At 36.1% G+C, this 72,089-nt stretch overlaps 3 protein-coding genes and 1 non-coding gene across 9 annotated transcripts; 2 read left to right on the top strand and 2 right to left on the bottom strand.

Moving 5' to 3' along the window:
* Positions 1-19,239: 19,239 nt before the first annotated feature.
* Positions 19,240-31,532, bottom strand: LOC125656904 (cysteine-rich DPF motif domain-containing protein 1-like). Of its 2 annotated transcripts, XM_048887529.2 has the most exons (5): positions 31,329-31,489; positions 26,260-26,368; positions 25,710-25,793; positions 21,789-21,838; positions 19,240-20,117 (listed from the first exon to the last, which is right to left on the bottom strand). In XM_048887529.2, the coding sequence occupies exons 1-5, from the start codon at positions 31,457-31,459 to the stop codon at positions 20,111-20,113; spliced, it is 381 nt and encodes a 126-aa protein (XP_048743486.2). In that variant the 5' UTR covers positions 31,460-31,489; the 3' UTR covers positions 19,240-20,110. The 2 variants fall into 2 exon arrangements, with proteins under 2 accessions (XP_048743486.2, XP_048743487.2); XM_048887530.2 differs by lacking the exon at positions 21,789-21,838 and having other exon boundaries at positions 31,329-31,532.
* On the top strand, positions 25,271-25,343 carry Trnaf-aaa (transfer RNA phenylalanine (anticodon AAA)). The gene has a single exon. It is a non-coding gene; the product is annotated as a tRNA-Phe (tRNA).
* Positions 31,533-35,947: 4,415 nt separating the features above from the next.
* LOC125656902 (uncharacterized) lies at positions 35,948-43,569 on the bottom strand. 3 transcript variants are annotated; one of them, XM_048887525.2, is made up of 2 exons: positions 43,386-43,569; positions 35,948-37,307 (listed from the first exon to the last, which is right to left on the bottom strand). In XM_048887525.2, the coding sequence occupies exons 1-2, from the start codon at positions 43,481-43,483 to the stop codon at positions 36,347-36,349; spliced, it is 1,059 nt and encodes a 352-aa protein (XP_048743482.2). In that variant the 5' UTR covers positions 43,484-43,569; the 3' UTR covers positions 35,948-36,346. The 3 variants fall into 3 exon arrangements, with proteins under 3 accessions (XP_048743482.2, XP_056001277.1, XP_048743484.2); XM_056145302.1 differs by having other exon boundaries at positions 43,253-43,547; XM_048887527.2 differs by lacking the exon at positions 43,386-43,569 and adding an exon at positions 38,923-39,335.
* Positions 43,570-44,036: 467 nt separating this feature from the next.
* On the top strand, positions 44,037-68,278 carry LOC125656900 (phospholipid-transporting ATPase ABCA3-like). Of its 3 annotated transcripts, none has more exons than XM_048887523.2 (21): positions 44,037-44,585; positions 45,697-46,048; positions 46,226-46,243; positions 46,799-47,029; positions 48,436-48,686; positions 50,525-50,762; positions 52,425-52,598; positions 52,684-52,865; positions 53,059-53,187; positions 58,778-58,907; positions 60,132-60,286; positions 62,036-62,191; positions 62,327-62,537; positions 62,933-63,182; positions 63,394-63,581; positions 63,748-64,761; positions 64,886-65,116; positions 65,472-65,977; positions 66,116-66,303; positions 67,098-67,268; positions 67,487-68,278. In XM_048887523.2, exons 2-21 carry the CDS (start codon positions 45,745-45,747, stop codon positions 67,920-67,922), a joined length of 5,163 nt encoding a protein of 1,720 aa, XP_048743480.2. In that variant the 5' UTR covers positions 44,037-44,585; positions 45,697-45,744; the 3' UTR covers positions 67,923-68,278. The 3 variants fall into 3 exon arrangements, with proteins under 3 accessions (XP_048743480.2, XP_056001253.1, XP_056001252.1); XM_056145278.1 differs by having other exon boundaries at positions 44,043-44,446; XM_056145277.1 differs by lacking the exon at positions 44,037-44,585 and adding an exon at positions 45,412-45,506.
* Positions 68,279-72,089: the final 3,811 nt, after the last annotated feature.

Here is a 72,089-nt window from a genome sequence, read left to right as displayed (position 1 = left end):
GCCTTGGCGATCATGATTTGAACAAACTTGTATAAAATGTATCTTCATTATATCAGGAATCTTTCATACAATTCTTGACTTTTCTCGTTCGGTGTTTTTAAAGAAGATATATTTTTTTAAATCCCTCGTTGATATTTCTACTATATCTTGATTATCTCCCTTTCGGATCATTCATTTCAACAATCTTAAATCCCCTTGACCCAAGGATGCTTTATGGTAAGACTAGGACTCATGTGAACTGAAAAGGAAATAAATGATCAATTTCAAATATTAACCTTTAGGAAATTCCAGACGTATTTCGCAATTCTAATATCGCGGAATAGTATTAATGCACATGCATGCTAAAAATTAAAGTGATGTCGCAGACGTTAATCTGAAATTGAATTTGGTGGAGTTCAGGTTTGAGCTTTGCTTTTTTTTTCTAATCACGAAGGTCTCTGATTGAATTTCTGCGCGAGATCACTATCAAGAGGCGCTTAGAAACGTGGTACATTGCAGTCATTAGGTATATCAATAGGGAATGTACATGACAAATTGATGTCAGTTATTTTTTTTTTCAAAAAAAAAATATGTTGTATAATATGTACTTTAAAACTCATTTGGCATATCAATACATCATGTTCAATTGAACGCACGACACAATGACACTAATGTTAGATAATATTTGACATATCAACACATTAAGTACAATTGTAAAAAGTTATATTCAATGTCAAAATTCAATATTTAGCTCACCTGATTTACACAGGTTACCTATTCCAATCCTTTCCTTATTTACTGCTCATTACGCCAAATGGCACGTGGTGCAGTAACAAAGGTTCGCTACTTCTGCCTGTCCTTGGCCAGCTTTTGTAGGCCTCCCCGTGAGTCGTTTTAAGTTGGCGCCTTTCCGACTCAATGGTAGGTGGCCACGTTATTGAAGCCTACCTCTGCGCCGCTTTCCTTCCGATGTCCAGAAAAGGTCACTTCTAAATGCCGAGCGTTTGGCGAAGAAACAATCACTACATACAAGTCACGAACAGCTAAGTTTGGAGCCGTATAAATTTGAGCCCGTTCTTTTGCAAGAAGAAATTGAGAAAAGACGTTCAGTTGAGTCACAGATTAGGCAGACGGTACACGTTTCTTCATACAAATGTCTCGAACCTCATCTTGTCATTATGCAAATGATGGATCCACAGTTTACGTAGTCTTTTCTTTTCAGATGACGTGGTTGGGTCAGGAATTTCGAAAAACAACAAAAAACCGGCGTCGGGTTGAGAATCCAATCCGGAATCTCGCGGTTACAAAGCAAGTGTTTCAATCACTATGCTACTACAACAGACAGACAGACGGATAGTTAGAGCCGACGACCCCGGGAGAGGCCGCGGCACAGCTGAGGCAGTCCACGAGACGGGTTAAACCGACGATCCGACCTCGACCGTTTGATGGGTCTCGCCCAGCCCGCAACCGTTCCCATTCTCGCTTCGTACTCCAGCCCGACCGGCCCAGCCCTTAGAGCCAATCCTTTTTCCGAAGTTACGCATCTAATTTAATAGATAGAGAGATAAATAGAGAGAGAGAGAGAGAGAGAGAGAGAGAGAGATTGAGATTTTGTTACCAACCTAATAATTGTTTTATTTTGTCGAGAACCCTACTACAACAGACAATTTGCACATTTCAAAAGGTTTTCACACAAATCCACTGTATTACCTAAATAGATTTCTTGCCGGCTATCTATACTCCGCTGCGTTACCCTGTATAGATTTCTTACTGACTATCTATACTCCGCTGCGTTACCCTGTATAGATTTCTTACTGACTATCTATACTCCACTGCGTTACCCTGTATAGATTTCTTACTGACTATCTATACTCCGCTGCGTTACCCTGTATAGATTTCTTACTGACTATCTATAAAAATATAGTATGTTACCATGCATCTTCTTTTATCCAATGACAAAGCAACATTCTACTCCAAGGAAATGAAATGCATATGCGATACAAAACAATATTTATTTCATCAATAGATTAATTATCAAACGATTCCTTGCAATATGTTTCCTAGATAAGTACAGTACAGTGCGGGTTAAAACGGAATTGAATTCAAAGCAGACCGAGGACCTTCATAATACGACTGTGTACAAATCTCTATAGAATAGAAATATTTAGGTGAAGAAAATCATTTACATTTTAATGAAACTACAAAGAAATTCGTTTATGAGATACAAATTGTATTCATGTAATGCAAAACACGAAACTACCATCAAGTTTTAAAGAATTTTTGTTTTTTAAAGAACTCTCTATATATACATTGTATATTTATATTTAAAAAAAAAAAGAGAGTGAGTGCATATGTTTGCTATACGGATCTGACAAGAAAACTCGCCAAGCGAACTGTTACCGAGATGTACCTGCAATGACCAAATAAAAACTTACCACAGGATTTAAGACCGTGTTGCGATTAAGGTATGGAAATATATAGAAACACCTATAGAACACAAAGTATATAGATTGTACAATACCCATATATAAACAACGAAAATGTACCATTCTAATAAACATTTAAAACGGTGTTCGTTATATTACAGAACTAGGATATCAATTCATCCGTTCATAGTTTGGGGGTGGGGCTCGAAACAGAACTAGGATATCAATTCATCCGTTCATAGTTTGGGGGTGGGGCTCGAAATAGAACTAGGATATCAATTCATCCGTTCATAGTTTGGGGGTGGGGCACGAAACAGAACTAGGATATCAATTCATCCGTTCATAGTTTGGGGGTGGGGCTCGAAACAGAACTAGGATACCAATTCATCCGTTCATAGTTTGGGGGTGGGGCTCGAAACAGAACTAGGATATCGATTCATCCGTTCATAGTTGGGGGGTGGGGCTCGAAACAGAACGTCTTTAACTATCTGTCTGTTACCCATTCCACTACCCACCCAGAAAATGTTAATCATGGACAATTTTTTTTTTTTTTTTAATTCTTTTAATTGTTCTGTAAACTTGCATGGTTACAGTTTTTTCTGTTCTGGTCACTACTGATTTATCGAGCAACACAACTACACATATCAGATTTAGCGAACATTGTAAAACCCGCAATATCAGATGCGCATCGATCACAAATTAACACGGTGTAATGCTTTGGCGTATTCTGTACAGTAATTTCAGTACATCCTAATACATAAACAAATACATTTATATCAAATCATGTTTATTTCATATTGTGAATAATTGCTAGTTATGTACTTCTTTCACATAAGTTTTTTCTAGATTTTACCAACCTGTGCCAGCCAGATCCACATCTAGTTGATAGGTGCAAGTTTGTAGGAGACGAGACTTTACCAAGTGACTTGTCTTAATATATTCTAACCATTTGTAAAATTCGTTTTGTTTTTGGTTGTTGTTTTTTTTTTTAATATCAAATTGTTCATTTGCCCGTAATTCTTGTGACGCGTGGATCTTCATATGTGATTCGTGGATCATGATATAATTTAATCAGCACAAACGATTTTACTTTTCAATTTTTGAACAAAATTATTGCATTATTTCTCACTATATTTACGGATGGAATGTGGAGGAGTTCCGGATAACACCATTTCTATAAAAAGGTGAAGATAACGATCAATCTCATAACTCTATAAGGAATACAAAATAGAGAATTGGGCAAACACGGATCTCTGGATATACCAGAGATGAGATCAGATGCATAGGAGGAGTAGGCACCCCCTGTTGACCGGTCAAACCCGACGTGAGCGGCCCTTTATCTTGATAAGATAAACGGAGTAATCCGTAGTAAAAATCAATATGTAAAGAACGGCCTAATAATTGCTATTAAACACATCAGACAACATTTGACTCCATGGTAGGTTGTATTGGCAAAGTAGATCGTTATAACGACGATAGCATTTGCAAAATATTGACTTTAAACGAGGCTGTTGAAACTTTTGTAACATCAACTTGTTTGTCAGTAACTTATATCTTCCTTGGTAAACTGATTTTGACTACAGATAACTCCGTTTACCTGATCAAGATATACAGTGTGGCGCTCATGGCGGGTGTGATCGGTCAACAGTGAATGCTTACTCCTCCTAGACACCCAATCCCACCTGTTGTATTCAGGGGTCCGTGTTTGCCAAACTCTCTATTTTGTATTGCTCATGGGAGTTATGAGATTGATCACTGTTTGTTATCTTCACCTTTCCTATATATATGTCCAGTAAAATTGGGTAAGATTTGGTACTTCGGTTTACCTTTATTTTACGAAAATCTGGTAGAAATAAAAATGGAGAAAATCGATTATGATTTTCATTTCTCAAAAAAAAAGAGTTCTAAGCAATCTCTCTTAAGTCTCCTGTCTGTATCTTACTGTAAGTCTCAAAGTCTCCTGTCTGTAACTTACTGTAACCCTCAAAGTCTCCTGTCTGTAACTTACTGTAAGTCTCAAAGTATCCTGTCTGTAACTTACTGTAACCCTCAAAGTCTCCTGTCAGTAACTTACTGTAACCCTCAAAGTCTCCTGTATGTAACTTACTGTAACCCTCAAAGTCTCCTGTATGTAACTTACTGTAACCCTCAAAGTCTCCTGTCAGTAACTTACTGTAAGTCTCAAAGTATCCTGTCTGTAACTTACTGTAACCCTCAAAGTCTTCTGTCTGTAACTTACTGTAAGCCTTAAAGCAATGGTACGATGTTTTAGTCCATAAAGGTCACTTTAAAAACGTAATTCAGTTGCCGATGTTGATACTTTTTGTTGTTGTTTTAAATACCTTTAAATGAAACAATGAATCGCTGCATTTGTAACTGTCAAACAGAGAAACTACTAGAAATCGGAAATTTAGGGATGATATAAAAACATAGATTTTGCTGGTACTAGCATATTCCAAGGCTGGACTATAATTAGCCCCGGAGATGTCATTGCGTTTGTAGCGAGTTTGACAGGGATGACAAAACATGACCGGGAAGGTCAAAGGTCGCTGCCACACCTGTGGTAATAAATGATATAGCACACATGGTGTGAATTAGTCAGGGTTAATACACCATGGGTTCATTCAAAAGTCTGTATGATTTATGTTTCATAACGATACAAGCAATGTTAAACTTACCGATACTGTAGGCCCAAGTGCTCAACAAGATATTTGTACGCAAGCTATTTTTTCTATTTATAGATTTCGTCCTCCTTCTTGGTTGCTGTGTAGGCTCTGAATGGTCAAACTAACATTGGATATCAAATAACTGAACACAATGACCATCAACCGAGAGATCTGGGACGTTTCATTAAGCTGCACTATTTCATAACATCTCAGTGTAATAGAATGTTCACATTGATATTAGTGTCGGCATTTATTTGTCCCCAAAGTCAAACGAAAGAAATATCACCGAAAGTTTTAAATAATTTAATATTAAACATTTAACACATGTTCCTTTTCAACAAATAGTACTTTTCAGTAATATTTCGCGTCACTTGTGAGGCATATCGCTACTTATGACGTCAGGCAATCTACTAAAACTGTACTTCATCAAAATGGTCTGTTACTGCTTTATTTGTTTTTTCTTCTGCCATCTTCATTTATCTTTCAATTTTGTCTATCATCCTACTATTAAAGGTCATAGAAATAATTCATCTTAGGGCGGTCATTGAACCACAAGTTAAATATCGTTTTATTGCATGTAATTAAAACATTGAGCACAGAGGGGTTAATCTATTTCTCCAAATATCATTTGTTTTTACATATGTATGAGAAATATGACGAAAATCAACTTTAAAATAGTTACACGGTACATTATTCATTGGAGAATGAGAAAACGCGGGTAATTAGTATTTGCTCAAATAAAGCAAAAATTACTTATTAATAAACCAAAGTTGTAAATTATACAAATTATGTCATACTCTTTAATGCAATGACTAAACCAAATAAGATCAGATTAGTGATTAGGTATAAGTGCTCAGATGTATATCATAAATAAAATTTGGGAAACGCTAGCACGTGTGCGCTTCTTTGATAATCTTGGCATTTCTTCATGCTTGAAAAATATCAATTTACAAAATGTGTGTGGTTTTGAATTTGCATTTAAAAAGAAAGATTTATATATGTAATATCAACTGTAGTTATTGCTTTCCGAAAATGGCACTTTTGAAATATACCCAAAAGTTAAAATTTAGACCACATCATAAACAAGGTGATCATGCCGCCCTGAAACGGAATTTCGTGAGTCAGTTCAATTCGGCCTTGAGTTGGTTCCATCGTCACAGAATGTTAAACAAAACCAAAAAAAAAAAACTTGGTCAGATATCGGCAACAACAGTGTATGGGAAAACGAACCTTCTGGAACATGGAGATGATGGAGAGTATTATGCAATAGCAGCGACCTGAATCCAAAAGAAAGAGTGCTATAAACATATCACTATAAGTAATGTGTCATTGTTATAGCGTAAATGGAATATATACCAGGTATTCTACCATTAGTGGTGGGATTCATTCTTCTGATTTGGATCCCGTGGGGGATCTGGGTAAGAATAGATCCTTAGTTCCCCTTGCTAGTCGTAAGAAGCGACGAAATGGGGCGGTCCTTCTGATGAGACCGCAAAAACCGAGGCCCCGTGTCACAGCAGGTGTGGTACGTTGATAATCCCTCCCTGCTCAAAGGCCGTGAGCGCTGAGCATAGGCCTAAATTTTACAACAATTCACTGACAATGAGGACGTCTCCATATGAGTGAAAAAAATCTCGAAAGAGACGTTAAACAATATTATATACAATCAATCAATCTTCTGATTTGGGGATCCGGGTTAGAATAGGTCCTCAGTACCCCTATGCATGTCGTCAGAGGCGACTAAATGGGGCATCCTTCAGATGAGACTGCAAAATCCGAGGCCCCGTGTCACATCGGATGAGGCACGATAAAGATCCCTCCTTGCTCAAATTAAGGCCGGAAGTGCCGAGTATAGGTCTAAATTTTGCAGCTCTTCATCGGCAATGATGACGTCTCCATGAGTGTAAAATTATCGATAGGACTGTTTCTTCTGATTTAATTAATTCAGCAACAAAATCTTGGTGATGACGTAATATCTGTTAATTTAAAAAAAAAAAAAAAAAAGGACAATGAAAACGATGCGTTAAAGTTCATAGGATTTCATTGTTAGAATTCGTTCCGATAACAGTTAAGACATTCTGTTATAAGGGATATCTAATTGGATAAATATAGAATATCGATAACGAGACTTCGGATTTCAGTAGACATTAGCTAAGTACTAGAGGTATCCTTCACTAATTGCACTGTTAGGAGTCGCTACCGGGTATCTCACTTCAAAGTGTGAGATCTCCGCCATTCCTGTTCCTTAGAGCAGTGTAAGTGTGTATCAAATTATAAGCAAAATCTTCGAAATCAATGACCCCCTCATGCCAACGACCGCCCAAAGATTACAGTATTTACCAGCAACGCCGAATAAAGATTTATCTTGAATTGAAACGCCCCTTCGTGTTTTGCTTATATTCAATATATGTACATGTACATGTATCTAATGACAATGTGACGAGTGATTTGTGGTAAAGTTCAACTAACGCATGCGTAGTTAGGTGCAGGTCTATTCATGTTTTCTACGTGGGCAGATGGTACATGCAACGCTGGCTGCAAATGGGCGTTGTTACTTCAATTGACTTTGGATTTATCTGTTTTGAAATACATGTATCAACATTGAGCAGGGTGTTTCCACAACCAGCAACTGTTAATTCCGCATATACATAAAACATCTGGGATTTAAAAAAAATCATATCATCTATTCGCAAATCAGCAGTTACGGATTTATAAAACTGAATTAAATTTATTCTGGCGTATTGTATGATTTTCAGAATATGTAGTTGTAATATAATTAAATCGGAGTTGTCACTGAATAAAAAAAAGTTCAGCGGATTGATTTCATAATCGCAATTCGCAGAGAGATAAAAGTTAAAGAATTAATTAGGAAGATTGGTAGTACTAGAGACAATGTTAGTGAAACAGGACAGTGTATATCCGCGAGACTCCTAGTCATATCAGTCTTAGGGACACTGAGAATAATTCAACAAAACCCGATATTTACCCGATGTTGAAATATGATTTGTAATTCACTTTTTCGCAGATCTGTCAAGTTTCAAGCAAGGATTGCCATAGTAGTAGGCGGGTGTCATGGAGATAGATGAAACAATGTGTGAATTTCTCGAATGAAACCTATTTTTAGATCAGAATCTGGGGTAAATGAACGTTTGAAAGCAAACAACAGCTATGACTTGAAAAACAACTTTCCAGTGAGCTGGATTTGAAATTTAGACTTAAGTCTATTCTCAGTTTATGGTCTTGAGGCCAATATACATGAAAAAAAATATCAAACCTTATTTTTTGTAAATTCTAGAATTTTGTACTCTGGACAAGTGTAGGTAAAGTAAGAAGCAATCCTATGTTCCTACAGGCTCCCTACGGTACATTTCCAATGTTTTTGCCGTCGATATCTTTACCAATTGAAATGATATACAATATACAAAGCACTAAAATGACCAACGACACGAACAACCAGATTGTCAAATTTTCGGGACGACCCGTCCCTTCTTCAGGACAAACGAAAAGAATTACATAATGTGGCCAATATCAACAGAGGATAATAACAAAAACTACATATAAATACATCTAGCACTACAACTACACTAATCTACAAACGTATTTACAACGCATACTACATGTTTTTGGTCTTTAGGCTTGCCAATCAATGTTAAAAGTGGAGCGAATTAGGACATGCCTTATTCGTCCAAAGAGCTGATCCAAAATCAATATATTTTATAATTGGCGTTGGTCATTTTAGTGCTTTGTGTGTGTGTGTGTGTGTGTATATATATATATATATATATATATATATATATATATATATATATATATATGAACTGCGACGCTTTACGCTAGCAAACTTTACGCTACCAAAATCAACATATATATATATATATATATATATATATATATATATATATATATATATATGTATCCGATTATTGAGACTCTATTTCAATATATAACAACCAAAAAATTAGAGGATGCTGAAAAATGAAAACGTTACCAGAGTGTTACAATGAAGTATTATATGTACATGCTAAATTCAATTTGCATAAATTTTAACAAATAAGCCCATTATAAATTTACATTGTTCAAGTGATCATTGACAATGGTAATGGTAGGGACACACGGGTAGCGACTGGGACCTCCAGTCAACCGACCTATAAATCTATTCGCTCCGGAGTCATTCAAAAGACCTCTAGTCAAACGACCTATAAATCTACTCGCTCCGGAGTTATCCAAGATGTTGGCTCTTTCGTACATGTATTGCTGTCTTCATTAACAATTGAAATGACAATCAAAGAAAAAGTAGAGTTGATGCTATCGTGTCGAAGATTATAAATCAATGACGACACATCTCACCTTGAAAATTAGATATAAGTGTGTTAAATATTGCTTAAATTCACACCAAAATAACACAGTTTGACAAATAGTACTACATAAACCGCATAATTCTCTTGACGTCCGTCTCCTGTAATAAAATATTTTGGGTAATTAATTTCAATTTTCTTTATTCTACTATACATTCGTATCATTCCTTTAATATATATATATATATATATATATATATATATATATATATATATATATATATATATATATATCGGCGGATTATAACATATTTTTATATAAGCAGTCCAAAATGTACACCGATGTTCTTAAGCGACCTAACGTGTTTGGTCTCATAAGCATAACTGAATGGAAAGTTGCTTTATTTTTTGTAGATGGTTGTCTTGCTTGCGTTTCCATGGTGGACACAATGTTGGTTCCGTAACACACACGTACAGATATTTTTTATTTTTTTTACAGAGGAATGGCACACGACTCCTTTTTTTGTATCTAAATTGCAGATAAACTTTTGAGGGAGATCTCGATTGATTATACCCCTGCCAGCGTTTAGAGGACCGAGCGACCCAGTGCCAAAGCGCTCGCTTCAGAACCCGGAGGCCTGGGTTCCATTCTCGATCCCGGCGCCGAAACAACCCGGGGACATGGGTTCCATTCTCGATCCCGGCGCCGTGGCCTGGGTTCCATTCTCGATCCCGGCGCCGAGGCCTGGGTTCCATTCTCGATTCGGCGCCGAGGCATGGGTTCCATTCTCGATCTCGGCGCCGAGACAACCCTGCTACGTTCAACATAGGTAGTGACTGTTCTTCACCAACAGGAAGTGAAAGTCACGTGTCTTCTAGATATCACTTTTAAGAAACAAAACAAACAAAACAGAACGGGAGGTCCCGTGTCACGGCAGGCGTCGACACGATAAAGAACCCGCACTGCTGCGGTCCTGAGCGACAAGCATAGGTCAAAATTTGTGGTACTTCACCTACCGCTGGTGACCTCTCTATGGGAGCGAAAAATTCTCAAATGGGACGTTAAACAACATAGAAATAAACAGAACGACTGAATCTTCCATGAAAACACAGCTTTTCTACAATTTATATCGATCACATCGCCGTTTCTTGTCTTATAGACGGCCCGGTCCGTGCCATGTTAATGAGAAGTATTAGTGTACGAAACCTAACGGAACAAGGTCAGATGCTAAATTGATTTCAATAAATGATATATCAGCATTGTTCAGACTTCAACCTACTACACACTGGTAGTCTAACAACTTTAACGCACTCACACTAATATGTACTGAAATACCATTATCTCTTAATAGTATGTACATATGATTTTAAAATCAGTGTTTATAAATCTTACTACTACACAGATATCTTTCTTTTACGAGCTTACAACATATAATTAAGCAAATTAATCAACATTTGTAGAACAAAAGAGGATTTTGTAACATAGTAACATTTACTATTTATGTTGCGAATCAATGTCAAAATATACGTGTGTGAAATTTACCAACGCGCCCTCAGTTATTTTTGTGTTTTTTTCCTTCTTCATATAACCTGTTTTATGACGTTTTTGTCCTGCGTTAAAACCACCGCAAAATTTGCTAAAATTTGGTAGTAAGAAATGCAAGTTTGCCTTACTTCGCGATGATTTTGTGCCTGTTTGTTCACTTGGTAATTATGATTGCTTAATATCTTGCAAAACAGATTACTTAGACCGCCAAAACTGAGGCCCCGTGTCACAGCAGGTGTGACATGATAAAGATCCCTCCCTGCTCAAAGGCCGTTCGTATGCGCCGAGCATAGGTTAACATTTTTGCAGCCCTTCATCGGCAATGGTGACGTCTCCATATGAGTAAAAAATTCTCTAGCGGGATGTTAAACAATATTAAATCGTAATCCAGTAATTCTACTATTTACTAAAATATGCCTGATTTATACGACTGTATGGCTCATTTTGACCCATGCTATTGAAAAATAACCACCGGCGAATGATGGCTAACATAAAATGCATTCAGTTGCAAATTCCGATCAAACATGTGTGGGGTTTTTCTTCTTCAAATATTTGTGTATTTGTTGCCCATGGTGAAAAAGATAGCACGATGATCATGAAAATAAAACAGATTGATTGATTGTTTGTTTTACGTCCCGTCGAGAATATTTCATTCATATTGAGGCATCGCCAGCTGTAGGTGAAGTACCACAAATTTAGACCTATGCTTAGCGCTCAGGGCTTCATTAAAGGCCCAACGCCTGCCGCGACATAGGAAGTCCATTTTTACGCTCATATCCGAAAGATCCGTGATTCTCACTTCTAATTGCTTAGCGTTTGGAGAAGGAACAATCACTACCTAGGTTAACGTCTTGGGCTTGACGTGGCCATAGCACGAGCGGGGCTCGAACTCACGACCTCCCAGTTACAAAGCAAAGAGTGCAAATATAAAATTAAGTGTAGTCATTTAATCGCTCGGCTTGCAGATAAAGAAGGAGGACTTGCCGTTGACGTCACATGTACGGTGTTGAGGCTAAAGGTGTATTGGGAATGTCTCAATGATACCAATACAGTCAAACCTGTCTAATCCGACATGCACCGCGAGACAATTCTTTTGTCGGAATATACAGTGTGTCGGAATAAACAGTGTAAAAACCATGAAATTGAGAATGAAAATCAGGTCGGAATGCCCAGTGAAAAAAAGTTTTTATTGTAAGAGAAAACCGGAAATGCACTGATACGGTACGGTATGTAACAACGAGACGGTATGTAACAATTTGTTACATATCGTAGCACTAATGGTGACGCAATGTTACAGCATTCCTTTTGTTACAAAACATCACCATTCGTGCTACGCTTTGTAACAAATTGTAACATATCGTGCTTCAGATGGCAAAGTTATGTTGCCAATTGTTACATACCGTGCGGGACTGCAGCTTTTTAGGTGATTCCGGAAAAAAAAAACCCAAAGTGTTGTAGATTCCTTTTAATCATTGTGTTTGTGAGTGGGTATATTTGAATGTGTGACTTTCATGTAATTCCATGACAATGACATTAACAAGTCACGCTTTACTACAGAAGATAGCCAAACCAGAGGACTTCAGCTGACTGTGACTCTTTACCGTGGTGCACATAGTCCAATCGTACGACTGGATAAACACCCTACAGTCAAACCAAATTCATTGCACGAGAGCAGGACAACAAACTAATCTACATGAAATTAGATTTTATCTGACGTACAAACTGTCTAGCGATAACGTCCAGAATGCTAGATCATTGATTATCAGTTTTACTCAAAGCACTGATCAAAGATGGCTGATGAATGTTGCACCGTCAACAACCTATTAGCCGACAAACCAGGCATTATTAGTCCTTGTATATTATACTGCCTTTATCTCTCAAGGTCACATATTCGAAGGCTAAAATTCCAGTATCGAAAATGTCGCCATGAAACCATAAATAAATCATTTTCTATCAAAATCTCTATTAAAACATGGTATAAAAATCTTTATTGGTTGCTTATTTTGATTTCACAAGTAAGCAATGTACATTTGTAAGAAGCGATTTCATGGAAAATAACACATTTGAAATTCATGTGCCGTTTCCTTGTTGAAAGTGTCTTTGAAATTGGCAACATTTCTATTGATTTATGGAAAATTCTGACATAAATGTCCTCTCAGAATGCAATTCACCGACTTTACAATTCAATCTCAAGCAATGATAAGGTAAAATAATATATTTATAGAATTGATATTTCAATAAAAGAATGGAAGGAAAAGTTCTGCAATGATCTATTGGGCCATTGGAAGATATGTCTGTCAAAATTATGAATATCACTATTTAGGTTTGCAAGCTTCCCGGCTTATTTTTTGCTTTCCGCTTATCGTCGTTAATTTTGATGCTTCGTTTGAGCCTTGAGACTTAATTCGTATTTGTGCGAACTCTCATTGTGAAGTTCAAAGCAATTTTTGGGCTAGTTAGTGCAGTCAGTTTTGCAATATGATTTAACAGCATTTTTGTAGTATCGTAAAACAAATTGATAAAAATATAAAAACCAGTTTTGACAGTCTGAAATATTCGTCTTTTGTTTTTTAGTTTTGCATAGCAGATATATCTAATATTAATGTTGCAGATTAAGTTGCGGTTTTCGAGTTCATCCCATATGGTCTCTGTAATATTTACTAATATAGGAATTTTTGTAGGCCACAGAAAGATGTCTTGTCCTTGGATTTCATGTCAATATATGATTTACAATGGCATCACGTGTAACCGGAAATCGGTCTGGGCGAGGACAAGGGAAGGGAGATTTGGAAAATAATTTCAGAACCCGGAGCGTTTTGTCACAACAGCTCTTCATCTCCCGAGTTGTTTTAACGGACTCTCCACCCCGATTAGAATCAGGAGGATTCACAGAACATGTTTATAGTAGGTTATATTAGACTAGTTACAGTATAGAAGGACGCCATAACCAGAAGGAGTTGGCCAAGGCCATTTTACGTCGTGTCTCATTTTTTTTTTTTAATTTATGTCAGATGTCAACGAACTTTTACTAGAGTGTTGTCCGATTGGATATAGGTAGAAAACTAATGTATACCTGTTAGTAAAACAAAGAGGGAAGCAAAAACGTAGGATGAACTTAGATTAGTAGGTCAGTTAGGAAACATTACCCCATTAATTTTTCTTCATATGTCAGCAAAGACAAAATATCCAGTGTTGATTGAAAGTACATCACATGTATTGAGGGTGCACGTAATACTCATGAGCCCCGAAGAATGAAACCATTAAACATATTTTGTACTTTTCTATATAAACACGTACCGTTATCACAAATACCGACTTGTACTCTTCAGGTATAAAGAGCAACATCATCAATGCCAAAATATGCAAGAAACTGTTTGTCATTAACAGTGTATCATATTTCACAGAGAACGGAACAATTAAGGCGCAGGAAACATTTCTCAAATCTGAAGTGAAGGTGTCAGACAAGGAGACGGGAGAATTTTATATTAGGAGACTGCGCTTAGTCTCTTGTGTACTATCGACTGTCAGCACTCACTGGTAAACCAGAATTTCTTGAATAGCCTAGAGAAGACCATATATGGAATGGAAAATATGGTCATTTATAGACTAAACGAGCGACTGCTTTCAATAGCTTTAAACTATGTCTTGTTATATTAGCATACCTCTCACTGTTCAGTACAGAAATAACGGTATAGCGTTATCTCCTTCATTTGCATATTGCTTACTAATTGTGTATTATTTATTACAGAGTCCAAACAAGCAAGGTTTTTCCTTGTAATAGAAAAGTCATATAAAAGATATTTATATAACTGTTCGCAGCGTCGCTATAAAGGGTTGGGCAAATTACAAACATTGCAAATGCTACATGAATGTTAAATTCTGATAAATATGCTTTTAATATTATCTGCCCAGACAATCGGTATAATTTGGGTCAAAAACACGTAGATTCAAATGCAGGGTGACTTAATTAAGTGACAGATACAAGGAAACGAACATGATTCTAAAGGCCATATGTCTAAAACTCGAACCTTTTCGTAACGTGAAGCCGTTTATCAATTTTGAATGAATAAGGCGGGGATTCAGAGGAAACAACACCCCTTACAGAAGGGCTAGGAATGTATATCCGTGGAGCATTTATCAAGTGAGGCAGAAACAAATGAAGAAACAGAAAGCGTACTTTTATCGTTGCACCTTTTTGCACTTTATCTAAATTTGTTTTCGTACACCTTACAGGGTCGTCTTTGAAAGGACAATGAGTTAGTCATCCGCAGCACTTCTAAGAATACAAAACTTCATGTTATAAAAGTACACGTGTAGTCATTAGTTGTCAGATAATAAGCCGAGACCACTATCAAGTAAAATCACTAGTTTTCGTGAAGGTCTAATTTTCGTTGTTGTAGTGGCGTGAACAAAAACACTGGGAAAGAAAGGCAGTCACACACCACTCGCGAATACAATGATTTTATAACATTTCAGCAAGTGCTTCATTTTTCACAATAACGTTACGAAACAATGAAGTAGTATAATTCTCGCGAATTATATCTTTTGAAAAAAATTTCACGGAAAATATGCAATTTTCAGTATGTGTTTCAATAAAGTCATGACGAAAAACTGCTAAAGATGAAATCATTCCCTTGCTAGTCCACGCACATGCATCACAGGCGTACTGGTAGCTCACAACATCATATTAAATATACACCCGTAATTTATCAACATTGATAAGTCGGATAATACCTTAGAAATTGTAAAAAGCATAATCATGTTAAATTTAGTGATATCGAAATGACTAATTGCATTTATATTTGATTTGTTTTTAAATTATGCAAACTGCAGTATAGTCCTACAACTAGATATTTTACAAAAGAAAAGGATTACACCAAGACGGTTTAGTTTGATATCTTATTTACAATATCACGAATGAAAACGGGTACATGTATATCAAAGTGCATCATTCATTAATAAAATTTGCAGCAGCTTTTGGATTTTATTATTTTCCCCCTTTTATTTCTGAATTTTACAACACTATTATAACTCGGTGGCTTAGAGGACTGTACATGCATTTAAAGAACATTTTATGTATCGGGTAAAACTTAATGTAAATATGACTTTCAACGCTGTTTCCGTTTCATTTTCTGATTGGTTAATCGCCCAAGTTTAACTATTGGTTTTTAAATCAAATCTCTTTGATCTGATTTATAAAGGGCAGGGGGATCTTGAAAAGTAACGGCCCGAGATTTGTTTTGTGGCAATTTCCTTAACAATATACATATCAGGATTAAGGAGAAAGGCTTAAAACGACAGATCTGTATGCGTTTGATTGGCGAAGGCCTGATTGGATGGTTTCATTTCAAATCAAATATGCACCCTCGCCATTTGGATGTTATCGCGGTGTGTCTTCTGCTAACAACATCGAGTATCACTTGGTAACAGATTCGTTTCAGGGTAATTTATCTTTGTTACAGGTTAAATTTTAAGTTGTGTGAAACATCTTAGAGATAAACCTTTAAGTGTCTGGTTAATTCTTACTAAATCTACGAGTTTGTGGATGAAAAACTATTCTAAGAGGATAATTTTGGAATGTGTTGACTCAGGAAGACAAATATATCTTCCCCTTACTGAAAACAACGCAGGAATTCTTACGTAATCAACCACTTCTCATGAAGCCTGGCGAGGACACCCGATACCAAAAAAAATAAAAATAAAAATGGATCCATGGGTTCATATATATATATCTTACCCCCCCCCCCCCAGTGTGGTTATAATAAGTACACATATAAAATTCCTAGAAAACAAGAGACTTGTAAATTTTCTATGACGTTCAAAAATTGAAATATAATTATCCCTCCCTATGAAACACTATACAAATTCCCCACTGTTTTTGGACTTAATATTTAGAAATCATTGCTATAAACAAAATTCCATACGGTAAACTGTATTTATTTTACTTATAAAAACATAAATTTAGTTTTAATTTTCATCCTTTAAAAAAGAAATGTGTTCGTAGAAAGTGTCGATAATGTCGGATGATTAAATTTACTCTGGGTACACTCAAAAATACTTGTAACTTACCCGCATACATAGATTATACGTCGTGTGTGCCATTATTTGCTTTTTGCCTTATCTTATTAAGTTGTTTGACGATCTCTGGAATAGTAGGGACATTACAGTACAATTCCTTACCAATCACATTTCAAATAACGAAACTATTTCAATTTCAAGTGAATTAATATTTTTAACATTAGATTCGATAGACCAAATAAAAAAAATATTGAAAAAAATATGATCGTATGAAATTATCTTTATTTCATTCTGTGAAAGATTTAATCGGTCATCCCAACATTTCAAGTATTACATGAAATATTTGATTCGAGTTCTAGATTGGCACTTATGGCTGAGTAAATGTGTTTTTCAATACCTATATAATGTGGATATAGACATAAACTTTTAATAGACCTCTAACAACGATGAACTACAATATGTAGCATGATGCATGTACTGTTTACGCTTTTGGCCTCTATATATTAAAAATAAATCATATTTTTATAATTCATAGTTACTTTCGGATTAAATCCCTACTTGATATACATTTAATTTACAAGACATTTAGTTCTGGCAAAAATAAAACGAAAACAAATAAAATGTAAACCTATTTCTCGGCAATGTAATAAACCGATTCTTCAGCACTTCACCAACAACAGAACTCTTTCCCAGAACGGACAGACAAACAGTTACAATTCTTATAATATGGTATGCTTTTTTTCGTCGCACATGTGCTACTGTCAGTTAACGCAGAATGAATGATTGTTGTCCTTGGAATAAATTCGACCACAGAGGGGACAGTTCTACTTGTCTGGGTCTTGGCAGAGAATTTACAATTTTAATACCTTTTATATTAAGAATGAATATGCATTTAAACTAGATTATTGAAGGAAAATATACACATAATTACCGTATATGAGATATGAAAAAATAAGTGTTAAAAATGCGAAATTAAAGTGTGGCGTGATAAGGATTTGAAGCATGGCTAAAAATAACCTCAGTGTATAATACCGCCAGGCAGCTGACTGAGATAATCTGAGCACAAGTTATACCCGTGTAAATTTCAAAAACAGTTCCCCTTAATTTTTTGTCGTTTTTTCGTGAATTTCAAGGCAGGGGTCTCCCTATAAAGTACTATTGTGAATTGTTCTTAAGATTATAATCTATCATAATATCAACAACAACAAATAAGGGGCAGGCCTGCCTTGAAGGACGTCAAAGCCAAAATTCACGTCAAAATCGGTGATTAAAGGGAAAAAATGCCGTTTAGTCCATATATGTGACAGAACACAACTAAAGAAACCTGACGGAAAATTGTTCTCCGCTATTGGTTTTTTCTGTTACTTTGAACTGATCTTTTTTCTACAGTACTGAGAAAGGTCTGAAAGAACTATTACACATGGAAAGTTGTTTTTTCCTGAGGATACAGCCGTCGTTTAACAGTTATTAATGCTATAGACCGAGCTAGATATTTAGATTTTCAGACCCCCCCCTCCCTGGTTATCCTTGCTGTGACAGATGTAGTATATTACATAAATAAGTACTAGGAGACCAATTACAAATCTTTATTGCAGATACCAATGAACAAGAAAAATTTGGTTTGAAACATTGCAAATGCCCAAAGAAAATACGTCTAAATTGTAGACAAAGCAAAACATTTTTTAATCAAATATTGCCTTTGGATTTTCTAACGATTTAACGTGCATTCAGTAGTAGAATATTGTTCAGCCCATGTTCCAAACTCTGATAATAACCAGCAATTGGATGCTTTATTCATTTTGTATAGTTAAACTCTTCAGAACATGGGCGTGTCTGTTCCGATTCACAAAGGCTATTCCTGATTCTCTCTTGTTTATAATTAGCTGCTTCTGGATAGGGATTTAGCAGTTTATATATCGACAAACTCTACAGAACCGAACACAAATCCCCCTTAAGTGCGGGATACACAGAGATGCCCCTGTGACCCGACACATGATCAAAGCGGACCTCAACATGCATCTCCCTCAAGAGTCCGTATAAGAACGTCGTATTGCTATTTTTACTTGGTATAAATAGTACTAAGTCCGCTAATATCTACAAGTAGACATTCCGTCTCTTTCATTTGACACCAACCTGTGTCAAGGTGTTCAGCTCAACAGATATCTCACACGGAAAAAAAAACGTCATACATTTAACCGAATAATCGTCTTACTTTGTATTCCCTACAATAATATAAATTAGTGATCTCGGTATCAGATGACTCTCATTATCTTTAGCGACGTTAACTGACAAATTAACTGACAAAATAATTTCTTAGCTTGTTAATCGTTTTATTAATTATATTCCAATGCTCGTGTGAGGATAACAATACCTTGCTTAACACAGATCAGAATTTCACAAGGCCGCGTGTGTGATTCCATAACACAGTAACCTCATTAAAACATCAGTACAAGTAAGTTATTGTAGTCCTTCTCATTTCGAAATATTCAATTTACAATATTTTGACTAGTACAATGTAATAATAAAACAGAAGTCCAACACTGACAAATAAAACTGGTACACATCATTAGATCTAAATTAATTCCGTCCTCCTTTCAGTCTTGACACAAAAAACAAAAACACGTGGAAACAAACACAGGCTTATTTCTTTATCATTTCTATACATGCACATCTATTTCTCGTAAAAATCAACCGTGTTCTACTTATATGTTAAACATGCAAAATAAATAATATCAACTTTTAAAAAACACAGATAGATAAGCTATATGCTTCCCCATTCTATGGCCTCCAACGAAATATATCCAATGCATGTCCCCAGCTTCACAGCTCCAGTGAACGAATTTCATAATTGTTATATGGATAAAGGTCTAATTTTCACAGGTATCGCAAAAAGGGATCAACATTTGAAGCCAGTAATTGTCCGTGTTGGGATCATCAGCGGTAATTACTAATCAAGGTCTCCCATAGCACAAAGTACAGGAGATAAAATGCCTGACGTTTATTAAAACCTATAATCTAGATGTACTTTCCCCTGTATGTACCACGTGATAAACACCCATTTTATTGCAATACAGGGTGCATTTCAATTCTTATCGTTCCTTTGTCCTTTTGGTTGTATCTTCCGCAGATGTTGGGATATTGGACCTACAACAATTTCTCTTCACTCCTTTCTTTTTCTTTTCATCTCCTGAAAATATGAAAACTATTCCTTAGAAAGGAAGCTCAGAAAATCCTCTTTATACATTTTTGTAAAGAATGGTTTTGTAGACTAATACCACAGTAACAGGTCTATAGTCTACAAATCAAACTGAATGAGCTTGTCTGGCCCGGTGTTGTTAAAGAGGGTCTATATGATAAACCCGATAAAGAGAAATCAAATGTAAACATTCCTAGTGAAATGTTAATCTCCGCAAATACATAGTTAAAATCTCAAATTCCACCCAATTTAATCAATAAAAAGCCTTTCTAAAGTTAAACGTTGAGTAATGTTAGTTAATAATTGCATAAGCTCCTGGTCAGGTCGGTATATATTTAAGAATATTTACATTTTGAAAACTCCTGCAGAAAATTGTTACAAATCAAAATCAATGGAATTTGAGAAATTTTGATAATGACACCTATGTCTTTGTGAGGGTTCTCTTTCCACCAGAAACTTGAGAAGATGACGAAAGGAAAACGCTCAAACCCTCTAATTACTAATGATTTCTGATTTCAAAAGCCATTATCTCACAAAATAAAAACATTTCCTGAGAACGACGCCGTTCAAACGTCAATCACAGTCAAATGAATAGGAGAAATCGAAAATGATTTCAGTCTTACATTTTAATTTTGATTTGACGAAATCAGAATTCAATCTACGATACAAATCGCCCAGAAACCAGAGTCAATACCTTTTCATAAAAGCCGCGCCATAAAATCGCCTAAGTCGCATGATGAGTAGGGGATTATTAACAAAACCGCAATTAACGACTTCAGATAAAAACGGGGGATAATGATGCAGTATATGTGTTTTTTGAATCCAAATTAAACTTTGGGCCTCTAATCTCACATCAAAGCAAGCACAACCTCTAATTTCGACGGGGGAAAATGAAAAAGCAACTTTTTGGTATTAACAAAAAAGCTTGATGGCTTTTTAAGTGGTGCAGACTTTGCGATTTCAGAATGTGAAAAAGCACGTGACTCTCGTCACCTCCGTGACTCTAGTCACCTCCGATCTGCTGAGAACGCGTAGCGGTGTCTAATGGATTTTAGGTCGTCCATGAAATTATCTTATTTCAAATGCAGCAATAATCATTCAGATTTCCGTACTAGCAAACTTGATCCATAACACTCTTTTATTTTAACTTCCAAACACCTATCAAGGACAAACACGAATGAAAATCAGCCAATGAAAAAAAAAAATCAGCTATTTTGATGAAATAATAATAATATATCTAAATGTTGTAGCAATAGTAAAATAAATGCATCTATTGACAGTCATCAAATATTAATAACTAACAACTGAATCTGCAAACGAATATAGCTATTTTTAACAATGAAAAGACTTTCTAACCAATTGGCCAAAGCTCCGACAAAACGGTCATAATTTTATTTGCTTATTACCAATTCAAAATACGTGTAAGTAAAAGAATCTATTGTTTTAAGTGACCGACAACAAACCCAAAATCCAATAAAAGTCGCTCATATTGACACCACCTTCACCGTATTATCACTTCAGTTTCCAATGTTTCATCATTTTCACAGCCCTAAGCAGTAAGTCTTCAAAAGTTTTGTGTAAATACGTTCATAAAAATAAAATGTTGATTACTTGCAAAATGAAAATAGACTTTTATTGTTGATTTGATGAGTAAATACTAACACAGCCTTGTAGATGTGACAGATCCCAAAGGACTCCCAGCATTTGGACGCCTTTTTAAAAGAACAAAATAAAATTTACGAGTCATTGTGCTGAGGTGTTTTTGTCCATTTCGGTGTAGTTTATCTAAACATCTCATTCGAAAATAAAATTTGGAAGTCAAAATACCAAATCCATTTCATTAAAATGTGTGGGAAGACTGGGAATTCATATCAAAGATTGTGTTTTATATATTTGCATATATATCGCCAACAGTAAAATTCTAAAATCGAATTTTTAAAGAAAAAAAACAAGTTTATGTATTCAACTTTTATATTTAAGCAATAACTCATTCTATTTTAAGCAACCTCAGCATTTACAGAAAATGTCACTAGCCTTGCTGATTGTATACGAAACTAAAGTCTGCGTTTCTTTTTACAAATATACACAAACCCTGAAGTGCAATATTACAAATAAGTCTCTCAGGGGAGCTTTCACCCAGAATATTTCTCATACGCAAATCCTGAAAATGGTGAAACAACCAAATTATGCTTTTTTATCCAATAAATCGTTGACAGATCTACAGGGGCAATAAAAAAGCGTTCAAACTACACGTATAGTTAAAACGATGCATCTATATCTTGCTGTTTTCCTCACGTTATGAAGAACTGGGATGAAATCTATTTAGTTTGTTTGTATATTGTTTAACGTCCCTCTCGAGAATATTTCACTCATATATGGAGACGTCACCACTGCCGGTGAAGGGCTGCAAAATTTAGGCCTATGTTCGGCGCTTATATGTACGACCTTTGAGCAGGGAGGGATCTCTATCGTGCCACACCTGCTGTGACACGGGGCCTCGGTTTTTGCGATCTCATCAAAAGGACCGCCCTATATAGTCGCCTCTTACAACAAGCAAGGGGTACCGAAGACCTATTCTAACCCGGATCCCCAAGGGATGACAATAATTGAAAATGAAGAGACCACAATATGCAATTTATAAAGTGGGATGTATATATATATATATATATATATATATATATATATACATATACATATATAAAGCACTAAATATATATATATATACATTTCTAGCCAATTTAACCATCAACTAGAATATCCCAAACTGACTTCAAAACGAGGAAATTATGGATTAATGATGACTCAGATGAAATAAAATTTGCAACAAGAACATTTATTATCAACCAATTTTTTCTCTAGATTTCTGAGAGCATTTTTTGTTATTCACTGAAGCCGATGACAGATCTATTTTTGCAATTTTACAGATATGTACAAGTGCTTGCATTAGAAGTTTGATTTAAAAGCACTTTTAAATTGATGCTTCCTTTTCGTATGTAAATGTATATTTCAGACCTATTCCACGCCTACATCTTGGCCCTGAAACTGGTTTCGTTTTACAACGTTTTTCTTTTTTAGAGAAGAACTTGTCAAAATGAAGAATAAAAGCCCTGATCCATCATTGCTGCAAACAGAGTGGGCCTCCTCTACAGGTAAAACACAGATGTTCATTGAAAAAGCCATAAAAAAGTAGAATTGTAATAAATTTGGAATAAATTCTGGTTTTCGTGGTTTGTTAAATGTGGGTGCGTGCTTACATTGATTCCCAAATTGGAAAGTGATAATTAAATGCGCAAACAATAGATTTATTGGAACTTTAGCGAATACTCCCTTAGAAGAATCCAAAGACAAGACTGAAATAGCGATCCCTCCCAGCATGACGAGCCTCTAAAAGACCTGTATTTCCAAAAGTATGCAAGTCATGATGAACGCATAGAATTACAAAAAAAAAAAAAAAAAAAACATACTTCGATGAATGTGATATGCTATTGATATGTTTAAGTATGCATTTAATCATTCTGAGCTGTTCGGCTCCATTTCATAATCGAAGTTTAAGTACCAACATTCATGTATATACAGCTACACAATGAAAGGTGAAGATCACATTGAGTTTTTTACAGTCTGCATTAACGGCATTCTCAAAAATGAACATCACAAGGCATTTTCTTATAAATCTTTAAAACTATGGAGGATTTATTTTTATTAAGTGTTGTTCTAATCAAAACTTTTAATTTCAGAATATTTCAGGAAGTCACATGTATTGACGCCAGTTTCCCCACTACTAAGCTTTACTTGACAAATACTAACTAGAAATAAAACTGATCTTGCTGCCACGAATTTTTAAGTTTTGCTTGATTTTAAAGAGACAAGGACACGTTTTGAGGTGAAAATTTCAAAATTTTTATTTTCCTATTTTATTGTTTACAGTGCTTAACTTAAGTATTTGTAATTGTCAACCAAAGTTTAAAAATGTTATAATAGGTCCTCAGTACCCCTTGCTTGTTGTAAGAGGAGACTAGATGGGGTGGTCCTTCGAATGAGACTGTAAAAAGCAGGTGTGGCACGATAAGAATCCCTCCTTGTTCAAAGACCGTAAGTGCCGAGCATAGATCTAAATTTTGCAGCCCTTCACCGGCATTGGTGACGTCTCCATATGAGTGAAAAATTCTCGAGAGGGACGTTAAACAATATACAATCGATCAATAGTCACCAAAGTCATAAACAACATAGATCTTACTTCCACGGATTTTAAAGTTTTCGTTTGAGGTTAGAGGATGTTCATCCATTTAAGAATCGTATGATTTTAATTGCATTCAAATTATACCATTATAAAAAGAAAGAATTCATGTATATCCATAATGCCTCTAAATAAGTGAAAATCATTGCAAATTTTTATTATCGTAAATGTATATTTACTAGTACCTCAACATGCACAATACGAAACCACTGAAGTCTTTCTTTCAATAGTCAGTCACAATGTATTTTCCTTATCAGGAAAAAATGAAAACTTTTGCAGTTAAACTTAGTGCCAAGAACGGACGGCATCGTCATGGCGGCCTGTATCATAACTTACATCCATCCATCAAAAAAAAAAAGCAAAAAGTGACAGACCCCCGACAGCCTGCTGCCATCAGTCAATGATTCATACGTCAGGGAGAAAATCTCTTAATTAATTGTCGTTAGCATTGCCTTCAGGACGAACATTTCTGTACAAAGAGAGACAACTCGTATCATTACAGACACTACTTCATCATTATCATTTAGATTTAATTTTCATGATATAGTTGTGCTTCCTGAGGCTCAACTCTTAACCAGGTTTACCAAGAGCATACATAAAAGTGACCGCCTGTGATTACAAACAGCGTATACATCTGAATTACATTGTACAGAAAATTTAAATAGTATACTCAGTTCTTCACAGTTTGTTTGCTGTTGGGTCCTATCGTTGCTCGTCACTATGAGAATTGGTCATTTTTTTTTTCAGTGTTCCATAAAAGAACCCCGTATATATCATACTTGTCAGATACTCTATTTAACGCAGTAAAGTGAATTCAAACCAAATCTCTCTGTGTGGTTACTTTTTAGAATGGCGAAAACTTTTCCCAAGGTTTTCCATAAGTGGCGGTCAGACAGGTTCGATCGCCGGTGGCCAGATAGCTCAGTTGATAGAGCACCTGACTAAAGATTCTGGGGGCCCGGGTTCGAATCCCGGTCTGGTCCGTTGTATTTTCTCACTTCCTGTTACATTTGGTGTCATGACCAGCCCCTGGAACTGACAGGTGAAAATGCATGCTAGGGGATAAAGATCCTGGGTTGATGTGTTCAAAGTGCAAAGATATTTAAGGTGGGAGGAATGAGGCGGTTTGATCACCAGTGGTCAGATAACTCAGTAGAACACCATCCCCATGTTCTCTCTCTCTCTCTCTCTCTCTCTCTCTCTCTCTATGAAAGTTTTACAGACATTGTGACAAGAAAGATAACTCCATTACAAAAAACAAAAATTTTATTTTAACCTCAGTTATCATTCTTTGGAAAACTACTGGTTATACTTTTTCTAAGGAAAATTGAAACTGGTACACCACATACCTCTATTATTTCTGATGGGAAATCCCTTAAGTTTCTTTTCACACATGGTAAACAAAAACGTTTTGTGTAAAATAGACTGCAGTCCTGAAAAAACATGATACCTCTCAAAGTAAATGAAATGCACAGGTTTTTAGCAAAACATCTTATTGTTCATATACACCCGTGTAATTTCACTGTAAATTCAATTGGTGCACTAAAAGATCTCAATTAAACGTCATTCCTCAATATTATGTAACAAACATTTAAAAAAAAAGGGGGGGGGGGGGGTTGAGGGGAGAAGGGCTTGACACTGATATATTAGAAACAGAAGTCCAAAAGGGTTATGGTCCAGTTTGAATTCCTAGGGATGCAGTACACAAGCTTCTAGCTCTAGGAATATGTGCTATGACCTTGGATTTGACCTTCAACGTTTCAGGCTGTTGTTTGCAGATAACAGTTATTGTCACTGTGGGGATGACCACATAGCTACTAATTTAGGGGAAATTCAATACTTTTTAAAAATCAAACGTCTTCAGTTCATTTTCTTCACTACTGAATCCATTCTGTGTACCTGTGATAAACAGACTATGGCTCCACAACTACTGCAGTTGGAGCCCAGAGTAATCATCCCTCCATCAGCACTAAATGGGTCTTTCATCACAAAGGCCTCCTCCATCAACCTAATTAAAAATATATATAGGTTACACAGGTCTGTAAAGCATAGTATTCTTTCTCAAGTGAGCTAAAAACTGGTCAATTTGTGACTAGTTGCTGAAGAAAGTATACATGTGCTGTTTTTTTCAATTAAAAGTATGATTTTAGCTGGAGTGAATGGTCAGTTCAGGGTTTGGTTATGGTGCAGTAATTATCAGACCAAAAGTAAGAATTACTTTGCCCTTACCTTACTTATTGATATCAATCTTTACGCCTTTTTATCACATTTTTTTTTACCAATCTACAGCCCACTAGTTTTCAATCTGAATAAAAACAGATCCTCAATCTGCTCCTTTTTTTAATATTGCCATTTGTGTAGTAACAACATAAAACAAAGGAGAGGATTGGCCGTTTGTGTAGTAACAACATAAAACAAAGGAGAGGATCAAGGAGCTGATTTTAATCAGATTGACAAGTTCTATAACTTTTCACAGGATCTTTGTGGGAAAAAGTCAGGTCAGATAACTCTTGCACACAAAAAAACCTAGCAAGCTCCCATATGGTCACAAGACACAGCTGTCAGTAAACATGTGCCAAATTCAAAATGTTCTTTTAACAAAGAATAAAAAAGAATCGGATAAATGTACTCATTTTCTTTAGTAAGAATGAATCGTGGTAATCATTGTTGTGGGAAATCTTATGGGAATTATGTAGAAAAACCAAAGCAAGCACTAATTAATCAAGGGGATGGGGTGTTCAAATGCTCTATCTTTAAGGAAGTACTCTACATCGTCATAATGGCTGACTTCTTTTAAAAACATGGAGGAAAAAATCAATATCAGCAATATTTGACTTTTCCTTTTCAATTTAAATACCTTGCCGAGTAACTCAGTAGGTTAGCATACCGACTGCTGAACTGTAGGTCACAGGTTCGAGTCCAGCAGGGTTTTTAAAAAAAAAAATTCAGATTATCTTCTACTAAAACTGTATTTTTTGACAAAATAAAGTAAATTTGAAAAATTTCAACTTCCAAAATATTGTACATATCCTCCATTTTTCATCTACATCAAATTTCTCTGGTGTAGCATACCTCCTTACATGACAGTATGGACTCTGTCACTTGGCTTCATAATAGAATTTGTCTCATGATTTTGCAATGTAGTAAACTTAACGCATTGCTGGAATATTGGTTTATTTCATATAATATATGCTACTTTGATTAACTTCATGTGATTTTTGGTTTCAGAGTTTCTATTAATTTTTTTTTAAATGCCATCTACATCACTATCATAAATGTAAAGAATTCTGAATAAGATTTTTCATCAAAATCATTTGCATATAGAGTTATTTTACAAAAGGTGTTTTACGGAATTTCAATGGGGATGACTCTTATATTTTTGAGAAACCAGACACATTTAAAAAAAGAAATAATAGTAGTTAATATCATTATGGTCTTTATTTTGTGTGCCATTTTGCCAAAAACATATGAATTGCCACAAAGCAAATTTGTTTCATCGTATTACGACTATAAGGGACATAATTCTTACTGTAGTAAGAGAACTGAGATATATCTATAATTCTATATATCACGATATTTGTGATTGATTGATTGAATATTGTTTTATGTCGCGTTCGAGAAAATTTCAATCATATGGAGATGTCACCACTGCCAGTTAAGGGCTGCAAAATTTAGGCCTATGCTCGGCGCTTATGGTCATTCAGCAGGGAGGGTTCTTTATTGTGCCACAACTGCTGCGACACAGGACCTAGGTTTTTGCGGTCTCATCCAAAGGACCACCCCATTTAGTCGCCTCTAACAACAGGCAAGGGGGTACTGAGGACCTATTCTAACCCGGATCACAACTAATCTTCAAAATGGTATTTTGCATCCAGTGGGAACATCTTTTCTTATTAGACAATTTTTTTAAAGCTGGTGACATACAAGTATATACAGCCTTTGTGCACTATTTGATTGAGCTGAAACAATTCCCCAAAATATAGATCTATACTGTTCAATATAAACACTAAATTCAATGTTCAATATAAACACTAAATTCCATGTTCACTATAAACACTAAATTCCATGTTCACTATAAACACTAAATTCCATGTTCAATATAAACACTAAATACCATGTTCAATATAAACAATCAATTCCATGTTCAATATAAACAATCAATTCCATGTTCAATATAAACAATCAATTCCATGTTCAATATAAACAATCAATTCCATGTTCAATATAAACACTAAATTCAATGTTCAATATAAACAATCAATTCCACTGTTCAATATAAACAATAAATTGCACGTTCAATATAAACACTAGATTCCACGTTCAATATAAACACTATAATCCATGTTCAATATAAACCCTAAATTCCATGTTCAATGTAAACCCTAAATTCCATGTTCAATATAAACACTAAATTCCACATTCAATATAAACAATAAATTCAATGTTCAATATAGACAATAAATTCAATGTTCAATACAAACAATAAATTCCATGTTCAATATAAACACTTAATTCCAAGTTCAATATAAACACTAAATTCCATGTTCAATATAAACACTAAATTCCATGTTCAATATAAACACTAAATTCCATGTTCAATATAAACACTAAATTTCATGTTTAATATAAACACTAAATTCCATGTTTGATTTATGGACTCAATTTTCAGTTTTATTAAACAAGAGGCCCATGGGCCACATCGCTCACCTGAGTCACCTTGGCCCATATCTGAAGACTTTCCATATATATTTGCATGTAAAACCTTAGTCCCTATTATGGCCCAAACTACCCTTTGCAAACTTGAATCTACACTGTCAGAAAGCTTTCATGTAAATGTCAACTTCTTTGGCCCAATGGTTCTTGAGAAGAAGATTTTTAAAGCTTTTTCCTATATTTGTATGTAAAACTTTGACCCCCCCCCCCCCCCCCCCAACTTGTGGCCCCATCCTACCCCCCGGGGGCCATGATTTGAACAACCTTGAATCTGCACTATGTCAGAAAGTTTTCTTGTAAATATCAGCTTTTCTGATTCAGTGGTTATTGAGAAAAAGATTTTAACTATATATTTGTATGTAAAACTTTGATCCCCTTGTGGCCCCATCCTACCCTCGGGGGCCATGATTTGAACAAACTTGAATCTGCACTATGTCAGAAAGTTTTCATGTAAAAATCAGTTTTTCTGTTTTCTGGCTCAGTGGTTCTTGAGAAGAAGATTTTTCCTATATATTTGCATGTAAAACTTTGATCCCCTATTGTGGCCCCATCCACCCCCCGGGGCCCATGATTTGAATAAACTTGAATCTGCATTATGTCAGGAAGCTTTCATGTAAATCTCAGCTTTTCTGGCTTAGTGGTTCTTGAGAAGAAGATTTTTAAAGTTTTTCCCTATATATTTGTATGTAAAACTTTGATCCCCCCTTGTGGCGCCATCCTACCACCGGGAGCCATGATTTGAACAAACTTGAATCTGCAATATGTCAGGAAGCTTTCAGGTAAATTTCAGCTCTTCTGGCCCAGTGGTTGTTGAGAAGAAGATTTTTCAATGACCCCACCCTATTTTTGCATTTTTGTGATTATCTCCCCTTTGAAAGGGACATGGCCCTTCATTTGAACAAACTTAAAAGCCCTTCACCTAAGGATGCTTTTGGACATGTTTGGTTGAAATTGGCCCAGTGGTTCTGGAGAAGAAGTCAAAAATGTGAAAAGTTTAACAGACAGATGGACAGACAGACAAACGATGGACAAAAAGTGATCAGAAAAGCTCACTTGAGCTTTCAGCTCAGGTGAGCTAAAAATGGGTTACATTAAATACACTGGGCTCAACCTACATACAAACTATTTTTACAAGCATGATCTGAGGGACCAAAGGGCAACCAAAATTTTTCAAAAATGCCCAAGCTGTTGTCAGACATGAGTCTGATGCAAACAATTATGAACTTTAGATTACAGAGCCCACCATTATGTTACCATTTTGTGATTGAAAATCTCCTGAATTAAACTTTTTCTTCATGATTATTACTCATTTCTTTTATAAATGGTATAAATTGTTAGTCTATTGAAAATATAGAATTGTGGCACAGATATTGCAATACGTGTCACATTGTGACGAGAGCTTGTTCCCTACTATTTGAAGAACTTCTATTTACACAACCTTACTGAAACCAAATGCATTAATTAACAGGTTGGACACTTCCCCTATAGCGAAATCTTCTTACTAAAACGCGATTATCCCTCTTTAGCAAGAATATATACATCCCAAACAACCACGAAAAACACCCACAGGGTACATGTACATCTGAGAGAAGTCATCAATAAGAAAAGGTGCTAAAATGTCTGATACTTCAATCAAAACAAAAACACTTACGATGTGTATTGGATTTCAGTCTCCTTCTCTCATACACAGCAACATTGAATAAAAAAAATTGATTGTGTTGTAAATTTTATAGAATGTTGGTAGACATTGTCAGAGACAATTCACATCATGTTGAGTGTGTGACACACTTATTCTGCATAGTACGGAATTTGCCATTATTTTCAATCAAGACACCAATTTACCTGTTAATGGTCATGTTTACCTTCTCACTAATGAGGGATAATCGCGTTTTAAATAGCGAGATCTCGCTATATAGGGCCTATAGGGGAAGTGTTCCCACGAGATCTCGCTATATAGGGCCTATAGGGGAAGTGTTCCCACGAGATCTCGCTATATAGGGCCTATAGGGGAAGTGTTCCCACCTGTTCAAGTATTGCAACCATGTCTATTTACAGAACTGCAATTCAGAAGATGCAGAACACCAGACTCGCCTTTCTGCATCAGGAAAAGTAGAACATATTTTTCAGTAGATATTTTATAAAAAGAAAATATCAATGAATTTCTCCAAAACAACTTCGAAGATCCATGTGGTTTCAAACACAGGTTTCAAAGTGATCATTGAATTTTCATAAGAAGTGGACAGCCGTATACTTACACAAAGGATTTGGAAAACGGGGGTCTTCTTCCGAAGTAATCATAAGGAACAGAAAATCTGCAATTCTGACAGACAAAGATTTCCTTCGGCTTTTCCGAGTTTTCCTCCTTCTCAATGTTGCTATATGCCATCGGAAAAGATTGAGCCTCGGTAATATCCAAAACCGGTTCGACCAGCGTTTGTTTTCCCGTATTCATAAATCTAGATATAACCGTTTTCATTCACACTTTGGATATTCAATACACAGTTATTTAAATGTGTAATGTCATGCTGTATCTTAATGGTATGTGTAAATGTGTAATGTCATGCTGTATCTTAATGGTATGTGTAAATGTGTAGTGTCATGCTGTATCTCAATGGTATGTGTAAATGTGTAGTGCCATGCTGTATCTCAATGGTATGTGTAAATGTGTAGTGTCATGATTTATCTTTATGGTATGTGTAAATGTGTAGTGTCATGATTTATCTTAATGGTATGTGTAAATGTGTAGTGTCATGATTTATCTTTATGGTATGTGTAAATGTGTAGTGTCTTGCTGTATCGCAATGGTATGTGTAAATATGTAGTGTCATGCTGTATCGCAATGGTATGTGTAAATGTGTAGTGTCATGATTTATCTTAATGGTATGTGTAGTGTCATGCTGTATCTCACTGGTATGTGTAAATGTGTAGTGTCATGATTTATCTTAATGGTATGTGTAAATGTGTAGTGTCATGATTTATCTTTATGGTATGTGTAAATGTGTAGTGCCATGCTGTATCGCAATGGTATGTGTAAATGTGTAGTGCCATGCTGTATCGCAATGGTATGTGTAAATGTGTAGTGTCATGATTTATCTCAATGGTATGTGTAAATGTGTAGTGTCATGCTGTATCTCAATGGTATGTGTAAATGTGTAGTGTCATGATTTATCTTAATGGTATGTGTAAATGTGTAGTGTCATGATTTATCTTTATGGTATGTGTAAATGTGTAGTGCCATGCTGTATCGCAATGGTATGTGTAAATGTGTAGTGCCATGCTGTATCGCAATGGTATGTGTAAATGTGTAGTGTCATGATGTACCTCAATGGTATGTGTAAATGTGTAGTGCCATGCCGTATCTCAATGGTATGGTACATGGGTAAATCCACTGAATTTCTCCCAAGGGGTGTCCACATTTGACAATGGTTTCCGGGAGAGGCGGCGAAAGAGGGTGTTACATATTCTTATTTTATAACTGTAACTGCTTATAAATAGGCAAATATACATGTATGTATGGTAGCTGTTTAACTATTGTGATGCCGGGTCACAACCTCATTAGTTATTGCGACCGACCGTGGGTTGCCGACGATGAGTAATATCTAAAATATTAAATAGAAAAAATATAAAACACTTTACATAAAACTACTCACATTTCGACCGTAAAATATGTACTTATTGAGTGTTCTAAATGTAGCGATGACCATGTGAATTGTCATCTAGTGAGTGCCTTGGTGAAGAGAGATGAGGAAGATTTGCACGTGCATGTACGAATTTTACCGGGGTCATACTCATATACATGTTATACTAATTTTGGCAATATCTTCGACTATTAAAATCATAATATATGTCTTACGAGAATCAAGTAATCATTTTCATTTGTTTTGAATTAAGATATTTCCGACAATTGTCCCTGTCTGTATTTAACCAATCGTCGGAAACCCATGGTCGGTCGCTCTACGATTACCTACCGTGGGTCACAAGGCCAATATTTTCGCTGGAAGGTGTGTCTCGGTTTCTAAATGCGATTGGTCGCTTTACCATTCCTTATTGCGATATTTAACCAATGAAAAAGCTCCTTATTTCCAGTTCTCGGTAGCATAAAAAAAAACATGCTTTCGAAGCCAAGATTTTGACTACGTTTTAAGTTGGACAAGTTACAAAACTTTTAGCAAGATGCTTTATCTGATTATTGAAGAGGAGGGTGTATTTGTGTCTATAAAGACGGGGGAGGTAACGGGATTGTAAGACCATATCTTAATTCAAATTTGCATCTAATTTTTAAATTGTATCATGCATGATTGATTTTATTCACGTGCGATGAAGCAGTGATGATAATAAACATACCAGAGGCGGGTCCAGGATTTCCGAAAGGGGGGAGGCACATGTAAAAGTGAAGTATTAATTAAAATAATCAGCCATTTTGGATGCCAAATCTTGAGCTTTATTATTATTATTATGTTTATTCAGGCAAAGCAGCAGATAAATTACAAATCTTAATCATATACATTGTAAAATACATTAATAATGTAAATTAGGGATCACAAATGAATTTTTGGTACATTGCTATCATATGTACGCAATAGTACTCCAGATATTATCACAGCTAGAGCTATATAGCTTTCATCTATATACATGTATCTTTAATAGTGACACAACAAAACACACACACACTTTCATGGGCGCCACCATTACAGCTGACATTTTGAGTACCGGGAATATTTACGGCGATTCCCATTGGTCCTCGATAGGTCACTTAAGATAACGCATTTTAATGAGTAATGCGAAAATATCGGCCTTGTGACCCACGGTAGGTAATCGTAGAGCGACCGACCGTGGGTCTCCGACGATGTATTTAACCGTGCGAGTAAACTTGTCCATAGTGATAATGTACGTCATTTACTTGTCACATTTTCCTTTGTGATAAACGGTGATTGTGCGCAGGCCTGAAGTGATTACTTGTAATTAGTGAGAGCCCCCCCCCCCCCCCCCCCCCCCTGAAATTGCTTTCTTTGGGCCTGGTATGAATCCATAATCAAACCAGTACCGGTCAGGATGGTTCATTAAATAGAACGTTCGCTTTTTGGACGAGAGTTTGTGGGTTCGAGCCCTGATTGTGCCTTGGCCGCGTGCGACCTAACCGTAAATTAGGCGGTGGCTGACTGCTCCTTCACTTTGGCATGTGGAAGTGAGAGACGCGGTATAGATAAGACCTTGAATACGTTTCCTTGTCACAGCAGGTGTTACCATCGTCACTGTTCCATCCCATTCTTTATCCAGAGTGCCGTGCGCTAGTCGCACTATATCTCTGTCAACGCCCAATTTTAAGAAATCTTGAAGTTTCTAATATCCAACATTGATGTTTTGGACTAAATATTTAGTCATACTATGAAGTGCTTTTGGTGTAATTAAATAGATGCTTACTGTGACTTGTTTAAAATCGCCGTTTTCTGATCCTACATTTGGAACTACATGTATACAACGTACTTCGTATTAATTATACAGTGGCGGACTTAAAGGGGGGCACAGCCGGCGCCCCCTAAATTTTTCAAATTTAAGGTAAATCGCGGTATCTTGTTTCGGAAAATGTACTAAACGATAAAAGAAGCAATAATTTCTTCCACTCCCAGTGAAATAAATGACAAAATCCTTTGATTTCTTGAATTACTTTATTGGGAGAACTTAATTTTTTTCCAAAAAACCCTTAAAATTTGGGTCATTTTATTAATTTCACCTTATTAAAATGATAGAAAATAGTACAAATGACTTAATAGGAGAAATATTTCAAGCCCCATAAAATCTGTAAAATCCAAGAACTTCCAGGGGCGTCGCCCCCTGGACACCCACCAGGGCTTCGCCCTGGACCCACTGCCTCATAAAGTGGCGCCCCCCGTAACCACAATTCCTGGATCCACCCCTGTTATGAGTATGAATGCAGGACATTCACGTAGAGGAGATTTAATGAAAACATGGAATCGAAAGTAAGAAAAGCTGTAAAAAAAAAAAAAAAAAAAAAAACAACCAATAAAACTTGTAAAATCAGAGACAAACAGCTAAATGGTAAAGGTGTACTTAGAATACTGTCAGTGGGCTACGAAAAGATCCTGACTTATCACCTGTTGAAGTTTTAAACGGAAACAAAACGAGAATGACTGTTTATACCATGTAATTATATTGGCCGCGAGGTTAGAGCGTTCGCCCCGCATGCGGAAGGCTGGGGTTCGAATCCCGGCCGCGATAGACCTAAGTCGTTAAAACAGGTAGTGACAGTTCCATCGCCAATCGCTCGGCATCAGGTGTGAATGTCAAGGGTCCTCGGAGATGACCTTAAAAACGGATGTCCCGTGTCACAGTAGGTGTGGCACGCTAAAGAACCCTCACTGCTCAATGGCCATAAGCGCCGAACATCAGCCTAAATTTGAAGCCCTTCACCGGCCGCGCTGGTCTTGGTGACGTCTCTATATTATGGAAAAATTCTCGAGCGAGACGTTAAGCAAGATACAATCAATCAATCAATCAACCAACCGAGCGTTGTTAGACGTGTAAGTGAAGCTTGCGTAAAGCGCCCTCTGGTGAGAGAATGGTCATATCCGTGAGCGTCATACAGAGGTCTAAATACATGTAAGTCAATAACTGGTACTTCACATATAGTTGGTGGCGTCTCAATATGAATGAAATATTTCCGAAGGAACGTAAAACAAATAAACAAACAGAAGCACATGATTGAGTTCTGTTTTATGGTGACCCTAACTGGCGGAAGATTCCGTGTATCGCTCTTTGGACATTATAGAATCAGTTCGTTATAAAACCATATATAACATGATTTTGTGTTAATTATACAAAAGGATTTTGTTATATGCATGTAGAAGAAATAAAATGGCAATCATTTTTTCAAGAAATTGTTATTCAATATTCAGCTTTATTTTTAGATACATAAGAGTCTCTCTCTCTCTCTCTCTCCTACATTCCTCATATTCTTCTCCTCTCTTCCCAACCACCACACCCACCATTTCCCTCCTCCCCTAACCCCCATTAAATCTTTTAACCTGTTCACCCCCACTTACCAAGAATTTGTCGATTTATTCATATATATATATATATATATATAAGAAACGGACACCATAAAATGTTAACAACATTGCTTCTGACCACGAAGAAGTTGTTCATTTTCCACTAGATATTAATCCATGACCCGTGTAGCTAAAAAAGCATGATAGAGTAAGTCTGATCCCATCAACATAACACCCTAATGACGTCACAATCCGCACACAGTCCTTCATAATACATTCTTTGTTTTGAATAACTTTTTCGAAAACGCCTTCACACGATTATCTAAATGTTGAAATGTAATTTTTTCCTTTGCTTTCATTCTCTTCAAAGACTCGATTTTCTTGTCCGGTATTGGCGGTTCATTGTCCTCCTTATAGGTGTACATCTCCTTCAGAGTCCGGTACGATTTCGACTTGTGTCCATCTTCACTGACCACGTCACACTCGTTTGCGACATAATCTGGTTCCGGAACATCACTTTGTCTACCTCGCGATACATTCGACATTGGACGATTAGCAGACGTTACATTCACGGTCAGTCTATTTAATGTCTGGCTTCTGGGAGAAAAATCCCGAGGTGCTTCCGGTTCCCGCACTGTGTGGATTCTGCTAGTGTTGGGACGACGCTGATGAATGGATTTAGTTTTGGTTGACCGATGACAAGCTGATTGAGACCTGAAATACTTAGTATACTTAGAATGAACTTCATTTTTCTGTCTCCCATGCCTCGTCAAATGTTTCCTATCGTTTCCCAATTGTTGGACGAAATCTTGCCTTCTGCTTTTGGGGTTTTTATTGATGATCTGGTTCCCAGGACCGAACTCCAGGACACAGTTGTTAGGAACTCGGTTAAGAACATCCTCTACCGTGGGAACGCTAATGAACGGGAAGTGACGTCGTTTTTCGTGATTCCTGTGAAATTCTTCACCGTCAAAATCAAGAGATTTAACAGTCAATGTTTTTTCGAGTTGATGGAGGTCGTCTAGCTCACGGTCATATTTGAATTGATTGCGTTTGCTAAAATGTGCAGCTTTTGCTATCCGTTCCATCATCAAACGGTTTTCTAAATAGTTAGCCGCCCGCACTGGTCGACTGAATTCCTTATATAGGACTTTTGGTTGAGAAGGCTGACGCATGTATTTTTTCCCGCGCATTTCCTGGTTTTGTTGTTTCACTAACTGTTCCATCCTAGTCGAAATAAAAGATCAAACTGAATGAAAAAAGTAGGTATCCACGATCTGCACAAACTGCTTTGCGAATAACAAGGAGTTGCGGCCAGTAAAAGTATTATATATAGTGCAAATTATTACTACATGTGTATTTTAAAAATTGACAAAGAAAACCGCCAATATTTACTTTGAAGATAACCGGATAAAAGATTTTTATTTGTTATGTATTGGGGATTTACGTTCTTGCTCTAATGAACGAAATATTTAAATTCATCCAAATTCAAGTTTGGCGTACTGTAGTCGTTACCATTTAATCCTTTGGGGTGTTTTTTAATGAAGAGACTCACGGTCATTCAGTGTTTATTCCGTTTACTAATAATCATTGCTAAAATTTTATGAAGTGAAATGTGAAAACAAAAATTTCAATTAAGATGATTTCCTTTGAAATTTACTTTTACTCTTACAAAATAATCTAATTTCATGGATCACGTGGCACATGTTAAGTAACCCAAATGAAACGCGGGGGGGGGGGGGGGGGGGGGGCATAAAATGATTCAATAAGTAAAACTATTTGTACATATAGGTTAGGGTCTATTTCAATAGTTGAATATTGGAATTATAGATGTGAAATAAATTATAATTTTATATAAAGCTGAAACGATTAATACCGTAAAAGGACAAACAGAACACATAATCAATTATTTTCCTGATTTTAGCAAAAGCTGCACAGGTTTATAAGTATCACGCTGTTCTTTTTTTTTTCACTATAAATTATTACAGAAGGAAATAATTCCTTAAAACTTGATGCCAAATAACGCATTTGGAAATGTTCAATTTTATCTGTCTCGACTACCAACACCGGAAAAACAACACCCTATGAAGCATTTTCTAAACACGAGGCTCATGGGCCACATCGCTCACCTGAGCAGCAGTTCCTAGCAATAAACAAGTTTGATGAAAACTATCATTATACACTGTACAAGCAGCTTGATTCAGATTTTCTTTATATATTTGCATGTATAACTTTTGATCCTATATCGTGGCCCGACGTACCCCTGGGGGTCATGATTTTTTTCAAACTTGAATCTCCGCTATGTAAGGAAGCTTTCATGTAAATTTTAGCTTTTCTGGCCCAGTGGTTCTTGGGAATATGTTTAAATGAACCTATCATATTTTTGCATTTTTTTGTAATTATCTTCCCTTTGAGAAACATGGCCCGTAATTTGAATAAACTTGAATCACTTTCCCCTAAGAATGCTTTGTGCCAAGTTTGGTTGAAATTGGCCCGGTAGGTCTCGAGAAGGAGATGAAAATGCGAAAAATTTACGATGACAATGACGCCAACGACGAACAACGGAAAGTTTTAATCAGAAAAGCTCACTTAAGGGTTCGGTTCAGGTGAGCTTAAAATAATTTGCCCACAAACAAGTCTATCCTCAAATCTATGTAATTTTCACTTGTGTGTAAACAGCCTGAATGAACCTCAGGAAGTAGCCTTAGCTACCAACATCAAATAGTTCCTTTGTAAACAGTTAACCATTTCTACAAATTACACACAAATTCATAACCAGGGGTACAAACATTAAGAGAAAAGATTAAGGGGGGAAATCGCGCATAAAAAAATATTCAATTACCTATACCGTGCTCCTGCATGATCATGTACCAAGGAATGGTTACCATGGCCACGAGTGATCACTCTCTGCATGTACATGTTTCAGTAAAACACAAATAAAAGATTCCAAGCGATATGATCGGACCACGATATTCTTAAACATTTTACACTGTAGTTAATTAACAAATCATAATGATACTGTAGAATGACTCGTTCGTCTCCAGTATCTTTATTCTGCCTTTGACAAACATTTCCGTAAACGCAGTCGGCATTATTCGGTGCTGCTTCACACGCCAACACCGATCGCGGTAGCCCAGTGGTGGAGCGTTCGGTTCTAAACCGGGAGGTCGTGAGTTCGAGCCCCGCTCGTGCCATAACCGCGTCAAACCTAATAGGTAGTGATTGTTCCTTCTCCAAACACTCGGCATTTAGAAGTGAGAGATTCACGGGTCTTTCGGATATGACCTTAAAAACGGAGGTCCCGTGTCGCGGGAGACAATGGCCCGATAAAGAACCCTCACTGTTAATATGAGTGAAAAATTCTCGACGGGACATATTTAAACAAACAATCAATCCGCATGTCAACTTGGTATTTTTAAGATTAAAAACGGAAAACAAAAACTTGTGTTTTTTCAACTTCTCAATATGTTCATTTGATGACCTCACCCAACTTCGGAAGCACTAGATTTGAAATCCATTTTTTAACATCTTTCCAACGACACACTTAAACACAAATTAATTTGATAAAATTCTGAGTTTTTGTACAGTCAGTGACTCCGTTCCATCTTATATCCGCCCCCAAAGACCGTGGATCTTGAGCCAGTTGTTGGTTAGAGAAATGTTTTGTCTGTTGCTTTACGCCCCACTGGAAAACTTCCCACTCATATAGAGACGTCATCAGCTTAAAGATGACGTCACTCATATAGAGACGTCAACAGCTTAAAGATGACATCACTCATATAGAGACGTCAACAGCTTAAAGATGATGTCCCTCAAATATTAACCAAAGCATGGTGCTACAGTTGTAGCAGTGAGGGTTCTTTATTTTGCCAACACCTGTCGTGACACGGGACCTCCGATTTTGAGGTCACATCCGAAAGAACCGTGACTTTTACTTCTCGGATAGGGTGCCTAGGAGGAGTAAGTATCCCTGTCCACCGGTCACGCCCGCCGTGAGCCCTATATCTTGATCAGATAAACGGAGTAATCCGTAGTCAAAATCAGTGTATAATGGACGGCCTAACAATTGGTATGAAACACGTCAAACGGCATTTGAACTTGTCTGTCAGTAACCTGTCTCAATTTAAAAACTGGTCTACGCAAAGCCCGTTTCTGCGTAGAATCGAACCAGGGACTCTCGGTTGTTAAGCAAGCATCATAACCACTGCGCCATAGCAACCAGTGTATGCTTCGTAATTTTCAGTCTAAATAAACGGGCAGTTGATATACCATTTCTATTTCTTAAGACACATTGAAGGGTCAGTTCTTGATTTGTTTGTTTTACGTTTCGTCGAGAAATTTTCACTTATATTGAGACGTCACCAGCTGTTGGTGAAGTACCACAAATCTAAACCAATGCTTAACGTTCAGGGCCTTAGCAGTGAGGGTTCTTTAACGTGCCAACACCTACCGCGACACATGACCTCCGTTTGTAAGGTTATATCCGAAAGACCCGTGATTCTCACTTCTAAATGTCAAACGTTTAGCAAAAGAGCAATCACTCCCTGTGTTAATGTCTTCGACCATGGAACGAGCGGTGTTCGAACTCACGACCTCCCGGTTCCAATATGAGCGCTTTACCACTGAGCTACCGAGACCGGTGTGTATGTTTCGTAAATGTCAGTCCAGGTACACAGCAATTGATATCCCATTTCGATTTCCCAAGAAACATTGAAGGATCAGCTCTTGAAAAGAAAAAGGATATGATCGATAGCAATTTGAAGAGAATACATTCGATAAGCTCACTTCCTTGAAGACGATTTTAAAACCCTGTGAAGAAGCATAAATCAAAGATTTCTAGACAATATTCATTCTATATATTATATATGCTGCAATAAAAATATCGGGGGGAAAGAATTTCAACAAGAGCAGTTGTTAAGGTGCATGGGTTAAGAGACAATGTCCTTGCTACTTGGACGAGTCTGGTTTTAATCGATTCGATTAATGTTACACGATTTTTGTTGTTGCAGACGAAAAGACGTGTTTGTTCCAAATTATTTAGAAAACTAAAAATTCAAGCCATTTTTACAAGGAAAACAATATATCTTATTAAACAAATACAGGTGTTCAAAATTCGCCCATTTAATCCAAGTAGGGAATGTTCATTTTAGAATGTTGTATAGAAATATTTCATTTCGCAGAGAGTTACCGAATATTTTCTTACCTCTGGTAGATGTGAACTTCGCACAAGAGCAGAAAGGACTGCGAACCCGACCAAGAGAACCAAAAATGACTTGGTTGCAAAGACTCTCAAAGCATAATATGAATGACTGATGAAAGAAAAGTGTTCTCCGTGTGCATTACAGCTACCTGAGAACGTCCAAGCTACCAATGTCTCAGATATTTAATTTCTATTTATTTTACCTGATAGTTGACGCTACCAACGAGAGTGTTTTATGTCTTGTCGTAGTTGCTTACACTCTGTTTGAAATATTTCCAAACCCAACGAATATCCATGCTTACTGTAAATTAATATCCCCCCATCGCTCAATCAAAATCAATCATAATCACGATTAATCGTACTAAAGGAAGGACAAACATGTGTACGAGGAAGGTGGATGTCATTAGAAACTTTTAAAATTGCTTGTTGTTCGATGTAAAGGTGACCTTGACGGTACACTCTGATAGGCATTGAATCAAGGACGGTGACAAGTATGTTTCTTTTTTCATGTGAATCGAAATATGACATATTTCATTATGTGACAAAATATGTTGTACATGTATGTATATTAAATTGGCAGCAAGAATGATTCCGACGTACTATCGTTTCAATAGCAGAAGGACACCTCGCTTGATCTAGCGTGTAAATGTTTGGGCGAGGTTTCTCACAGATTTCAGTGAAACAGGTTGTACTTTTGTTCTCAGTGACCAATCAAATTGAAAGAATGGCATACCATGGTCATTCAAACTCATTTTTAATTAACCCTTAAGTGAATGAAATTTGTACATTCGATCAAGCGAAGCAGCACGCGGTTATTGGGACGGTAGAAGTCTTCCATAGTGCAAGGAGTTACACGTATTTTGATTTACATGTATATGTTGGTAAACTTATATTCACCTTAAAGGCACGCGGAGGTGGTATACCATGCATATATGTCATGTGTAGGTAAAGTTTCGCTGCAACATGATAATAGTTAATCCGTACACGTGTTACTCCACGTAAGAATTGTACTATCTACCTTAGAGCACATGTAGTAGGTATGTGACGTCAACGCTAATCGCATTGCATGTATAGATATTTCAAATATTTAAAGTGACTTATAGGCCTTATGGGCCATGGAGAAAATTGTGTATATATAATATGTATATTCTATATCTTGTGATGTATATTCGATAATCTTGTGATGTATGTTCTATATATTGTGATGCATGTGCAATAATTGCATAATGGATAATATGATGCAACAGCGTACTATGAAAGTAAGGACAATTTTCATTGGTTGGAAATAGCGAAAGTATCCGGTGATGCAAAATATGATACACTAGTATGTATGACTTCTTAGGACCTGTCCTAGAAACAGGCACCTGAAGTATGGAATGGATACTGTCTACCCCCCCCCCCCCTTGATATTTTTTGCGGCGATAATTTCTCCGAAATGTGTCGATTCCCTGCCTATCGCATGCCTCTTTCGATTTATGTAATCGTTTCACGCTTTTTGTAAGCTATAGAGATCACACACACACACACACACACACACATCCATCCACACACACACACACACACACACCCATCCACACACACACACACACACATATATATATATATATAAAGCACAAACAAACAATTATAACACCCAACCTTACGTTTACCCCTAGGATCTAAACGATACATGTGATAATCAATTAATTAATATATAAAGCACTAAATAATCACAACTAGTTACTGAAAATTTTCGCCCCAGCCCGGGGTCGAACCAGCGACGTACGGCATATATATATATATATATATATATATATATATATATAATCCAAATAGAAAGAGTTGATATCACACAGTCAAAATAATTCAATAAAAAAAGCAGGAAAATATACAGTTCCAAAATATATTTAAATCACTAGCGCTTTCTGGATTTTAACATCCATCCTCAGGTGAATACAAATTAATAATTATTAAGCATTTCTATAAATTATACTTGCTATTCGTTTCACGGGTCTGAAATCGAATTCCTCGGATATAAATACTCCACAAAAAAGTTCGAGAGTTATGTCCCGTTGTCAGAAATGTCAACAATTAACATATAATTGACAAATTTATAGAGTTTTTACCCTGGTATTGTTTTGACATGCCCTCTAACTGAGATGAATGAAAACTTTACGTATCTAGTGATACTGGCTCGTGTTATCGCTTCATTCATCGTAAACATGAGTCAATTTCTGCCTGGTTAGCTGACATTCTAATGTAATTCGTTTTATTACATTCTAGGTTGCTTTTCCTCTTGCCGGAAAGGCCAGGAAATATGCCTATCCGCAGTTACGCACATGAAGTACAGGGAATGTGCCTATCCACAGTTACGCACATGAAGTATAGGGAATGTATGAGTTTCAACAATAAAATTGCATGTTCATTAGAGATTTGAACTTGACTTAAAACGGTCAAGGTATCAGATTTTTGTGAATGTTACAATTTCCATGTCATAAACCTATTGCCAGACAAGTATATGTACATCCCATGATGCAGCTACCTTAGATGGACAATCTCCCCCCACCCACCTACCCACCCCCATCCCAATGGGGCTGCAATATCTCCCTCCTGGGGCTGCTTGCAGTATTCACCTCAGTAAAAAGTTATAAATTTCTTTAAAATATATGTACGCGTACTTTTTGGTCACGTGAGCCGTAAGAACATTGCTCGTGAAACTCGTCACATTTTCAAACTCAATCGTTTGTCAAGTAACATTTACAACATATATATCACACATATACTAATGCAGCCTTCGGGTGATCATGTACATGTATTCACACACGTGTATCTTGAGAGTATGAGGCGGTGGGAATAGTTTCATTCACTCTGTGTTTATGAGACCTCGATAAAAGAATCAATATTTACAGACATTTTACGGATATAAAGCTAGGGTGTGGTCAGTGTAATCGATCGGTGGGTACCCCGAGGTATATGCACATCGGTGTCACAGGACAATTAACGATCTTCGAATGCACATGAGAATCACGTGAAAAAAGGTTACGAAACCAAAGATAAGGGACTGCGATTTACAATACTGCATAATTCAAGTCTGTAGCATACCGGTATTTGGATTTTGTTGACATTTTGAACACGTGACGTGACTGCAAGAGATAAGAGACAATAAGACAATCGACGGAGTGTGTAGGTAAGGTACACTGTATATATATTGCACATGAATTGACTCAAATCGCGTTGATGTACACGTGAGGGAGATAGAGTACATATGAACAAATTTGACCAGTGCAATATTTCAGTTCGATTGATGTACATCACACAGACCTGAGGTAAGAGTGCATTTTAGAATTAGATGGATCGAGAAATTCATCAAGGAATTTGTTTTGGGGAGGGAGGGAAGGGGTATTTGATCCACTCTTTTTTTATTCAGATGAAAACAGAATTTTTATTTTTTTGATAATTGCTGAATATTACACTGCTAATTATCTGTACTTGACCTATTTTACAATCATTTTACCCTTCCTTCCTTCTTCCTTTCAATAAACAAATCTGTTATAAGTTATTTTGAAGCAATATGATACAAAATTACGGTGTAATGCCCATGTGTCGTTTTTCATTGCTTGTTGATATGGTCGACATATGGTATCTCATTGGGAAACTCTATGTAAGATATGTGTAGGTCACTATGGAGGTCAGCACGCGGGAGGAAGCGCATGGGTGTAACGTGATCGTTATATTACATGTATATGAACCAGCTTATAGACACTGGCAGGTCTTGTCTAAATGAGAATCTCATTAATGATGCAGTAACACCACACCCCACATCCTCAAAGAAAAATGAGCTAAGAAAAAACAGAAATTAACATGATAGAAAGAAACATTATTGATAGAAAGGATGAAAAGAATGCCCCAAAAAAGAGATGAATACTCTGAAAAGATACTCTTCTTCAGACCCTTCCCTTGGGTCAGTCTGTTCTTTTTATGAAAATGCAGTCACACCGGATACAGTTTCCACGTACTGAGAAACCTTTGTTCAGTCTACCGCACTTCATACTGCGGAAACACTGGTCGCATGAACCTGGTGTTTTTCCCCGTTTTGCTATTCGAAATATGATAACTGCGTTTATCAAATTGTTAAGGTATAAAATCCCACCACTAATACTACCTTCTCTTTTTTATGGACCAGTCAAAATGCTTCCTCCCTTTTATTCGCATTTTATATAACATATTTTATGTTGCACTTCACAACGGTGAGTGGCTTGTCTGATCTCTAAATATTGAACGTACCATAAATTTTGATGGCGTCTTTAGTTTATGATTTTCCTGTTAAATTGTGCAGGGGTGTTTTCTTTCAGTATCAGATGTAAATGAATTCGAATACTTAAAAAATATAATTCCTTTCTAATATTCATCATATGTATTTATTGGATTGATTCACAGTGAGAGAAATAACCAAAACGAGGCTCGAAAGATCTGTGAACTTTCAAAATGACGAGTCCAGGAAGACAGTTCCTGTTATTGCTAAAGAAGAATTGGCTTCTACAGAAGAGAAAAGTGTGTGTAACAGTATTTGAAATAGTTCTACCTGTATTATTTGCCGTAATTCTAGTCTGCATTCGACTAATTGCTAAGAACGAGACTATCACAGATAAAACAATATGGCCGCCATTCCAGCCCAACCAAGTGTGGTTAGAGGGTACAAAAAACCGGATTTTATACTCACCTAACACCACAGAAGTCAAAAACCTGATCAACACATTCCGCAATCATCTACCGAATGCATCATCTCTAGGTATTTCATTTAATGTAATCGACAGTCATTTTTATCAAATAAATTTTACACTGTAAAACGTGTATAGGAGATACTTGTAGGTGTCAATAAGGGTAAAATTCAGAGATTTTTTAAAATTTGAATTGTGCTATATAAAAATACATCAAGGCCATATTTGGTATTTCTTTTCTTTTACAGATCAAGAGCAGTGGAATGGTTAGTATTAATACAATCTCAACCTTGAAATGCAATATAATTCTACACTTCTCATCAAAATCAGAATACGGTAGATGCATGTGTTCAAAAGATATTCTTATCATACAATCACTTCCGTCTTTCCATTCAGCCATTTTATTCCAGGAATATTGTCGATATTTCAATTCTCACATATATAATTATAATTTGTATGATTTTAATTCTGTTTTCTGATTAGTATTTGGATAATTTTTGTTTAGTATTTGGATAATTTCTGTCTAGTATTTGGATAATTTGTGTTTGGTATTAGGATAATTTCTGTTCAGTATTTGAATAATTTTTTTTTTTTTTTGGTATTTGGATAATTTTTGTTTAGTATTTAAATAATTTCTGTTTGGTAATTGGATAATTTTTGTTTAGTATTTGAATTATTTCTGTTTGGTATTTGGATAATTTTTGTTTAGTATTTGGATAATTTCTGTTTAGTATTTGAATAATTTTTGCTTAGTATTTGGATAATTTCTGTTTGGTAATTGGATAATTTTTTAAATCATAATTTGGATAATTTCTGTTTAGTATTTGGATTTGAAAGCGAAGAAGAACTTCTGAAGTATCACGAGAACAATCCGAAAGCTGTCCGAGCTGGAATTTCCTTCCAAAACGCAGCTTCCGGTGTACCTAACCACGTGGAATACACTTTGCGCGTGGCTCGGAAACAGGTGTCTGATAGATGGGTCACGAAAAACGTATATTCGTTTTTCCAGGTTACTGGTCCCCGGAATAACGAGACCACGGGAGGCAATCCAGGTTAATGTCAATGTGAATCCGGCCAAAATAAAATATATGTGTGTTCCTAGTTTCCCGACCCTACCTACCTTTTTTCTACCGACCCTAAATATTTTATTGATGATATACATGTATATAAAAGAAAATTAAAATCTTGAATTTCGAATTTTCTTTTGCATTCCAGTTTCTCTGATTTACGTTTAAACTACTATTCTTCAAAAAAGTGTAAAAAGTATTTGTAATGTATATAGACCTGCATTGAAAGGGTATCAAAATCTAAGATTTAAAAAAAAAGTTTTACCTACATGTACTTACTCTACCTAATTTGAGGGGGGGGGGGGGGGTTCGAAATAGGAAACACGCATATATTTTGTTTAGGCCTCAATGGAAATTAAAATTTTCGATGTAAATCATAGTAGTTTGGTATCTACGTACGTATAGTGTAGGTTAAAATGTTAGTATTTTCACGTTGCTTATATCTGTTTCAAACTTCTGTGTAATATGGTACGGTGGAATCACTTAAATTCGACGGGGGGAGGGGAAGTCCCCACGAAATCTAATGATTCCACAGTATTTTCTTAAATACCGCAAATGACATAATCTCGGCTGAGATTTGGCTCTGCTCGATATTTGGACTGACGCCATCACCGAATCTAGGAGCAGTCCTTCAGAATTCATTTCTGGAAATTTACAATAATCGATTGTGCACTTAGGTGACATTTTCGTTTGCTTCAAATACCTAAGTTATTTGACCATGAAACCAACTCTGTATCACTATTAATGCTGCATTACTTACAGTCTAGATATGAAAGTTCCATGATAAAAACTATCACTGAATTTTTCGTTCAAATGATTACTTCCATGATGCAATATTTTATTTCCTGAAACTGAAGAGTTCCTATAATCATTTTCATTGAATTATTAATATGTAGTATCTCGACATACCTGCTTGTATATCGCTAATTTAAATAAACCAGATGATGGGAACTCTTCAATTTCGGGAGATGAAATATTGCACCAAGGAAGCCATTATTTGCATTATTTGCCGTGATACTTTTTAATATGGAATTTACATAGATAGACGGTGAGTAATGCAGCATTGTTAGTGATACAGAGGTGGTTTAATTGTCAAATAATTTGTTTGAAGCGAGCGGCAATGTCACCTAATTGCACATTAATTGCTAGAACCAACTGAAACTGAATGTAATTTCAGACATGAATTATAAAGGACTGCTTCGAGATTCAGTGAAGGCATCAGTCCAAATACCCAGTCGAGATTACAAATGAGGGTAATATTTGAATCATTCAAGTTAAACAATTTCAATCGAATGTGTAAAATTGTTGTTATTGTGGAGGTATCTAATAAGTGTTTTCTTGTAGATACATTTAATCTTTTGCTGTTTCTGTATGAACTTGATATATTTCAGAATATCAAGAAACAGGTTTCCTGGCTATCCAGTACGCTGTAGACGTCGCTCTGATCCAGCATTTCAATTCCTCCGCTGAAATAAACAACTACGACTTTTACATGAAGAAAATGCCATATCCTCCATACACCAAGGACAATCTTACCCCCATCCTCCAGATGTACCTGCCTTTTTTCATCATTTTAGGATTCATTTTGTCATCTCTCCAAACTACGAAGGCTATAGTGTATGAAAAGGAAAAGAAATTAAAAGTAAGCACCCAGTTTCGCCATTTTGAATGGAGATGTAAGATGAATTACAATTTTTGAATCTGTTGCAATAGGTGTTCAATTCAGGTCAGAACTATGCAAGGGTTGAAAAGCACTTGGTAAAACTGAAGAGGTTTTCAGGTTACCCTCTCAGAAAGAGAGTTAAAGTGATGACAGATAAGAACCCACGTGGGTGACAGCTGAGGGTATAAGAAACCACGTGGGTGATAGCTGAGGATATAAGAACCCACGTGGGTGATAGCTGAGGATATAAGAACCCACGTGGATGATAGCTGAGGATATAAGTACCCACGTGGGTGATAGCTGAGGATATAAGTACCCACGTGGGTGATAGCTGAGGATATAAGAACCCACGTGGATGATAGCTGAGGATATAAGTACCCACGTGGGTGATAGCTGAGGATATAAGTACCAACGTGGGTGATAGCTGAGGATATAAGTACCCACGTGGGATTTGGGGAGTCTCACCGGGCAGGTTGAATATTTCGGTCAGGGACGAGGCTAGCTACAGAAGATATTCAACCCCGACGGTGAGATGTTTCAATCCCACATTCTCTGTGACATCGTGGTCCTAACTGATTTCCCGATCCTCAGCTAAGCCAGACAATGAAGCGGCCATTCTTTTGATTTTGTAAATATCAGACAAAATACACAAAAAATAGTCCCGGCTTATCAGGCCATATGTTCGTATGAGATAGACAGATTTCGCGAGACTCTCTCAATCGTTGAACAATGAGCAATAAAGGGAGAAAAATGAGTCTCAACATGGTCGATGGTTATATTCCAAATTTTGGACTTCTGTTCGTAATACGCCACGGGCAGGTAGTACCATAAGTCATTCGTATACGGCTTTTTAGGACAGTAGCTCATGTGTTCACACAATTGATGACCGTATGCCGTTCCTATCTACCACATCATTGAAGAATTCGATACATAATTAACCCAAATTAAAAACTAGGTTGATATCAAAAGTGATCAACATAAACATAAACCTGGAGATTTTCTAAAATATTGTCCAAATACTAAGTATTGGACCCTACCGGAAATACATGTTTTAACACTGTAACATCACGAAACTTTCTCAAGAAAGTTGACAATTTATTGATAAGACTAACGCATTCATTTCCTTTATTTTTGAACAAAGGGATGTAACACTTTGAATATTTGCATTGAATGATGGTAAACTGTTTTTATAATGAAAAATGATGTGAACTATCCCTACATATCATGAAATACCGTGTGATTAGCCACAAGAAATGATCGTAGAATTAAACTGAATGGACAATTCCTTGACAAAATGGACAGCTATGACATGTTCTTCTAGGAATCATTGAAACAGTAACAAATATCTTACTTTTATCTGTCTGAAAGCTAGCCTGGTGTAATATGAATTTACGTGAGCACGCATATACAATTTTGTCTGACATGTTTTATACCGATGGTTAGGCCGTTCTTGGTACTCTGATTTTGACTACGGTAACTCCGTTTGCCTGATCAGAATATACGGTTCACGGCGGGTGTGACCGGTGGACAGGGGATGCTTACTCCTCCTAGGCACCTGATCCCATCTCTGGTGTGTCCAGGGGTCCGTGTTTGCCCAGCTATCAATTTTATATTGCTTATAGGAGTTATGAGATTGATCAATGTTCGTTATCTTCACCTTTCATTCATACAGTACAACACAAATATCGGCGGAATTCCCAAGCACCAGTAATATTCATTGAATATTTGAGTTAAAAACTATATCCAACGTGTAACTCTTGTCTCATGGAGATTTCCTAATACGTTGCTTTAAATGATGAATGCCATTTTTCCTGCAGGAGTCGATGAAGCTGATGGGGTTGAACTCCTCCATTTACTGGGCTTCCTGGCTGTTCAAGAGTTCTATTTACCTCGTCATTGCCTCGGCTATCTACAGCATTCTGTTCTCTATAGAAGTGTCCGACAAGGGCAAGGTACTGGCGAAGACTGATGCCTCCCTGTTTTTCGTGTTCCTGCTGTGCTACTCCTTGTCTCTTATCAGTTTCTGTTTCATGGTCAGCACATTCTTCACCAAAGGTATTGTATATGTATATTGGAATACGAGTATGTGTTTTATGTTTACATACGTCATATGGTCCTGTGGGGATCCGGGTTAGATTAAATCCTAACAGTCCCTTGCTAAATGGCGTGGTCCTTCGGATAAGACCGCAAAAAACGAGGCCCCGTGTCACATCAGGTGTGACACGATAAAGATCCCTCCCTGCTCAAAAGCCGTAAGCACCGACCATAGGCCTAAATTTTACAGCCCTTCACCGGTAATGGTAAAGTCTCCATATGAGTGAAAAATTCTGGAAAGGGATGTTAAAACAGCATACCACCAACCAAACATACGTCATATAAACTGACATATTAATTACTAGTATATGTATATACTCTTGAAAATTGAAAATGATACCGGTTGAGTTATTTTCGGCGTTCTCATTTTTCTTTATTTTTATTATATATATATATATATATATATATATATATATATATATATATATATATATATAGTTTGTAAATAAAGAATTCGGTATTTAATACAGTAAATACATCCAATAATAAAAGTCAAGAAACACAAAACTCGAATAACATTTCACTGTTAGCGCTTTCGGCTTTAATGCTTCTTCAGACGGTTATAAAATGAAATAATATTGCTAAGTAACGTCAACATATCACGACGTAAGTAATTGTCCTTTGTGACGTCATAATAAATTACACTGGTAGCGGTATAATACACACAATATTAGACAAAACTTGGAAATCAATTACAGAGTTCAGTTCAATGTAGTTTCAATTTTATAAAGTATTCCTCGGACAAACCAACAAACTCAACGCCCGTGTGCTCGTCCACAAGCAGCAAATTCGCGATCCAAGTATCAGAAATTCGCCATGTTCCGAACATTTTGCCAATTGTGGTCATGGAGATTTCAACATATTTCCATTTTATAAAATGTATAATGACTGCGAAATTTCCAGAGTTACAAAGGAGGGATACTTTATAAAATTGTTTAATCCCAAACTTAATGGAAAATAACTGTGTAAAATTGAAACTACATTGAACTGAACTCTGTAATTGATTTCCAAGTTTTGTCTAATATTGTGTGTATTATACCGCTACCAGTGTAATTTATTATGACGTCACAAAGGACAATTACTTACGTCGTGATATGTTGACGTTACTTAGCAATATTATTTCATTTTATAACCGTCTGAAGAGGCATTAAAGCCGAAAGCGCTAACAGTGAAATGTTATTCGAGTTTTGTGTTTCTTGACTTTTATTATTATATATATATATATATATATATATATATATATATATACTTTGACGTTTATTATACTTACTGTGACGTCATAGTACTTTCGTGTAAGTAGTCGTGCGTTACGTTGCTATGAGAGATAAACACGATTGAAGAAGACCGGTAACACGGTCGAAATATTTCTACAAAGTGTTTAGAGTTTTATATATATATATATATATATATATATATATATATATATATAATTGTGTTATTATACGCGTGTACATGTATTAACAATTTTCTATTTGTAAACGATTATATTCTCAAGGGGAGATAAGTGATACATGCAAGGAAAACACCTGTACATATTTTCCTATACATGTACATGTAAATGGCAAATCATGTTAATTGAACATCTGCTTTAGTGACAAATTTGGGTTTGGGTTTCTATTCCAGCTAACTCGGGTGCTTTCGCCAGTGGAATAGGCTACTTCTGCACATATGTTCCATATTTCTTTCTCCAAAACCGATACGAGACGATGTCAAGGTCGGAGAAACTCGGCGTCTGCATTCTTAACAACATGGCAATGGCATTTGGCATAAACTCCATCGGATTATACGAAGGAACAGGTAGGTACATGCATTTTGGAAAATCATTTAGATAGCGAGACATTTCTGCATTATTCAAACTAACCATGCATTTCTTATTTCATAGGCTATGGCGCTCAGTGGGATAATTTTGCGCAGCCTGCGACTGTGGACGACAATTTTTCATTGCTAGACGCCATGTTGATGCTGTTAGGATCAAGCGGTATTTACCTCTTAATCACGTGGTATGTAGATGGTGTATTTCCAGGAGAATATGGGGTTCCACAGCCGTGGTATTTTCCTATATCGGTGAGGACGAATAATAGGGTCGTTTTATTCATTCATAAAACTAGCAATGCGAAATTTTCCAAGAATAATTTCATCGTCAGAGTTAAACAATGCATGTTTAGATTTTTGTCACAATACATTTTCATCAGAATTATTGAAAATCTTTGTTACGGTACTGAATTACGACCCAGAAGTCCCTTTTCATCTTTTTCAGAAAAACTACTGGTGTGGCACAAAACAGGGATTATCTTTATCAAGTGATACCGGGAATCTCGACCCCAAGTACTTTGAAAGAGACCCTAATGCATTATCTGTGGGGATTAGCATTAATCATCTAAGAAAGGCAAGGCTGTGTTATTCTATCATGCACTCCCCGCTTCATGCATACTTTCTTCGCGTCTTACAAAGACGGTAGCTCAAACGTACAGCGATCAATCTGAGAATCATAAAACTTTTTGACTCTAACATCCATGTAGGAAGTGACCACCCTCAATATTAGAAATGAAATGAAAGTTGTGATCAATCGACTGAGCTTCCTTAATCTGCCCATACAAAATAAATTCAGTACAGTATAGTTCTGAGTTCAAAACATAAACATAAAGAACTAGTGCCATTGAACTGGGGATTTTGTCAAAATATCTAATGAGGTTAGTGTGGCGAAAGTTTACTTTTCCGTTGTCAGATGTATTCGCTATGAAGATCTAAATACCGTTTACTTGATTAGCTTTTAATACTACCAACATACGGTTTACCTGATTAGCTTTTAATCTTACCAACATACGGTTTACCCGATTAACTTTTAATCCTACCAACATACGGTTTACTTGCTTAACTTTTAATCCTACCAACATACGGTTTACTTGCTTAACGTTTAATCCTGCCAACATACGGTTCACCTGATTAACTTTTAATACTACCAACATACGGTTTACCTGATTAACTTTTAATAATAATAATATCCTTTATTTATACAGGATTGCACAGTTAGTTGTATAAACTAGTTTACATTGTGGTCCTGTCTATAACATATATACATATCGAGAACATATATATCTCAAAACATGGAAATATCACAATTTATATACATACAGATAATAACTAAATGAAAAGAGACAATAAACATACGAGTATCATTGAGGGTCAAAATTATGTTTTAGATAGGCTGATTTCAAGATGTGGTAGTTGTACATTTTCTTATAAAATCTGGTAACGAGTTCCATAAAATTGCTGCTGAAATGATAAAAGATCTTCTAAAATATTCTGTTTTGGCTCTTGTAACATAAATAAAAGTTGTAGAGCTCTGTCTTGTATTTCTTGTGTTTACCTCATCCACAAATCTAAAAACATGTAAATACTCTGGAGTGATATGATGTAAAACTTTAAACATAAGAATAATCTTTCTATATATAAAATAGTCAATCAAAGGCATCCATCTCAAATATAATAGCATGCAAGAAGTTGACACTGAATGAGGTACTTTGATATGTAAAATTATCCTTGTTGTCCTCTTTTGTAATTTAAAAAGTCTATTAATATTTATCTTGTTCTTTGTATTCTGCCATACTGTACAACAATAATTAAAATGAGGAAAACCAATAGTATTGTAAATTTTGAGTAGTGCCTCCTTTGAAATAAAAGTACTCAATCTCCTTAAAACACTTAGTTTCTGACTAAGTTTTTTACATAAGGCATCTGTGTGATAAGACCACGTAAGACATTCATCGATGTAAACACCTAAAAGTTTGGCACATTTGACATTTTCTATAAAAATTTCACCAACATTAATACAAAGGTTTCTACATTTCGATAATTTCTGTGACGTTCCTATTAAATTACATTGTGTTTTCTTTAAATTTATTGTCCATTCCATAGAATTTATAAGATCATCCTTTAATTTTTTTTCAATTACATCTAAAGATTTATCAGAAACATCTTGCGTGGTATCATCTGCATATATATTGACTGTAGAGTGCTTGAGATATGTTGTGTAGTCATTTACAAACAGAATAAAAAACAGAGGACCCATTATAGAACCCCGAGGGACTCCGATTGTTATTTCGGATTTCAAACATTTCGGTTGAGCATCACTGAAGAGACATTATTTGTCGAAATGCGCATCTGGTGCATCAAAATTGGTACCGTATAAGTTTTACATTATGTCCCCTGGGTCGAGGCCTCTGCTGGTGGACTGTTAGTCCCCGAGGGTCTCTACAGCCCAGTAGCTAAGTACTTCGTTACTAGCTTGAAAATACGGATGTATATTTAATTGCTGTTATAAAATTTAGAAATTCATTTCAAAATTAAGTATTATCTCCCTCACGCTTAGCTCTTATCCTTAGACGAATTTGACTCCACTTTTTTGGCACTCTATTTTCCCTTAAAATAGCTCTAAAACTTCATTGTTATTTCAGATTTCAAACATTTCGGTTGAGCATCACTGAAGAGACATTATTTGTCAAAATGCGCATCTGGTGCATCAAAATTGGTACCGTATAAGTAACATTATGGTAACATTTTTTCCTTTGAGATGGCCCCTTTCCATTTGACACATTGCGATCTTTCATATAGATAAGAATGAAAGCATTTAAAAGTTTTTTCACAGATACCATAAGATAAAAGTTTGTGCATCAATACATCATGATTAACTGTGTCAAATGCTTTGCTTCAATCAATAAAATGTACACCTGTAAGTTTCCCTTTATCAATGTTCTCAAGCCATTTGTCAATGATATTATGAAAAGCAGTTTCGCAAGAATGCTTTGGTCTGAAACCTGATTGATGCTCTGTTAAAAGATTGTTTGCATTAAAATACTCGTTAATAGTGTTAAAAACATGTCTTTACATAATTTTACTTATGATAAGTAAAACAGATACCGGTCTATAATTATTAACATGGAAATTATCCCCAGATTTGAAAAGCGGGGTAACTCTAGCTTTTTTCCATTCATTTACAACGTCACCCTCCTGTATAGAGAAATTCATGATGAAACACATTATGTCAGCTACAACATCAATACTCACTTTCAGTAATTTTACAGAAATTTCATCCATACCTGTAGCTTTTGAACTTGACATGCTTTTAATTTCTTTTTTCAAAAATTCTATAGATACATTTGGAATTGTAAATGAGCCTTTCGGCATTAGTTGTTCAATTTTCAGGAGCGAATCATCAAAATTTGTCGCAAATTTATGACCTATGCCACAAAAGAAATCATTGAAGGCATTGAAATTTTATAGGAGTCTGAAATTACTTCGCCATCAATTTCTAGGTAGGATGCTGATACGCCTGCAGATTTAGATGGTAGAAATTGCTTTAATCTTTTCCACATACCCTTAGGTTTATCACTGCATTGATTTATCGCATTGTCAACAAATCCTACCAGCATACGGTTTACCTGATTAGCTTTGAATACTACCAACATACGGTTTACCTGATTAACTTTTAATACTACCAACATACGGTTTACCTGATTAACTTTTAATACTACCAACATACGGTTTACTTGGTGAACTTTTAATACTACTAACATACGGTTTACCTGATTAACTTTTAATACTACCAACATACGGTTTACTTGGTTAACTTTTAATACTACCAACATACGATTTACTTGGTTAACTTTTAATACTACTAACATACGGTTTACCTGATTAACTTTTAATACTACCAACATACGGTTTACTTGGTGAACTTTTAATACTACCAACATACGGTTTACTTGGTGAACTTTTAATACTACCAACATACGGTTTACTTGGTGAACTTTTAATACTACCAACATACGATTTACTTGGTGAACTTTTAATACTACTAACATACGGTTTACCTGATTAACTTTTAATACTACCAACATACGGTTTACTTGGTGAACTTTTAATACTACCAACATACGGTTTACTTGGTGAACTTTTAATACTACCAACATACGATTTACTTGGTTAACTTTTGATACTACTAACATACGGTTTACCTGATTAACTTTTAATACTACCAACATACGGTTCACCTGATTAACTTTTAATACTACCAACATACGGTTCACCTGATTAACTTTTAATACTACTAACATACGGTTTACTTGGTGAACTTTTAATCCTGCCAACATACGGTCACAAGATTCACACTTGGGTTTCATTTCTTAGAAATAGAGAAACGGAGAAATCTGATGCTCCTTCTCAAAGATACATGTAACTACAAGAAAATGATTTTGAAAGGCAATAATGTAATTTGAAGTTTCATCTTTTTGTGTGAATATCTCTGAGATTGATCACTGTTTGTTATCTTCACCTTTATGGGAGTTATGAGATTGATCACTGTTCGTTATTTTCAGCTTTCTAGGAGTTATGAGATTAATCACTGTTCATTATCTTCACCTTTTTAGGAGTTATGAGATTGATCACTGTTTGTTATCTTCACCTTTATAGGAGCTATGAGATTGATCACTGTTCATTATCTTCGCCTTTCATCTGTATATTTGAATTACCCAAAGTCTGTCACAAAAAAATCTTTTTACAAGTTAAATTGACCAAACCTAACTAGTGTTGTACAGTATCTGATTTAAAATGGTATCATAACATTTACAAATACATCACTATTTTATTTAAAATGTGAAATTCAAAAAAAGTTTAAATGGTGTTTTTTCATGCATGCAATGTTCTTAGCTTTAATTGAACACATCAACTAATTTGAATAATTCTGATTAACAGTTCAGGTTTTTAAAAAAAAAAACTGCCCTGAAATAGGGCCGAGGTGATCTTAGGGGCAAGATCAAAAGATCAATGTCGGATAAAAATCTAAATTCAAATAGTTAGGGGGAGGAGTTAAAAAGTGATCAGTGGATAAAGAAAAAAAAGACAAGCGACTGTTAAAAACATGATAATATTACATTTTAATGAACATTTTATAGTTTTATGTACACTTTCATTTGTTTGTAAATAAACAGTAGAAAAGGTATACAGAATGCTATTTATAATCGTATGGTTTTGCTTGTTAATCGATCAGTTTCATCATTCATTATATTTAGTTTTAAAGGGGGTAAAAACTATGTGAAGTTAGTTTTTTTGTCAGACATTAAACTGTTGATCTCGCCCCTTAAAGGGTTTCAAATTGGATCACTTAAGAGAAATTATTTGTCGAAATGCGCATCTGGTGCATCAAAATTAGTACCGTATAAGTTTTACATTAAACACTTCTCGCTGGGGCGTTAGACGTCACACTAAATAAACATACATCTCTTCATCAGGAGTTTGGAAGCGGAATTAGTACCGTATAAGTTTTACATTAAACACTTCTCGCTGGGGCGTTAGACTTCACACTAAATAAACATACATCTCTTCATCAGGAGTTTGGAAGCAGAATTAGTACCGTATAAGTTTTACATTAAACACTTCTCGCTGGGGCGTTAGACTTCATACTAAATAAACATACATCTCTTCATCAGGAGTTTGGAAGCGGAATTAGTACCGTATAAGTTTTACATTAAACACTTCTCGCTGGGGCGTTAGACGTCACACTAAATAAACATACATCTCTTCATCAGGAGTTTGGAAGCGGAATTAGTACCGTATAAGTTTTCCATTAAACACTTCTCGCTGGGGCGTTAGACGTCACACTAAATAAACATACATCTCTTCATCAGGAGTTTGGAAGCGGAATTAGTACCGTATAAGTTTTCCATTAAACACTTCTCGCTGGGGCGTTAGACGTCACACTAAATAAACATACATCTCTTCATCAGGAGTTTGGAAGTGGAATTAGTACCGTATAAGTTTTACATTAAACACTTCTCGCTGGGGCGTTAGACTTACTAAATAAACATACATCTCTTCATCAGGAGTTTGGAAGCGGAATTAGTACCATATAAGTTTTACATTAAACACTTCTCGCTGGGGCGTTAGACGTCACACTAAATAAACATGCATCTCTTCATCAGGAGTTTGGAAGCGGAAAGAAAAAGAAAGTCGCAGTGGAGGACACAATGCTGAACATTTTTGAAGGTCAAATCACAGCTCTTCTAGGTCATAATGGCGCTGGCAAAACAACAACTATGTCAATGTTGACAGGTAAGAATATTTTTAATGGGGATGTATTCAATTTTTATTTTAAATGTTCTGGATTTTCTTTTTTCAAAACATGAGAGATTTCTATTCAGGGATATTTTGAACGTATTTTGAAAACTACTTCTAATGCAACAAGTATATTTAGACCAGCATTTATCTTTAAGAAATATTGACAAACTTACATATGCTTGTAAATCATACGCACCGGTATATTGCTGGTCGTCAAAATATAGATGTTGTATTTAGGATAGGTTGTTTTTTTTTTACCTTCAATTCTTTTTGCTTAGGTACATTGAAAAATAATTTTCGTCCCATTTCAAATATAAAAAACCCAGTGATATCCTACAATATGGTGAACATGAGTAAACGACTAGGTCCATAAACGGCCTTATCTGACCATGTTAGTTTTCAAATAAATTCCACCCGTTATCATCAAAATCTAAGGAATAGAAGTGTATGAGAGGGATGAGACTATTTCAGAAGAAATTTCTACGTAATCGGTTAATATCTATATTTGTAATTTATCTTGGTTCTTCGTATAAGAATTTTTTATCTGTGTTTCTCCTTGTATATCTGCAACTGTAACCTTAGTCGTGATTTTGAAGTAAACAAGATGTATGTTGTTGAAGAGAAATTGCATGATCAAGGCTAAGTGAATGATAAAGGTCAAGGTCGTTCATTAAAGTCAAGATAATTTTGTCATATTTAATACGAAGCCACGCTGATTTCATCAGGTATAAGAATGAAGTGTATTTCATAATTAAGCTGAATTTTAACTGAAGCCTAAATTCGATTATACATGAAAAAACAGGACCATATAATGCATTAACCGAAGCTAACGTTTACATTTATCTAGTTTTGAATTTGATCATCCAATTCAGTCATATGGACGCAATGGGAGAAAATAAGACGAGGAGAAAACATCTTTGTATATAGTACTGCCAAGTTTAAAAGTAATACTGTAGATTCATAGATATTCGCGATGAATTTACTTTAATGCAATTTCGCGAAAAGTATCACTTGCGAAATAAAATTATTCGCTTTTATTTTTTTTTATTGCTGAAATACGTGTCAAAAGTCTTGATCAACAGAGCACTTGCGAATTTATGTTCTCGCGATTTGATAAGATAAGGAATCTGCAATACTTCTATCCTTGGAGGTAATGCTATTCAAAATAAATTTCTAGCGTTTTGATTGGCCCTGGTTTACATGTACGTCTTATATCAGGTTTTCTGCCCCCAACGTCTGGAACGGCGACTGTCAACGGTTATGATATATGTGAAGACATTAAAAATGTGAGGAAGGAGCTCGGCCTGTGTCCTCAGCATAACATTCTGTTTGATACCCTGACTGTTGAGGAACATCTGAGATTCTTTGCAGAGGTATATATACATGTATACACATATGTTTATTGAAATTCGTTATCTATTCAAAATCTCCACGTTAAATAATGAAAATCATATTTCTCTCTTAGCGTGAGCTTTTCTGATCGAAACATTCCGTTGTCCGTCGTTGTCGTCGTAAACTTCTCACATTTTTATCTCTTCTCCAGCAACACTTAGCCAATTTCAACCAAACTTTGCACAAAGCATCTTTGAGTAAAGGGCATTGAAGTTTGTTCAAATGAAGGACTATGTTCCTTTCAAAGGGGAAGATAATTGCAAAAATGTGATGGGTTCAAATAAAAATCTGCCTCTCAAGAACCATTGGGCCAGAAAAGCTGAAATTTACATGAAAGCTTCCTGACATAGTGGAAATTCAAGTTTGTTAAAATCAAAAACCCCAGGTGTATGTTGGAGCCACAATAGGTGATCAAAGTTATACATGCGAATTTATAAAGATTTTTTTAATAATCCTCCTCTGAAGAACCACTGAGCCAGAAGAGTGGAGATTTGTCTGCAAACTTCCTGGTATAGAGTAGATTCAAATTTGTTTTGATCATGATCCCCGGGGTAGGATGGGGCCACAATAGTGTATCAAAATTTTACATGCAGATATATAGGAAAATCTTCTTCTCCAGAACCACTCGGCCAATTTCAATCAATTTGGATGCAAATTCTGCTTAAGTGAAGATTATCTAAGTTTGTTCAAATGAAGGGCCATGCCCCCATCAAAGGGGAGATTATCACAAAAATGCAAAAATAGAGTGGGGTATTTAAATCTTCCTAAGAACCATTGGGCCAGAAAAGCTTAAATTTACTTGAAAGCTTCCTGACAAACTGGAGATTTAAGTTTGTAAAAATCATGACCCATTGGATTAGGGTGGGCCACAATAGGGGACCAAAGTTTTACATGTGGGGGGAACCAAACTTAATGGCACAAAGCATCCTTATATGACATTTGTTAATATGAAAGGTCATAAACGTCTACACGGGCATATGATATTTGATGAATTTGTGGTCAATTCTAAAGGGACATGGACACGGTTTGAGATGAAAATTTTAAAATTTTATTTTTCCATTTTTAATGTGTAAAATGCCCCGATACAGTATTTCTAATGGTCAGCAAAAATTTGAGAGTCCGTTGTCGAGGTACATGGGAGATACAGAGCTCACAATTCTATGCTAGTAAAAGTTTTGTTTAAAGCAGGTTTTTCAAATTACAAGTTAATTCTTAACACAATTAAACAGCTTCTAGTGTTTGGCACATCTTATTTTGTTTTAAACATGATATTTTCTATTGAGCAATCTATATATAAACAAAAACGTGACACGAGCCTTGTTTACATAACTAGGAATTATGAGTGCTGTATCTCACTCGTAACTCAACAATTGATATTCAAATTTTGGTTTACGATTAGAAATACTTTAGTTAAGCATTGTAAATAATAAAAATGGAGAAAAGAAAATTTGAAAATGTTAGCTCAAATCGTGTCCATGCCCTATTAATACGAGTAATAAAGTTTGATAGTTTTTAGTCGTTACCTTTGAAAAGGTTTTTTTTACTGAACCCAGTGGATTGTATTATGATGGTTTTGCTTGAGAGCGATGTGACCCATGGACCTCTTGTTTTTCAAATGAAACAGGTGTTCTTGGTTTACAAAAAGAATCAACTGAATCATAATTTTTCATTTTATTATTAAGATATTTTAATGAATCATTTATTATCAAATTATAAAATCTTATAATTAGTTAAAGGGTTGTCCAAGTAAAGATGTCAATCAAGAGGTGAACGAAATGATACACGTTCTGGGTCTGGAAGCGAAGCGGAACAATTTCTCTATGACCCTATCTGGTGGCCAAAAACGAAAATTGTCTGTGGGAATAGCACTGATTTCCGGGTCAAAGGTAAATTCACGTTCAAATGAGAAACACAAAATGCTTTTATAACTTATTAGCAATGGTATTTGATACTTTTGTTGAAAAAAGTATTTACAATTGGGTTGTGAGAAGTGTGCATAAGTACAATGTGAATACATTAAGGTCGTTATCCTGGATGAACCGACATCAGGTATGGACCCAGCGGCTCGGCGTCAAACATGGGAAATTTTACAGAAATTTAGGGAACACAGAACCATAATTCTCTCCACTCATTTCATGGACGAGGCAGATCTTCTTGGGGACCGCATCGCCATTATGGCGGAAGGTGTCGTCAAGTGCTGTGGAACATCTTTGTTTCTGAAAAAGTTGTACGGTAAATTATTCTTCATGATATGATCTACGAACACATTTGCATTCTTAGTCTGCATGTAATGATAAATGATTTCCCCTCACACAGTGTCTAAACATTTGACGTTGGTCTCACCAATCAGACAGAAATTCAACTTAAAGAAAATGTGCAATTATGTGTTTTTAATTAAGAATCTGTCATCCCAAAACATAAACAACATATAGAGCTTCAAGGTAAATTGAAGATAACGAACAGTGATCAATCTCATAACTCCTCTAAAGGTGAAGATAACGAACAGTGATCAATCTCATAACTCCTCTAAAGGTGAAGATAACGAACAGTGATCAATCTCATAACTCCTATAAAGATAAAGATAACGAACAGTGATCAATCTCATAACTCATGAACGGTAATTACAGGTGCTGGATATCACCTTGTTATGGTCAAGGACAAAGAGTGCGACGTCTCGTCTGTTACTAAAGTAATCAAGCAGCACATTCCAGCGGCTGAAATTGAAAGTGACATCAGCGCGGAGTTGTCTTATATTCTGCCTTTCAACGAATCTCATAAATTCGAGGAACTTTTCATTGAAGTTGAGAAAAGAAAGTCTGAGCTGAAAATATCGAGTTTTGGAACGTCTGCCACCACGATGGAGGAGGTATTTCTTAAGTAAGTGTTTGTTTTTTATTAATGATTGTAATGATTTCTAGCCTTGTAATAATAGATATATTATGGACCGAAAATATAGAAACTCTAGTATACTACGATACTACGCATATTTTGATTGTCGGCGACTTCTGAATGAAGCAGGTGGTATAGAAAAGGTTTTTCAATAGTTAAGTATTTTTCATCTCAATGTTACATACCAAACGAATTGTAGGGTTGGGGAAAGCAGTCAGAGGACAGAGGAAGAAATGCACATCCCCTCTAAGACATCTCAGGCTCATGACAACCCCACTTTCAGCAGTACTAGTGATATAGCCAACGGTGTTACTAATGGAACAGCAAACAAAACAAAGAATGGTTTAGTCGAAAATCTAAAGGTGGCGAGTGGCGATACATTTATAGGTATGATATAAATTCTACTTAGCAAAATTTCTTCAGTGCATTATAAAATTGCGAAAATGTATAAACAAACTTGGTCAAGATGTGTTCTCAGCAATGCATAAAAGAATTGAGTGAAAAATAAATATTGTTTGTTTTTTATCATTGGTTTTAATTGATATCATTGAAGGATTCAATACTGGTCTGAAGAAAAATACCCAATCAACATTAGCTCTGCAGCAGTTTTTCAGCATGTTTGTGAAGAAAGCAACCCACACGTGGAGAAACAGAACAGTGACATTGGTGCAGCTTCTGGTTCCTGTGATCTTCACTATCCTGGCCCTTACCGTGGAGAAAGCTTTACCAAAGCAAGAGGACGAACCTTCCCTATTACTGAACTTGAAACCTTTCCCAAACAGTGTTGCGTTGTATGCTTCAAAGTCTGTATTTCCCGAGAGCAGATCTATGGCGAATAGTTACAAAAAATTGATAACTTCTAAAGGTTACGGAGTTTTGGAAGATAACCAGGTATCCACTGATTTTGACAACTTCATCATCAATAAAAACAAGCAAGTTGGAGAAGCCAATTTCAAACGCAATTACATTGTTGGAAGTGTGTTCAATATAGAGAGTGCAGCAAGTTCGGGTAACATTACCTCATATTTCAACGGTGACCCACTACACTCAAGACCAATAAGCTTGGCACTCACGATGGACGCTTTACTAAAACATTATACCAGTGAAAACCATTCAATTCAGACCACTAATTATCCTTTCCCAAGACCATTGAATGACACAAGCCGTGGTCTTGGATACGCAACCAGAGGAACCGGTTTTACCATCGCTTTCTGTATGTTGTTCGGGTTAGCTTTCCTGTCTACAAGTTTTATCATATTCCTGATCAAAGAAAAGATAACTGGAGCAAAACACCTCCAAAAGGTGAGCGGTGTGAGTTCATATGCCTACTGGATGTCAAACCTGACCTGGGATCTGCTGAACTACCAGATCCCCATTCTTCTTATTATGGTGTGCTTCGCCGCTTTCCAGACTCAGGCCTACACCGGGGATAACCGCCTTGGTTTAATTTATGCCATGTTTTTCTTATATGGTTGGGCGTGCATGCCATTTGTATATATATTCTACTATCTGTTTAAGACGCCAGCTTCGGGAATGGTGGCTGGAAGTTTGCTCAACATTCTCACAGGTTTGTGGGTTGTTTTTTGTTTTTTTTTATAGAATGTCATTATCTACATGAAAGTAAAAGATGCAATGCTATATTTAACATAAGATGCAATGATAACACATTTTTTCTCTTTGGATTTCTGCAGGTTTAGCTACGATAATGGCTGTTTTCACTCTCAGAGTTCCAGACCTCGGAATTTCCTCGGACATATCGGACGCGTTTGATTGGTTGTTCACAATATTCCTCCCAAATTACTGCTTGGGTCAGACTTTGATGAACATGTATGTGAATTACGAATACATCGACACGTGCACGAAACTGCAGTATGAGTTCGTATGTTCCCTTTCAAAGCCACCGATTACATCGTGTTGTAGAGGTACGTAAGGCATGTTATAACGGTGTTTGTTGTGCTTCACTGTTTGATTTGATACGATTCTAGTATATTAAAACATTATTCCAGTCGTTGGGCACAATGTTCGTGTATTGTCCAGATTTTACAGTTACTTTGGAATATAATATTTTTGCGTTTGTGTGCAATGAATTTTTTTTATAAATTCTACATTTCGTGGAAGTTTTAAATTCTTGGGATATGGGTAACCATAAAATCCAAGAATATTCTAATCCCATGAATTATAAATCAGTAATATGTCAAAAAATGCGTCAAATTAAGTTTTGATAATTCCCTATTTTATCGGCGTTTACCTAAATATTCACACTGTTATTTCTTTCAGATATATGTACAGAAAATTGCTTAATCTTTGAAACGAATTACCTGGCATGGGACATCCCCGGTGTAGGAAAATATTTCGTCTTCATGGCAGCACAAGGATTTTTTTACTTGATCCTCGTGTTCCTAGTTGAATTCGGCATCATAAATCGCATCCGTTACATGATATTCAACCGCGGCCCCGTCTCTGTGTCATCAGAAGCCAGCGTCAACGATGCGATTCCTCGTGACGACGACGTCGAAGAAGAAAAACTCCGCATCAATAAGACCTCCATTGACAGTCTTCTTAAATCAGACTCGCTCCTTTTGCGGAACCTCAGCAAGACGTACGGGGACTATACCGCTGTGAAAGAGGTGTGCGTAGGTGTGCCCCGACAGGAGTGTTTCGGTCTATTGGGGCAGAATGGGGCAGGTAAAACGTCCACATTTAAGATGTTGACTGGTGACGAAATAGTAACTGGTGGGAACGCATACCTTAATGGCTATGACGTCAAAGCGGATCTCAAAATGGTATGTATTGCTATTTGAATTCACGAGTGATCAACATTGTGGATTTAAAGGGGAAAATATTTGGTTCCAATTTCTTTATTTGTGATAAAACGAATTAGTAATCAAATCATGTTAAGACATTGGTTTCTACTTTCAAAGGTACAACAAAACCTGGGGTATTGCCCGCAGTTTGACGCCCTCATTGATCAGATGACAGGACGGGAGACGCTAACAATGTACGCCAGACTAAGAGGCATCGAGGAATCTCAGATCAAAAGTGTAGTCAATGAATTGCTGGACACCATGATGCTGAGGAAGTATGCTGACAGGCAGTGTGGAACATACAGGTGCATAATCATCTGAGAAACGTGAAATTGTGACACATAAATTGATGCTGGTCAACCTTTGCATTTGTATTTCTACAGTGACCATACAAACATTTGTATTTCTACACAGATCATACAAACATTTGTATTTCTACACAGATCATACACACATTTGTATTTCTACACAGATCATACAAACATTTGTATTTCTACAGCGATCATACAAACATTTGTATTTCTACACAGATCATACAAACATTTGTATTTCTACACAGATCATACAAACATTTGTATTTCTACACAGATCATACAAACATTTGTATTTCTACAGCGATCATACAAACATTTGTATTTCTACAGCAATCATACAAACATTTGTATTTCTACACAGATCATACAAACATTTGTATTTCTACACAGATCATACACACATTTGTATTTCTACACAGATCATACAAACATTTGTATTTCTACAGCAATCATACAAACATTTGTATTTCTACACAGATCATACACACATTTGTATTTCTACACAGATCATACAAATATTTGTATTTCTACACAGATCATACACACATTTGTATTTCTACACAGATCATACAAACATTTGTATTTCTACAGCAATCATACAAACATTTGTATTTCTACACAGATCATACAAACATTTGTATTTCTACACAGACCATACAAATATTTGTATTTCTACACAGATCATACAAACATTTTTATCCAGTCCTTCTAAAGAACTTAATATTTACAACGAAACTTTTAAGATTTGCCTTTGAACAGAGTCACTATGTTACACTATCTTGCAGTGGTGGTAACAAGAGGAAGTTAAGCACAGCCATTGCTCTCATTGGTGATCCTCCTTTTATTCTTCTCGATGAGCCAACGACAGGGATGGACCCAGCGGCCAGACGTCAGCTCTGGAATGTTCTCTCAGAGGTCCGCGCAAGTGGACGGACCCTCATCCTTACTTCTCATAGGTAGAGTATTGAGAGAAAGGGGGGATTAATTTATACAAAGTTAATTAAATTGATCAAAATACCGTATCACTTTCTTGAAATTCAATGAAAATATTACATATTACTGAATTCAAATGTTGAACATTATACTTGCATAACTGTTGATATAAGAATGAAATGAAGAATGACTGCTCTACTAAATTCTTTTCTTAACGCATCATTATCTATCCACACTACAGCATGGAAGAATGTGACGCTTTGTGCACAAAGATAGTGATCATGGTCAATGGGAGGTTTGTTTGTTTTGGAAGTCCACAACATCTAAAGAACAAATTTGGTCATGGGTACACTCTCATTGCTAGACTAGGCCTGTCTAAAGACGGTACCACGACGCCATCAGAACCTGTTAAGAACTTTGTAAAATCCACTTTTCCGGACAGCACGATCTTTGACGATCACCAAGGATACGTGCATTTTCAGATTCCGGACAATAACATAGCCCTTGGTAGGGTCTTTGGTGAAATGGAGCGAGCGAAATCTCAGTTCAATATTGAGGACTATTCCGTACATCAGACGACTTTAGAACAAGTATTTCTAAGTTTTACTAGACACCAGGAAGCACCTGCTCAGGAGGAGAAGAAAAAGTCGTGCTGTCGTTGTTTGTGTTGCATTTGAATTTTTGTACAACCTGTGCTTTGGTTCTGTGAAAAGTCAATCTTTGTATGATTTAGGCCACCTTGAAAACCTGACGCTGTTGTTGTATTTATGATTCCAATGTTGTCATGTCATGTTCTAAAACAAATATATGTGTACCTTTTGTTATTAAGTATCTACAAATCTTAAGTTGAATATTGTTTTATCTATATACTACTGTAGTTTCAAAAAGGCCATAAAAAGATGTATTCATATTTCGGAAGATTTAGATCACTCAGTGATTACAAACTCAATATTCAATTTTACTTTGAACAAATGTGACAGTGTGAACTGATATTTCTTGTCTTTCAATGAACAATTAAAACGTATTACTTAGAGATACAATGGTTATTATTTCCTACTGAAGTCTTGAGATTAGAAAAGTAATTTTATTTATCACTTGATACAAACTCTGTTCGAATTATAGACAAGACAACCATGGATCAAAAGGTTCACCAGAGTCCCATTGCATCTGCTACTCTTCAGAAGATTTTTGTAAAAACCATTACCTTTTTTATTCGCACGCAAAATCTTGACCTCTTATTATGACCCTAGACTAGCCCCTCGGGGTCATTACCTAACCGAACTTGAATCCAGTGCTCCCACTGGACCAGAATTCCCTTTCGCCACTTTTTCGGGGAGTGGCGCGGCACAAATAATCACATGCTTTACAATTATTTCCATCATATTATATATTATTTTATTCATTACACTTATTTTAACATTTTGAATCAGTTACATTACTTAATCATATCCAGCTACCATACTTAAACACTTCTTTCTGAAATGATAAGAAGTTGATTTGTTTGATAAATTCTATTATGGAAATCAGAAATCAGATAATAAATCATATAAATATAAACTTCATGATGCTACACCCCTCAGTGAAAACATTGTGTACATTGGCCGAAATGCAGATGTCACAAAACATCAAGCCCAATTTAGAGTCGTATCAAAGCCCTATTAAATTTCCGTTTTTGTATGGAAGATTTTGCAATTTGGACAGAATCAGATGTTTGAGCAGGTGGGGTTGACTGTAAAGCCAAACATAGATATTCTTTTTAATTTTAGACTGACTAGGGTTAGAAGCTACAAGTTTACTGTCAAAATAGAATGGGGTGCATAGTCTTATGAGATTAGCATTTTTATACTGTTGTGCACCGAACTTCAAAGAAAATTATTTATTAAAATTGCTATGTCCATATCACTGGTGACCGACCGCATTGTTTATGAAATATTCGAACTAAAATCAAACACATCAAAATCAAAATCTTGTAATCAACGAGTTCGGCCGCAAAAACAAACAATTGATGTATTCATATATGCATTTTACACAATAATACGGCCAATTTAATTACCGGTCGGTTCTCTGGTTAATGTGGAGATGATAACACGATAATGAATGACTTTAAATGTTAAACAATTGACCACAGCAGGGTAAACAGCTGTCGATGTACTTTATTACATAATCACCGACTTTTTTGCAGCCATAAATACGGAACTTTCGGGATATGCCGTAACGACCGATTATATTTGACGTTTATACACCACGGTCACGTGATAATAATCAATTGTAGGGCAAAGTTGATATCGATACATATGGTGTTTCGCTAACAGACGGTCCGTAAAGAGCTATGCGCAGTCCCACGATGACGATCCAAGTCATTATTGGTGCTTAGTACCTGGGTGTAAATTAGATGGAAGGGAAAAGGCGCATTTAGACGCGTACCATTGGATGCAAGGCGTGAAGTTTTACCGATATCCTCAAGATATTCCCTAGATTTATTTCCCGCGCCGACTCGCATAATATAATCAATTGTATTATCTTATAAAATGGTTGTAGTGATTCCTTTCTTTCAAAGATAGCATTTAAATGCAGTAAATTGATAGCAATTGAAATATTCCATGTTTGTTTACGTTGTTGTTATTGTAATCCGGAAGTGACATGCCCTACAATTACGTTCAACGCGCGATAAAAGTCAGAGTGGATCCGTATCTCGAAAGTCCCGTATTACCTGAGGCTGTGACCAGTCTGTGTGCACTGGAGCTACGCGAGATTTCCGGTCGCACGCGTTGACTGAATAAACAGATTTTGACTGCATAAACAAACAGGCGATAATGTTTCACTGACAAAGGATTAAAAATACAATTTATTGCAAGAAGGGATTTTCGCCACTTTCAATTTTTTTTCGCCATTTTTGAAAAAAATTTGCCATTGGCGAAAATGGCGAAGCCCAGCTCGAGCACTGCTTGAATCCCTACAACATAGGATGCTTCAGTATTACGAACATACCCTTGCTATTTTGGGTTTTAAAAGTTTTTTCAATAAATTCATGTATTTTGTGAAATTTGATTTCCGATTTTAACCTAACCCTAGGGCCCATAATTTGAAAAGGAAAATCTTGAATCAACACAACTTGGGAAAGTTTGCATATCAATATACTATAGAATGGCCTTGTTACTATTGAAAATATATATTTCAATTTTGATCCTCTATTGTGGTCCTTCCCTACCGCCAGGGACCATGATTCAAAGTAATGTGATTACAATCCTAACCATGATCCTATGAAAAAGGCTATGGTTCTTGAGAAGATACTTGATATACTTCCATTTAAAACTTTTGAATCTGTATAGTGTAGTGACCCAAACCTTCCCCCATGGAGTTGATTTGAAACAACATGAATCTGAACTACTTGAGAATGCTTGTGAATCAATATGAATAACCCCGGTTCTTCTACTTTGGAGAATAAGTTTTTCTCCTATATAGTATTGCGAACATTGCTGGAATTTTGTTGAGTGGAACTGGCATTAAGTCCATGGTTCGATGTCGGTACCGACGGCAAACGTGGGACATGTGCATGATATGGGATGCGATCAGAGACCAGACGAATAGGATGTTGTCATGGCTTCCAGGTGGACGAGTGACTGTTGGAAAGGGTCTTGCGAGTTTTACCAGTGATATTCTAAAGCAATCCTTTTGATGGTCTTACGGAAACCTCATTCCGGTGTCCACTCATGAACATAAAATGCCGTCGTCGTTAAGGGCTTGCATTGCAGCAGCTCTGAGGCAGTGTGCAGTGTTATTTTGAGAACAACCAGAATTTCTAGAAATGTCAGACATGAATTTCGAAAACTGTTACGCTTTGACAGGTTTGCCGTGAACCACATATTCTCTGTGAAGACGTCAGTGAAACAAGATCGATTGAATCGTTCAGGTTTTCTTTTCACGATTCCTGATCTATGAGGAGATCTATAAATACGAACAATTCAGAGGAATCCCCAACAGTTCAGAGGAATCCCCAACAGTTCAGTAGGAATGCCCAACAGTTCAGAGGAATCCCCAACAGTTCAGAGGAATCCCCAACAGTTCAGAGGAATGCCCAACAGTTCAGTAGGAAGTAGTTCAAACTTCCAAAAGAGTTTTTTTTTAAAATACGAAATACCACTAATTTTTCAACCAATGAAAAGGCGTGTTATATTTGATAATAAATAATATTGAAATAAATCTAAAACCCAACTTGTGAAATTTAAATCTCCCTAAAGGAATTCTTTCTTTGTTGAGATCTGGCCTCTCTGCAGAGACACCTCTCTCTCTCTCTCTCTCTCTCTCTCTCTCTCTCTCTCTCTCTCTCTCTCTCTCATCTATGAACAGTTTGACGCGATCATATTACATATCGTTTTATTAGTTGAGAAACGAACATTTCCTTGGCAAATATATTTGATTTAATTTTAAATGATGGTTTTGTGTCTTTCATTTTATGTTTCATCATAAAGAGGTTTGCACCTGAGATTTGCAGTAATGTCAAATTTTTTGGGAAATGTATTTTTGATTTCTACATTAAAGGAGAATTGCGAAATTTGAAAGAAAAACTGGGGTCGCAACTTTTGTTATTGAACTACAGTGTTCTAAACATGACCTTTTTGCACTAAAGATTTATTCATAAGTTTTACATTATGACCCCTGGGTCGAGGCCTCTGCTGATGGACTGTTAGTCCCCGAGGGTCTCTACAGCCCAGTAGCTAAGTACTTCGTTACTAGCTTGAAAATACGGATGTATATTTAATTGCTGTTATAAAATTTAGAAATTAATTTCAAAATTAAGGATTATCTCCCTCGTGCATAGCTCTTATCCTTGGACGAATTTGGCT

Source organism: Ostrea edulis, chromosome 7 (genome assembly GCF_947568905.1).
Source record: "Ostrea edulis chromosome 7, xbOstEdul1.1, whole genome shotgun sequence".
NCBI lineage: Eukaryota > Metazoa > Mollusca > Bivalvia > Ostreida > Ostreidae > Ostrea > Ostrea edulis.
This window is presented reverse-complemented; position numbering and strand designations above follow the sequence as displayed.

What these genes read in the sequence shown, in the direction of transcription:
- LOC125656904 (XM_048887530.2), bottom strand. Translation starts at nt 31,525, where the DNA reads ATGAATACGGGAAAACAAACGCTGGTCGAACCGGTTTTGGATATTACC. An exon ending in CCGTTTTCCAAATCCTTTGT is followed by an intron (nt 26,369 to 31,328) that starts GTAAGTATACGG and finishes ATTTTTAATTAG; the next exon opens with GTTGATGGAGGAGGCCTTTG. An exon ending in CCATAGTCTGTTTATCACAG is followed by an intron (nt 25,794 to 26,259) that starts GTACACAGAATG and finishes ATGTTTTTTCAG; the next exon opens with GACTGCAGTCTATTTTACAC.
- LOC125656900 (XM_048887523.2), top strand. Translation starts at nt 45,745, where the DNA reads ATGACGAGTCCAGGAAGACAGTTCCTGTTATTGCTAAAGAAGAATTGG. An exon ending in CAGCACATTCTTCACCAAAG is followed by an intron (nt 50,763 to 52,424) that starts GTATTGTATATG and finishes TTTCTATTCCAG; the next exon opens with CTAACTCGGGTGCTTTCGCC. An exon ending in CGTGGTATTTTCCTATATCG is followed by an intron (nt 52,866 to 53,058) that starts GTGAGGACGAAT and finishes CATCTTTTTCAG; the next exon opens with AAAAACTACTGGTGTGGCAC.
- LOC125656902 (XM_048887525.2), bottom strand. Translation starts at nt 43,483, where the DNA reads ATGTTTACGATGAATGAAGCGATAACACGAGCCAGTATCACTAGATAC. An exon ending in CATGTCAAAACAATACCAGG is followed by an intron (nt 37,308 to 43,385) that starts GTAAAAACTCTA and finishes TATTTCGACTAG; the next exon opens with GATGGAACAGTTAGTGAAAC.